Source organism: Syzygium oleosum, unplaced genomic scaffold (genome assembly GCF_021117445.2).
Source record: "Syzygium oleosum isolate NSW1041296 unplaced genomic scaffold, Sole_v2.1 Sole_v2.56, whole genome shotgun sequence".
Taxonomy (NCBI): Eukaryota; Viridiplantae; Streptophyta; class Magnoliopsida; order Myrtales; family Myrtaceae; genus Syzygium; species Syzygium oleosum.
In genome coordinates, this window is record NW_026607540.1 from 1,179,276 (window position 1) to 1,251,364 (window position 72,089).

Here is a 72,089-nt window from a genome sequence, read left to right on the forward strand (position 1 = left end):
TCGAGTAGCGTTTCTCGGACATGTGATTTCCGGGGAAGGAATCTCAGTAGATCCATCAAAGATTGAGGCAGTAATGAAATGGCCGAGACCAACGACGGTAATAGAGGTTCGAAGTTTTCTGGGTTTGGCTGGATATTATCGTCGTTTCGTGGAAGGGTTTTCGGCAATAGTGACATCGTTGACACATTTGTTGAAAAAGGAAACGAGATTTGAGTGGACCGATAAATGTGAAAGAAGTTTTCAGGAATTAAAGCATAGGTTGACAACGGCACCGGTATTGATTATTCCATCAGGACCCGGAGGATACGAAATTTATAGTGATGCGTCGTTGAAAGGATTGGGGTGTGTACTCATGCAGAATGGACAGGTAGTGGCTTACGCGTCGAGACAGTTAAGACCGCATGAGTTGAATTATCCGACGCATGATTTGGAGTTAGCCGCTACAGTATTCGCCCTGAAGATTTGGCGACATTATCTATGCGGAGAGAAATTTCAGATTTACACTGACCATCAGAGCCTCAAATATCTGTTTTCTCAAAAGGAGTTAAATATGAGGCAGCGTCGGTGGATGGAGTTGTTAAAGGACTACGATTGTGATATTCTATATCATCCCAGAAAGGCCAACCGAGTAGTTGATGCATTGAGTCGGAAGTCAAGCATCGTGCATTTGATGGTCAAGGAATGAGCATTGTTAGAAAAAGTACGAGACTCAGAGTTTAGACTCGAAGTAAGTCAAGTCTCGAGTTTGTTGAACACGCTTAGGATTGAACCGGAGATCCAGGCTAAGATTAAGACCTTGCAGTCTGTGGATCGAGAAATCCAAAGAATTCTGGAGATGGATGAGACCAAGAGAAAGCTGGACTTCCATATATCCGAAGACGGGATACTGAAGTTCTGTGGGCGATTATGTGTGCCTGACGATGCGGAGCTTAAGGAAGAAATTTTATCGGAGGCTCATCGTAGTAGTTATAGCATCCACCCAGGTAGTACCAAGATGTATTAGAATTTTGGTGGAATAGTATGAAAGTAGACATAGCCAGACATGTGGCCAAGTGTCTGACGTGCCAGTAAGTGAAGGCACAGCATTGTAAGCCCGGGGGATTATTGCGACCTTTGGAAATCCCAGAATGGAAATGGGAGCATATAACTATGGATTTTGTGTCGGGATTACCAAGGAGCCAAAGAGGCCATGATACTATTTGGGTGATTGTCGATAGATTGACAAAGTCGGTACACATTTTGGCCGTGCGAAAGGACTTCGCATTAGATCGATATGCCGAGTTGTACGTGTAGCAGATAATTCGTTTGCATGGGGTACCAGTGTCAATCACCTCAGATCGTGATCCTAGGTTTACCGCCAATTTTTGGAAGAGTCTATAGACGACATTAGGATTAAAGCTGCAGTTCAGTACATCTTACCATCCCCAAATGGATGGCCAGTCTGAAAGGACGATTTAGACTTTAGAGGATATGCTTCGGGCATGTATATTGGACTTTCAGGGTAAGTGAGAAGAGCAATTGCCCTTAGCAGAATTTGCCTATAACAATAGTTTTCAGCAGAGCATAGGAATGGCGGCCTTTGAAGCGCTATATGGCAGGGTTTGTAGAACGCCCGTGTGTTGGGATGAAGTAGTAGAAAGCAGTATTACCGGGCCAGAGTTAGTTCAACAGTCAATTGAGGTGATTCGTGAAAGGCTGAAAACAGCTCAAAGCCGTCAAAAAAGTTATGCAGACAGAAGGCGAAGATCTTTGGAATTTCAAGTAGGGGATCACGTGTTCCTTAAGGTGTCGTCCATGAGAGGACTGTCTCGATTCGGTAAGAAGGGGAAATTGAGTCCGAGGTACGTGGGACCTTTTGAGATTTTAGAAAGAATTTGAGACTTAGCGTATCGCCTTGCACTTCCACCCAATCTGTCACAAGTGCATAATGTGTTCCACGTATCGATGTTGAGAAAATATGAACCGGACCCAACTCATGTGTTGAATTACGAGGAGATAGAAGTCGATGACAAAGTGTCGTATGTCGAGAGACCAATAAGGATCGAAGATTGGAAAGAGCGAGTTTTGAGGAACAAGACGATCCCAATGGTCAAGGTTATTTGGGAACACCACGAGACAGAAGGAGCGACATGGGAAAGCGAAGAGCAAATGCAACGTCAATACCCCCATTTGTTTGAGTAGTAATGGGATTTGTAAATTTCGAGGACGAAATTTTTGTAAGGGGGGAAGAGTTGTGACATCCTGAAATTTGCCCATTTGGGATTCATGAAGTGCTTGGTTTTATGAGCGTACTTGTAGTAGTTCTCGCCCGGAACTGATCATTCCTGGGATACTAACCATTAGAGAAAGGCTAATTAGGGATTTAAATTCGCGGGACCAAAGAACTCGATCGTGAACCAACCATCGACCATGAAAATCGTCGAGGTGACATTTTGAGCCACTGTAGGCCGATCCAAGGATAGCCAGGGATCAGTTCGCCGCTGTCATAGTAGTGGATCGCGGGTGATTCCGCTGGACCACGAAATGAATTGACGAATGGCCCTAAACCTATACCAAACGATCGTGCCCCTCGGATCTAACGATCGATCCTCGCGATTAAGTGACAACCGAGGTCGTCACGACCTGAGTAAACTTGTACGTGGCTTGATTCAGTATCGGCCACGGGTCAAATATGCGAATATCCCCCAAAAGCCGCCCGTTAGTTTGAGAAACGCTCGAGTTACGTTAAATGAAATTCAACTATTAATTAGAGCCCAAATTGGATATCGGAAAATTATGAAGTCACAACGGGACGTTAGGACGACGTTGTGGTGGGAACGTACAGCTTTGGATATTCCCGAATCCTTCAGAAAAATTTAAATTCGGCAAGAAAATGGAAAAGTGACCATTTTACCCTTGAAGGATTATAAAGGGCAAGTGTTAAAGGGGAAGGGCATTTTGGTCATTTTGCCCTAATTTTTGAGTTGGACAATTTTGCCCTTGAAATTTTATGAAATTTCCAAATTGTCCTTGGATATTTTGGAAAAGATTCGATCCGGGCAGTTGATTTGAAGATAAGATCGAATCTCGGCCGTTGATTGGATTTGTGAGAGAAGGGCAAGATGGTAATTAGCCAAAAGTGGTCAAATGTTGGACTATTTAGACCAACACACTCTCTCTCTCTCCTCATTCTCTTTCTCTCATCTCTCTCCCTCTCCCTCACCGTGAGCTCTCTCTCTCTCCCTTTGCCGCTCATCGCCGCCGCCGGTCACCGCCCGTCCGCCGTGCCGCCACCGCGCCACCACCCTCATGCCATACCACCGCCGTTCCCATTCTCTCCCTCTCGGTTCTCCCTCTTTCTCTCTCTCTTGGCCGTGGACAAGCCAAGCCGGTTCAAGCCACCGCCGCCGTCGCCGTTTCGCCGATCGCCGCACGGACCGCCGTCGCCGCCGCGTGACCGCCGACCGCTACCCCTTTCCGCTCTAGCCGAGTTAGTCTAGAGTTTGGTAAGTCGCGCCCTAAACTTTATTTAGGACTTCAGGTATCGACGGACAAATTGAGGTGGAATCGGGTTTAAATTAGACGCGGATTAGTATGGTTTTAGGGGTGGAATTGATTAGCAGGCCTAAGGAATGAATTTGGGAGATTTTGATGGAAAATTTGAGGCCAAAGACGGGCTGTGAGTGGCTGAAATGCGTGCTGTGATGTGTGGTCCGGTACGTAAATTGGCTATTTGGATTCGGCGATTAATTGTGTGAAAATGTCGTGAAGGGCTGGAATTGATTTGCCGTAGTTTGGATGTAGAAAAATGGCAATTTGTATGTTGATTATGTGTTTGTAATGTGGCTGAGTTGTGGTGATGAAATTGGGTGCATTAATATGCAATTGATTGATTGAAATGTACTTTGCTATGTGCACGCTTGGGCCGAATTGAATTAATTGTCAATTGGCCGTGTTGTATGCTTAGTGAGCATGAGAAACGTGTGTGAATTGATGCATGCACGGGCCATGTGTGATTGGCCAATTTATTGGCAAGTGGGTGTTGAGCATGTGAATGAGCGAGATATCGTGTGTGGTGTGGTATGTGTGATTGCGGAAATCCCTGAGGTGGTACCATTACGCGAGGATGTTTATCCGTGCTGAGGCGGTACGACTACGCGGGACGATGCCCGGTAATACCGGAGGACGGCCAACCTAAGGCGGTACCATTACGCGGGTTGTGTCGTAGGTGGTGGGTGTTGAGCCTGAGGCGGTACGACTACGCGAGCAAGATACATGGCCTGAGGCGGTATCATTTCGCGGGCCTTAAAGTGTTGTTACGAGTTAGTCGCAGTGAACCTGAGGTGGTACTATTACGCGGGTCACTGGCGAATTGGGTGAAATGAGTGTGATGAGGTCGGAACGAATGCATGAAATGTGGTGTTGTTGTAATTAATGTGCAGGTTGCACACCGAAAAGGTCTAGGTAAGCATAATTGTATGCCTGCTATGTGTTAGACGTGTGTGGTTGTGATTGTCTAGAGGTACGTGATAGCCTAGGTGGGGTTTAGGATGTGTGCTTCCTGAGATGTATTCTCATGGTTGTTTCAACCAAAAATTTTAGAACCCCGGCCTGAGCAATGAATCCTCCGCCGCCGCCGCCTGAGCGTTTTGGATTACCGGGGCACACCGACCACAATGCTGTAGAGTTTCCGATCGATGAAAGAATGACTTGGATAAAGCATACCACAGTAGTTTGGGTAGATATAGGGTTACCCCTTTTGCAGGCCCATACATATACTGCTTGGTTCTTTAGGGACGGGGTAGATGAGTTCGGTCCCGTCCGTGGATTCGATGTCCCCTTTGATGGAGTTGGGGACTGGGACCCGTCTGCCATACCTCCTCCCGACGGTGAGTTGACTAGTTTGGAGACTAGTCTGGCGCAGTCAGGACCACAGTCGGCGCCTACAACAGCTGAGCCTCCGGGGGCCGAGCATGAACCGGAACTTGACGAATCTTAGGCAGGATATGACCCGATGGACGTGGATCTCGAGGCGATCCTAGAAGAAGAACCGGAAGAGGTAGAACCTGAGGCAAATCCTGAAGAGCCCGAGGCTGAGCCTGAAGAAGAACCGGAGTATATATCCCCGTACGAGCAGTGGATTGACCCTGAGTTCGTGCCGGAGTACGGGTCCGATGAGGAGTCAGTGGAGGAGGAGCAGATAGAAGTCCCAGCAGAATCGGGTGACATCAATAACCCGATTGAGATCGGAGCCGAGCCGGAGTCCTCGGAGGAGCAGACAGTCAAGGGGGATTCAGATTCAGAGGACGAAGAATCCGACTCAGTATGGACGCCCAATAGAGGGTGTAGGGGCTAGAGTTGGGTATAGGCCTTTTGAGGTGTACCATTTTTGAAAGTTAGGATATCCAGGCTATCGACCCTTTTGATGTCGGTGATTAATAGTTTTAAGTTCGGTGTGCTGGTGCATATATATGGTGGTTATGTAAATTGTGAATATTGTATAAGTTTGGAAGAAAAAAAAATGAATATACTTATTCTCCTTTGTTTACCCCAGTTTTTATTTGTCCGGGTATTAGTGGCTTTCGCTGATCGTATTTAAATCTCTGATATAGTAAATTGGGTTGGCGATACCCTGGGACATCGCATTAATTGACCAGAGAAGTGTGTCGCGTGCTCGATGGGGTTTGAGGCGTGACAACACCCATATAAAATCCACTTATCGCCTTAAATGCGATAACTTATCATATAAATAGTGATAGCTTATTACTCAAATACCGATAGCCTATCGTCCATTTGACGATAGCTTATCAACTTTTTGCCGATAGCTTATCGTCATTTTACGATAGCTTATCATCATTTCCTTGATAGCTTATCATTATAATCTCGATAACTTATCATTATAACCTCAATAACTTATCATTATAACCTCGATAGCCTATCACCTATTTAGCGATAGCTTATCATCAAGACTTCGATAGCTTATCGCCTATTTTCCAATAACTTATCGCTAGTTGATAGCCTATCTACTGATTAATCACCATTAATTACTAATCACCTAATTAACTTAATATAAACTAATCCTAATCAAGTTTAACGTACTAATCGAGGGATTAGAGCGTTAACTCACCCGTTAGCGATCACGACGACACGAGCACAACGGCGGTGGTGAGGGCTACGCATGGCTCGGGTCCGGCAATGACACGGGGTGGCGACGATGGTTGGACAGCAGCTAACCAGCTTCGGTGAGGGCTGGCTCGACTTGCGGTGAAGGTGGACCGGTGACGGGAGCAGCCTAGATGGACGGCGCATGGCGACGGGCAGTCACGGTGCGCTGCGGGTGGCCCCACGTGTAACATCCTCAATTTGAGTCCCCGGGAAATGGCCATGGGATAAGTTTGGTGGTTTTCCAATCGAAGCCAATTTTAATCTTATTATGAAAAACCCATATTCGGATCCTCTATACCCATTCGTTTTGTTATTTTTGTGAAGACTTTTGTGATCCGAATTTCCAAACACTTCATTCTTAAAAGTTTCTCCAAACATCTTGAAGTTTTACATACTTTAACTTCAAAAAAAATATGGACTTGATATGAGTAGTATGATAGCCTAATTTCCGGACTGTGTAAAACTGCCCAGAATGGATATTTCGGTGATGTTCACACTTTCTTTATTTTCTACAAGTTTTTCTGGGCCGAGTTTGGAAAATTTCCTTCACAAAAGTTCTTGAGGACTTCCTTCTCTATAACATATAAAGATTTGATAATTTTTGGAGATGATTTGGATTCTGGAAAGAGCTTACTTTGAGAAGCAAAGATTTTGTTCCAGCGAACTGTTTTTAGTCTGTTTTTGAGCTACTAAAAGTTGTGTTTACAGAAAGATTCAGATTTAGTGTTCTTCATGGAAAATGTTTGTTAAGGCCTTGTTCATGACATATCCAAATTTGAGAATTTTTGGAATCCATTTACTATGTTTTCAAGTCCGATTTCGTGAACAGTGCAAAACTGTCCGGTTTTATCAGATTTCAAAGATTCATTATTTTCTATATGAGAACGTTGGAATCTCGACTTGATGTCTTCTGATGATTTAATGTGCTCATTTTGCGCTTTCAAATGAACTATGCTAACCTTTGATTGGAGGTCGGCCAAGGGAGAAATCGAGAGAGAGAAAGAGAGAAAGAGAGCCATTAATAGTCAAGATTTGCAAGATCATTCCATTATGACTTTTGGCTCATCTTCATTAATACCAAAGATTTTTAAGATCATTTCATTAATGGCTTAGATTCTCAAGATCATTTCATCATGACATTTTGGCATTTCTTCATTAATAGTCAAGATTTTCAAGATCAAAGGAATGATGACTCTTGACCTTAGGGGCCATTTCATTAAATCTTTTGGCATTTCTTCATTAATGACCAAGATTTCTAAGATCTAGATAATCATGACATTAAACTTTAGGGGCATTTCATCATGACTTTTGGCTCATATTCATTAATGATCAAGATTTTCAACATCAAGATAATGATGGCCTAATCTAGAAAGATTTTTTTATAATGGAAAAATCTAGAAAGATTTGGTAATGATGACAAAATTTAGGAAGATTTGGTAATGATGGGCAAATCTAGACATTAATGAAAGAAGATTTTGTAATAATAGCATAATCTAGAAAGATTTGGTAATGATGACAAAATCTAGGAATATTTGGTAATGATGACAAGAAGATATGGCTTGGGGAAGAAGCAAGTGGAGCCTATAAATAGAGGCACCACTCCTTCATTTCTCACCATTCCACCATCACCTCTCTCTCTCACGCTCTCACTCTCTAGGCCACCCTCTCTCCTCTTGGCCGCGCCCTTGCCCGTGCCTGTGCCCGTGCCACCGCCGACCATCGTAGACGTTTTCTTGTGATTATAGGTGAGTGGATTCCCTAACACTTGGATAGGGCAGTGTGTTACGTGGTTGGAACGCGGCATGTAAGTGGCTTCCCTAATCTCGGGATAGGAAGTTATGATGCGTTGTTGGCTTGAGCTCTCACCCGAGCCTTTGCTAGGACTTGCTTGTTGTTGTTTGTCTCGATGTTGCATGCATCGCTTGTTGCCATGTTTGATGTTTTCATCCCTACGAGGATAGGACGTGGTGTTGCGCGTTTGGCTCGAGTAGTGACCGTGTTTGTGATGCTCGATGTTTGCATGAGCGCTTGTTGTTTTGCTTCATGATCATAAGTCAAGGCACGTACGAGTCACGAAACGGGGTGCCGTATGGTCTCGTACTCATGTTGTGGCGTCCTGGGACGAGTTCGGCTTGGTGCGGGTTTACATTAAGGTGTGTAGATCCGGGCCAAGTTCGGCTCAGAGCCGGCGCTCGGCATGGCGGACCGAGCCACGTGCCCTCAATCGCGACTCGCATGTTAGGCGAATGTCCTAGAGATCATGATTCCACAAGCACGGCACGCCTTTGGGCTTGATTGCATGGACTAATGAAATCAAGATTATAAATCGGCTTATGTGACCCATGATGTGTGATCACTAAATAAAAGAAGAAGACCGTCGTGTTAGTGGCGATACCTCGGTAAACTAGTGCCAGGATGCCCTAGTTGAGCTAGGATGCCTGGGTTGAGCCTGGATGCCTCGGTAAACTAGTGCCGGGATGCCCTAGTTGAGCTAGGATGCCTCGGGTGAGCTAGCCCCGGGATGCCTCGGTTGAGCCAGGATGCCTAGCATGAAGCTGGATGCCTCGGTTGAGCCGGGATGCCCTGGTTGAGCTAGGATGATGATAAATGAATTATCTATGTATGCCGGTATGTGTGTATTGATAAGTCGAGTTTATGTGACCGGATAAGGTAAGCTTCCATGTGAACATAACAAGGGCAAGGTCAAAGTCTTTGCTATTGATTTGCCATCGACATAAGGCGAGGAAACTTTTTGTATGCGTTAGTACAACGGCGAGGCATCATCCTATACGAGTATTAGTGAATTTACTTATTGAGTCTCCCCGACTCATCTCCCGTTGTTTTCCTTTTCAGGTCCGTAAGATGAAGGATGACATAGAGGAGCTAGGATTAATCTCGGCCTTCGCTTGTAATATGATTTATACGAGGAACGACCCATGGAAAAAAAGGCTTGTAAAATATATTTAAGTAAAATGGAAATAGCATGTTATGCCTGTTGTGTTTTCCTTGATTTCTAGCTATTATAAGGTTTGTTCATGATGCTGCTTGTCGTAATCCCGATGTTTGATCTGATGGTGATTGTCCCAAATTTATGCTTCCGCTTGTGTTTAAAGAAAGATAATAATGAACGGGACATCACAAAGTGAGCCTCGGGTTATAGTCTTGGCCGGGACGTGACCGAGGTGAGGTAAGGGCGTTACACCATGTCGGCAAAATAGCAGCTCGGGGGGCGGTGATGCTGGTGGCCGAAGGAGGAAAGAGGAGGGAGAGAATAGAGAGAGAGGGGGTGGAAGAGAGAGAGGAGAGAGAGTGAGTGAGAGACAAATGAGAGTTATCTCTCTCATGCAAGTCTTCTTCCTCAAGCCGTGACCAATTCCTAACCATTTTCATCATTTCCCCTAATTAAGACCAAAGACTTTCTCTCCCTTTGTCACTTCTCAATTAATGCTATAAGGGCAAAATGGTCTTTTCACAAAGTATAGTATAAAATACTATACGCGTATACGGACTAGAATTTTGTACGGGCTCATATAAATCAAGTTTGGGCTTAAAAGGATAAAGAATGGGCTTGAAAAGTTCATGGGCTCAAATTGGGCTTGAAAATGGTAATGTGGGCTTAGTGGGCCTCATTGGGCCCACTTAGACTTGCTTGGGCCCAATGGCCGAAGCACACATTGGCATGAGGCCCAATGGGCCTTCGCTCGGCCCACTTCCCTGTGGGCCCCAATTTTCGGCCCAAAATTTCCTTTTCTGAGAATTTCAAGCAAACCAATAAATCAGAGAATTAACGAGGTGACGTCCAATAGGTTAGTCTTGAAATTCTTGAAAGTTCGATACCCAATTTCGGATTCCAATTCATGGTAAAAATCAATCAATTGTAACTTTAGTATATCTCAAACTAACGGGCGGCTTTTAGGAGTTACGGGTATTCGACTCATGGTTGATTTGATATCAAACCACGTTTAAGTTTTCTCAAGTCATGGGTGACCTTGATTGTCATGTAATTGCGAGGGGTCAATCGTTAGTTCCAAAGTACACGATCGTTAGGAAATGGTTTAGGGTCGTTCGCTATCCATACAATGGTCAGGCGGAATTACCCGCAATCCGATTGTATACTATTGATGAATCATTCCACAACCGTTCCTTGATCGATCTATCATGGCTCAAAATTGTCGCTCGTCAATCCTTATAGTCGAATTATCAATCTATGATCGAGTTCTCAGGTCTTGCGTACTTAATTCCTTAACAGCATTTTCCTATTGGTTAGTCCTCTAATGAGTGATCAATTCAGAGCGAGATTTAACTAACAGTGCATCGATGAAATTGTCTTTCATATATCTCGAAAATGGTCGAATTTCTGGCTATCACAGTTCTTCCCCCACGGGAAACTGAGGCTCACAATGATGGGTTTCAACAAGAGAGCAATCAAATGCGTTACAGTGCAGACGTGCGAATCATGCCCACCGTCACCCTTGAAGAAGAGAAATGGTGCAAAAAGTCAGAAATGGGAATTAAATGGAACCTAGGTCACACGGAGCAATGCCGGTCGGAATTCCCAGGCGAGAGGGGGGGTCGTTTGATTGAAATTCAAGTTTTCGTGGCAGAACTTCCTGATGGCCAATTGTGCAAACAGATGAATTTCATGAAAAATATTTGGTTAAGATTTTGGTGCTATAGAGATTTATTCGAAGTGTGGGATGCAGGAGGCGATAGAGGAACCGAAAGGGGAAATAGGAATTTAAGGAGATTGAGCTCGGTTCCACTCTTCCATGAGCGAATCAGCTAACTGTTTCATTCTGTGGGAAAGATCCTTCGAGACTGGGGGAAAATATTTACAGCCTCGATGAAGCCAATTAAAATCATGCTTTCTTCCTTTGTTTTCTGCATTTTCTCTACTTGTTGAGTTTTGCTGTACTTAGAGAACAAAAAAGATGAGCAACAAATATTTAGGAAAAAGTTGCTTAGGAAGATATTGTTATGGTTGGGCGATTGCAATAAAAGCTTGTCATGCTAGCTTCAAACATGTTGAGGTTTGAGCTAAATCTTGGCATCTTGCTGGCATTTTTTTCTTGGCCCTCCTCTGAAATATGATCTAATAGTTAAATATAGATGCCATTGGGGGATTCTTAATTCCCTATGCAATAACTTCTCTCTCCAAAGGCATAAAATCTGGAGGAGCTTGAAACAAATTGAATGATCTTTATTTGCACTTATTACTTCATACAAGAACTTAGCAATTTAGCCATTGTCTAGGACCTCTCGGTTATAAATGCGATCACTTACATTAGAAAGCACCAGAGTAACTGATTTCATGCCTTTCCATAGAATGCTATTCTTAGATTTGATACAAAATTGAACAAAATAATTCATATAGCCGAACCCGCTTAGTGGGATGAGGTTTAGTTTGTTGCTCTTATTGTTATTGTTGCTCATTTCTGTACCACCTTTCCTATTTAATTGATGCACTGTACAATCTATTAATTAAACAGATAGCACTATATTATAAGCTATAGTAATTTTATCAACTTCCTAAGCAGATCATATTCGGTCAGACAATTAGCTGCCACGGCATATGGGGCCCTCTGTGCTGTAGCTTTTTGTAGTCCAATAACATCAAATGGACGACAACTATGTCATGCTTTTACTATGGTGGATAGGTTCATTAGCTGGTCACTACCATTGCTCCTAACATAATTGCTGGAGATGGTACAACAGAACTGGCACTCGACAGCCTCCAGTTTCTTAACGTTGGGAATTTTAATGGAATTGAAAAATATGCACTACCAATCTCAAAACATGCTGACAGATACTCCAAGATGAGAGAAGCTCCTTGAGTTTATTGCATAGCCTCTTGTCATTATAACTCTGATCTCACTAAAGCTTTCTATATGCTTCCAAACCCATTTTGTGGACATTGTGGATCTGCTTCTTGGTTGGGCATTGATACCGGACTTCAGAGAATCAGAGAGACATGTTATCGTGGATTGTTTCGTGCAATTCCAAAAGCTTTGGGTTGGTAATTTGCAGTTCTCGCTTGGATTGATGTCGAAGTTCCAGGGTGACATGGATGCGCTACTGCATGATGGGGTCTGGGTACTCCACAACAATTCAAAGACTGCTCTCCTTGCTCTTTTGTTTTTCGACCATCCTTCAGTCCACTGCTTCTGGGTTGAAGCAAATCTTCTTGGACAAATAAGCGTCCACTTAAAATGCTACTGCAGCTTAAAAGTGCAATATTTAACGTTTAAGAATCCTCCAAAATCTGCTGCTTCACTTGCAGATGTACGATGGCCATCTGATGGATGGCAATCCTGTGTATAGCTGGTATGAGGATAAGAACTTGTGCGTGTGTACCTTTAAATTTGGAGGAAGAAATGAATTTTAGCTTTCGTGGACGATGAATTTTCGATTTTGCAAAGATCTCGCCTAATTCCAATGTAATGTCTTTAGGCGAACAATGCATCACGACAGACGTAGATTTCCGATGGCTAGTCAATAAAAGTAAAAAGCTCTGGAAGAATTCCCATAAGATTGATTTTGGTAATTCAGCTGAAAATGATCGCCTCCTTCTTGAATTTTTGAGCTATGTGACCGAGTTGCACAGTCAATAATGGGTTGGGCTGACATTTATGTCTGGATATGCCCAAACCCAGATCCGAAATACAGAAGACCACCAGGTTAAACCCACTGCTTTAGTACTCATCAATTCAGGCAGCATCAACACTAGACCTCACTCCACTCGTTTGCCATTCCCTCGCTTCATCAATCCCGCACTTCTCTCGCTCTCTCTGTGTGAACTATCGCAGGAGCTGAAGTCGGCGGCTCTACGGCGCTACTAAGGACTAAGAAGCTGTTAGAAATGTAATAGGCAATAATGTTTTTCTAATTGTGTCATGTTTGGGATGAAGGATAACGTGTCATGTTTATGATGAAGGATAATTTAGTGCTTTATTCCTGATAGCAGACACTTACGCAACAAGGGATGTTGTTTTCATTTGGTCATGGAATAACCTTAATTTGTGACATTATTGCAAACTTTCTGGAAGTTGTAAGCATCACAAAATGTGTGTAGCCTCCAATATTGACATATAGCAAAAACAGATGGAAGGAAAGTGAAGTCCTTTTTTGGTGTTTCTTGAAAATAAGTTACTGTCGTTTATTTTGTTATTTTTCTTTACGTGTAGGGTCTTATTTGTAGATTGATTGATAGGCCTATACGTCCGACAATACTGAAGGGATTGTACCATGAAACTCAAATTCTATCTAGAATTGCTCATTGCATGCTTAACTTTCTTGTGGCTGACGGGTTCTTGGTTCAACACACTTAAGACCGACTGTTAAATTTTGATAGTTGATTTTCTTCTCTCGATATATTTTTATTGTTGGAATTCACTTGCATACCTCATAAACCAACTTTTCTAGGCATGACCTAAATAAACTATGTATATTTTTTAAGACCTTTCTTTGCATAAGTTGTTAGATATGAGTGAATTAAGATTATTTGATCCTGAAAGTATGTTCCTGGTTTAATCTGAAGGGCTTCTCTCATCAAATCCTTTGTTGTCTGGACTTGATACAAGGAGGAAAGCGGAGTGATGGTCGAACCCCTGATGTAATAAGGCCAATTAACTCAAGGCGTGGATTGCTTCCTAGGGCACATGGAAGTGCCCTTTTTACACTCGGCAAAACACAGGTTTGCCATATGCATTCTTCTGTTATGAAAATGAACCAGTAGCTTCTCTTTTGCTAGTTGAATGGAAATGGTTTCCTCTAATTTTTGCTGAAACTTTCGTTTTCTCTTTTGAAGTGCTCTTCCATCTGCAACTTGCTAAAGTTAGATCTAGGTAGTGTATATCTTGGAGGCACTCATTCGTGTGCCGGTTCCCTGCAACCTTATTAGTATACTTTTGCATGCACTTTCATCTCTGAGATTTTGCGACTTCTCTTTGGCTTATCTGTTGAAGTAGTGTCACGTACACATGTTAGCATAGACTGAGATATATTCCTTCTTGAGACTTGAATTACGTGCACTACAAGTCACCTGAATGCTTGTGTGGCGCCCCAGTCACGCCCCTTCCTATGGGTCACTATAACCTTATGCACGTAAAAGAATTCACACGCGGAAGACGCTTCTCAATAAGAACAATATTTATAACATGAATTATAAATAAGGAAAAAATCGACTACTAAAAGAAAAATGACAGCACAGAAACTAAACTTCAAGCTTCTTCTTATTTATAAACATGGGGTGATACGACGGTGAGTTTACATTTTGATGGTTAACTGCAGGGCTACTCCCTACCTGGTCTATCTACATGCACCCCTCACTTGCGTCAACCAAAAAGATCACCCAACCAAACGACTTCATCCAAAATATCAGTCGTACTCCAAAAATGGTACTCTTCTGCCTATCGCTCCCCGTATCACTCCACTCCACTGTCCCCATCGTCAGCTCCATCCCTGTCGAAGTAGGGTAATGGTCCTATCAATCGTCTACCCACTCGAGCAAAAACCGCTACAAACCCCATGAGAATGGGGCTAAGGACCCGATGTCGATAGTCAAAATCGAGATGCATCTTACGAACACCACATGTGGAACATCTGGGTCTTGGAACTCCGTCAGATATGCCGAGAAATCTATAGGGACACCATAGCTAATAGAGGACGAGGTAGGGAGGATCGGCATCTAAACTAGTCTCAAAAAGTATTAACCACTACAAGAGTGAGCAATAGCTCAGTGTTGACACCTGATTTTTGGTCTATTTTTTAAATTTTCTTAAAAATTTCAAAATTAGAATTAGGAACTTTGGCCAAGCCTAGGAATCTATTTCTAAACCAAAAATAATTTTTTTAGAATTTTCTGTATTTTTTCTTAATCTTTTTGGCCAAAATAAGAGAGAAAATCAAGAAAAATAGCAAATGGAGTTAAAAAATTTCATAAAAATAGCCATTAGTTTTATTTTAAATCCAATTTCATCATTTTTAGTCATTTTTAGGCCATAGTTTCTTCACAACAAATGATTCTGGGACCTTGAATTGCATATTGGTTGGTCCAATTTTATAATTTAAGAAAATAATTGAAAAAACCCCCAAAATCAATTAAAAATTAGGGATTTTAACCCCAAATTGGGAATCTTGGTCAATTTGAAATTGTCGAACCAAGAGAGCATCATGGGTAATTCAATTTTGGCATCAATTTTACCCAATCAGGTCATCTGGATACTGAATTGAACAAAAGCCCTATTAACCTAAGTTCTAAATTTGGGAATTTTGGGTTTAATTGTGATAAAAATTAGTGCAAATATCATATTTGGATGTAAAATGTGCCAAGGAATCCAATTTTGGCGTTAAATTTGAAAAATGGGGTCAAAATAAGGGTTAATTTGTAAATTTTGACCAACTCGGGTCTGTTGAGTCGGTCGGATCAACTCGACCCGACCCGGGTTGACCACCTTCCTCACCTGACTCACCTTAGGTCTGGGAAAGGGGAAAATATCTTCCCCGACCCGCCTCTTAACCGCCTTACCTGAACTAATCCGGCAGGTGTTGAACGAGTTGGACAGCTAGATCCAGCTATCCAACCTAATCCGTTCTAACCGACTGGAGAGTCGGTTAGGGGTCAGGAGCTGCCCCGGCGAGGGCCACAAAAAGGCGGGAAAGCCATTCCCCTAGCAGAGAACTTGCTCGACGAAATTCCAAAGAGGAAGAGAGAGAGAGAGTTAGATAGAGAAAGAGAAGGAATGAGAGAGGGAGTGAGTCGAGGCTCCCAAGACCGAGTGATCAAAAAAGCGCCGGCGAATCGGCCTAGACGATGAGTCTCCTCACTTGAGAACCTGTGTCAAACCTAGTCGCCGGCGCCTGAAAATCACATTCGGCTGGTGTGTCCAGGAGCTCCTTGGCGAAGCTGAGGCCATCAGCTTGGAGTTCAAGTGTTGAGGAAGAGCTTTACGGTGACTGATTAACTCGGAGACTCCATTTTCACCTCCATCGAAGCAGGTAAACTTCAATCCTTGTCACGATTTTAACATAATCCCAGATTAGGTATTTGAGCTTCACCGTGTTAGATCCTGCAATATTCCTTGTTATTGATGCTTTAAACATGATTCTAATCACCAACTTGCTTGTTTTTTTTTGCATTTTTAATCGTTGAAATTGCATTAAACCGAGTCGATCACCATTGATAACCCTCGCTAGAACCCCTGAGCTTCGCCGGAGTGCCTCCCGCGGCAAATGGCCGCTCAAGTTAGTAATTTCTAACCCTGCTGAACATTCTGATGATGATTCTGATCAACGTGGACGGCTAGGGCATTTGTTTGATACTTTAAATGTTAGCAAGTCATGCCTAGATCAGTTCTGAGTTAGGACTTTTGGGCTCGGTTTTCATTGGCTGATGAAGGTCCAGCGACGAACTGATTAGGTTAGGCCGTTAGGGTGTAGTAAATAGTTGGTATAGAGCTCAAGATTATTGCCGGAATACCACCGGAAGGGCGCCGGAGTCAGGCTCAAACCGACGGCCTTGAAGATGCTTAAACTAGAATTGTGCCCACCAGCCACTTGACAAAATGCCACAAAGAAGAAAGATTGAAACGGCACCGTTTCAGCGCTGTGCCTACCGGGGTGATGGCCGGCGCCGGTGCCGGCCGATTTGGCTTGGCCAGACCGGTTTGAATCGGTACGGTCCGATTCATTCCCTCGACGGGAAAAAATTAAAAAAATCTAAAAATTCAATAAAAAAAATCCAATAAAAATCAGAAAGTTAGAAAAATTCAAAAAAACATATAAAAAATCAGGAAAAAATAGAAAAATTAAAAATTCGAAAATTTAATTAAAAAATTTAGAAATTTTAAAATTTTCAGAAATTCAGAGAAATCGAAAAATTCAAAGAAAACTCTAAAAAATTGATAAATTTCTGGAAATTTCGTAAAAATAAAAAAATTCAGAAAATCAAATAAAAAATGTGAAAAAATTCAGAAAAATACCAAAAAAAATGGAAAATCCCAAAATACATAAAAAAATTTCAAAATCTCATAAGTTTAAAAAAAAAATCAGAAAATAAAGAAAGACAATTTTCGGGAAAGGAAATCCTCAGAGAAATTTTTTTGTCAAAAAAATTCAAAAACTTCAAAAATTCACAGAATGACCCAAATACCCTATGGCCACCTTTAACAAGTGAAATTGGAATTTTTTGAAGTGTCTAGATGACATTTTTTAAGACCCTTTAGTTTAGGGGTAAAAAGGGTTTTAACCTCTAAAAAAACCTAAAAAGGGTTTAATTCCTAAAAGGGGTCTCAACCCCTAAAAACCCCAAAACAACACAATTCATGGAATAAATAAGCCATTAGGGCTTTATTAGGCATTAATTGTTTGATTTGCCTTCCTGTTAGAAACAATTTAGGGATTGATAGACTTTATTGCAATTGATTGTGCAATTAATGATTGATTGATTGTTTCTTTGATTAGAACAATTAGAATTAGTGGGTAAACCTTGGAAACTCGTGTGACACGTTAGAACATATCGTATCGTTTTAGGTACCGAAAGGGCATTAGTAATCTCAACTTAGGATTATTAATGTAACCAAGTCCCCTTACTCAGAATCTCTGGTTCGCAGAATCGTGGTATTTCTTTTGTACCTCGATTAGGTTCCTAGTCAACCTACCAATAATTACTAGTGGCGACTCCAAATTAAAATTTAGACTAAATAGAAAGATAAAAAACTATAACCCGCTGTCACGTAGGTATGGTTTGGGAGAGGTCCTCATTTATCTAGTAATGGGATGTCTATGAGACGTTTGGGCAAAATATCCGTTTCGGACCTTAGGAGCTCATTCGGGAACAGTTTTCTCATTCATGACAAATGAAAGTACCTTCTTAGCGTGCGAGAGCGCGGTGCAACAGGCTGGGCAACTCCACTAGGGAATATTAGATTTTCTAGTGGACTTAGGCCTGGATTAGAATGCTATGCATGTGTTTTGTGCTCGCACGACGATTCAAGGTACGTCCTACTAATAAATGTGTTAAATGGTTTTGTAAGTGGGAGATATAAGGGGTGTTGTTTTTGTTGACCTTTGTTTTGCACGTTGGTGTTGGGATTGAATGTGAAATGATTACTTTAGAAGTGCTGTTTGGTTATAAATTGCTACACATGCATTTTAATAGCCTTAGCACAACACCGTTCGCATACACCACCGTGGCCCAACCCCGACTACATTTAGGACTACCCATAGGAGGTATGCATTTAGGCGAAACTTTCAGGAACACGTGATCACCCACTTTGAACTCTAAGGGTCTTCGACGTCTGTCGGCATAACTTTTCTATCAACTTTGGGCGGGCTTCACAGTTTCCGTCGTGACTTGTACTAATTCTGGTCCTCTCAACTTCCTCTCTCCTACTTCGTCCCAACAAACTAGGGTCTTACAGTGTCACGCCCCGTACCCTACGAAGCATGAACATCCGCGTATAGGTCGAAATGTGGTGCGATGCTCCCAGGTTACGACACCGACCCGAAAGCCCAAATCAGAGAAAACACGTCACATGCGGAAACGACGTATATATAATATATATATACACCCAGACAATATAAAAGCAACCATGAATAGCGAGAGTCACAATTTTACATACGATTAAAACTATATATACATTCATTACATCACTTATATACAACATCCATTATTATTACAAGCACACCGAACCAGTAATTATTAACTTCCAAAATACAAAAAGGATCAGCATTGTCCAACAGTGGGGCCCTCTCAATTTATTGTCTCGCTCCCAGAACTAGTCCCTACGCCCTCTCGGAGACGTCCACACTGACTCACTATCCTCGGCATCACCACATGAATCCTCCTCAATTGTCTATTCACCCGACGGCTCCGAGTCTGCCTCAATATGATCATGGCTCAAGCGGGGGCTCTGAAATGTCGGTTTTACCACAACCGTGAGAAATCTCAGCAAGTACAAACCACTAATCCTAAACTAGGCTAATGTGCACCTCCAGAAGGGTAAATAAAACACACAAATAATGAACCAGCACATCAACATAATTTCACCCGGGCTTACAGCCCAATACATTGTCTCATAGCCCTGCAGGTTAGGCATTTGACATTAACGCAAATCACGTGCAGTTATACCGACCCGAAGGCCACGACCCGAAGGTCACAGTTTGTCCCGACCCGAAGGCCACAGTTTCTCTCGACCCGAAGGCCCGACCCGAAGGCCACAGTTTCTCCCGACCCGAAGGCCACAGTTTCTCCCGACCCGAAGGCCCGACCCGAAGGCCACAGCTTCTCCCGACCCGAAGGCCCGACCCTTCGGGAAGGCTCGACCCGAAGGCCACAGCTTCTCCCGACCCGAAGGCTACAGTTTCTCCCGACCCGAAGGCCCGACCCGAAGGCTACAGTTTCTCCCGACCCGAAGGCCCGACCCGAAGGCCACAGTTTCTCCCGACCCGAAGGCCCGACCCGAAGGCCACAGTTTCTCCCGACCCGAAGAGATTATAACAACCCATAGGCCCGACCCGAAGGCCACAATTGATAAATCGACCCGTAGGCCCGACCCGAAGGTCACAAGAGATTATAACGACCCGTAGGCCCGACCCGAAGGCCACAATTGATAAATCGACCCGTAGGCCCGACCCGAAGGCCACGATTAAATAAATCTCAGGTATGCACATTGTTGCACTCAATTCCAATCAATCACAACATGACATACAAATCGTATACTCGGAAATTCATGCCAATACCCAAGCCAACATGCCGAACACACTTATTTACCAAGCCAATGAATTTAACACACCCTCGGCACCATCAATTTATCACTCCTCTAGTTCAATAAGTTCAACACTCATTTCCGCGCATTCTTTCCAAAGTAACTCAATGCACTAAAGGCCCGCCTTGGGCAAATCAATCTCGATAGTCGTTCACACTATTTCGGGGTCATTCAATAGGAATTTATACAAGTCCTAATCAACCCCTAAAAATGGCCAAACTCAAGCCAATAGTCAATGAACCAACTAAGTCCCAATTTAAGCCATATAGTGCAATTCGGTTCTGGTGAACAGTACCAGAACAGAATATCCATTAGGCACTAAACCACACTTAAACAATCTCATTAGGGCCCAATCATATACCCTAATCATCCAACCACCAAATACACCTAATTAAGCCTCAATTAAGCCTAATTAGTCCCCAAAATGTCCAATTCAAAGTCCTTAGCAATTGAACCCAATTAGTGAAACACTTAGGCAAATTACACAATTTCGGTACTGTATGAACAGTACCAGGGCAGGACACATTTTGCCCACTAAACCACAATTAAACACCCTCATTAGGCTCTAGTCTCAAACCCTAATCACCCAACAACCAAATACACTTAATTAAGCTTCAAATAAGCCTAATTAGCCCCTAAAATGTCCAATTCCAAGTCATTAGCACTTGAACTTAATTAGTACAAAACTTAGACAAAAATGCACAATTTCGGTACTCAATGAACAGTACCAGAACAGGGGGCTGTTTAGGCCTTAATCCACCATTAAACTATCTCATTAGGTCCTAATGACCTATACAAAACACCCCACACACAATTAAGCCTAATTAAACCCCAATTAGGCCTAATTAACCCTTAAAAATGCACAATTAAACTAATTAGGGGTTTGTACTCGCCTAAAATCGACTCGAGGCGACGGGAGCGGGCGGTCGATTACCGACACGCGGTGAGAATCGACAGCGGCGCTCCGGGGGCAAGCCGGCGGTCACGGCGGCGCCGGTGTGGCTCACGGTCACCTCGGCCAAAACAGGGGAGGCTGCTGGGCTTGAGAGCTAAGGACAGTAGAGAGAGAGAGAGACGGTGAGGGCAAGTGGTCGACGAGGGCGGCGTACGGGCGGAGGACGGCGGCGCGGCGCCGGCGGGGTGATGACCGGCGGTGGCCCTCACGGTTCCGCCTGGAACAGCAGCAGGTGTGGACGGCGATTAAGGGGGGTGAGGGAGGTCGATGGAGGCTGGGGTGACTTCCAGTGGCGGCGTGTGGTGACTGGCGGCCAGCAGCTCCGACGGCGTGGCTGTTTCCGGCGTGAACAGTGCCGGTTGTGCAGCACGGCAGAGGAACGGCGAGGAGGGGAGGACGACCGTGAAGGCTGGTCTGGGAGAGAGAACGTGAGCTGAGGGAGACTGAGGAGAGAGAAGAAGCAGGTCAAATGTGGTCAAACTTGGGTGAGTGGAATCCATTTGTCAAAAATCCAAGGATTTGGACAATTTGCCCTTTAATCCAATAGCCTAGGCTCATTCTCCTCCAATAATGCAAGGGTATAATGGTCAAATACCCCTAACCAAGGCTGACCAGGTCTGGTTTGGGCTTCTTAACCTTAGTTAGTCCCCAAAATTTATCCAAAATTCGGAATAAATTAAAATGGCCTAGGGGCATTTTCGTAATTCTCCGATCCCGGACTGAAATTCCAATCTTTGTCCATACCGGTCCTATATATTCACGGTAGACATAATATGGTGTCGGATCCTTAAAATTCATCCTTTAAGCCCTCGAAAATCAGTCCAAAAGTTTGGAGAGGCAAAACCGTAAATTCTCATTTTTCTCCCACCAAACGACGTCGGATTAATTCCGATCCTTCACGGAACTTTCTCGCCATAAAATACTGGTTCCAAAAACCCAACTCGCGTCCCGAACCAGTCATCACAGCCCCGTGAACAATAATTCACAGCTTGTGAACAGTGATTCGCAGCATATGAACAGTAATTCGCAGCCCCTATTAATCCGAATTTCCAATAAATATTATCCAATTTAATTCCTAAGGCCCACCATAAAATTTTCACTCCCCATTCACGTAATTCCGAACCTAATTCCATACTGATTTTCCCAAAATCGCCCGTCGATATCCGAAGTCCAAAATTGTGTTTAGAGCGCGACTTACTAAAATCAAACGAGCATTAACATATACTTCATTGGTCCCGGTAACGGGTCAAAATTCAGGATGTTACATACAGGCTCTCCCATACAAAGCTTCAAATGGAGCCATCTGAATACTTTTCTAAAAGCTATTCTTGTATGCAAACTCCACTAAAGGTAGCTTCTCGTCCCAGTTGCCTTTGAAGTCAATAACGCAAGCCCGTAACATATGCTCCAATATTTGTATCACCCGTTCTGACTGTCCATTCGTCTGAGTATGAAACGCAGTACTATATTGAAGCTTAGTCCCCAGAGCCACCTGGAGACTTTTCTAGAAGTTTGAGGTGAATCTTGGATCTCGATTTGACGTGATAGTCATAGGTAATCCATGCAATCACACTATTTGCTTAACATATAAATCAGCATACTTCTCAAGTGAATAGTCTATTTGTACTGCTAGAAAATGAGCAGACTTAATCAAATGATCTATAATCACCTAGATGGAATCGTGACCACTTGATGTCCTTGGTAAACCTTGCACGAAATCCATTGTTATATGCTTCCATTTACATTCGGGAATTTCTAAAGGTTTCAGCAATTCAACTGGTTTACGATGCTTTGCCTTGACTTGTTGACACGTCAAACACCTAGCAACATGTTTGGCTATATCCAACTTCATTCCATTCCACCAATAATGTTGATAAAGATTATGGTACATCTTCGTATTCCAAGGGTGAATACTATAATTACTCCGATGGGCCTCCGTCAAAATTTCCTGCTTTAATTCCTCATTGTTAGGCACGCATATGCGTCCATAGAATTTCACGACTCCTTCATCCGTTACGTGAAATTCTGACTTTTTTCCTTTCGCGATTTCTTCCCAGACCTTTGAGATTCCGAGGTTCGTTTGCCGTAGTGCTTTAATTCTTTGTATAATTATTGGTTCAATTCTCAGAGTAGCCAATACACTAGAAAGATCATCAATTTCAAGTTTGAAGTCAGATTATGAAGTCTTCTCAAGTAAACACCATTCTTTGACCATTAGACTAGCTAAAGTCAAAGTAGACTTCCCACTAAGAGCATCTGCCACTTTATTGGCTTTCCCTAGATGGTATAAGATTTCACAATCGTAATCCTTTAATAACTCCATCCACCTTCTCTATCTCATGTTTAACTCCTTCTGAGAAAACAAACACTTCAGACTCTTATGATCTGTATAAGTTTCAAACTTTCCTCCATATAGATAATGTCTCTAAATCTTCAGTGCAAAAGCAATTGCCACCAATTCTAAGTTATGTGTCGGATAATTCAACTCATACAGTTTTAGTTGTCTTGATAGATAAGCGATGACCTTCCCGTGTTGCAGCAAAATGCACCCAAGGCCCTTGTGGGATGCGTCGCTATACACAACAAATTCTTCCGATCCATATGGTATTGTTAGAATTGGGGCGGTAGTCAATTTTCTCTTAAGCTCTTGAAAACTTCGTTCACACTCGTCGCTCCATTCAAATCTCATGTCCTTCCTCGTCAATTGAGTCAATGGACCAGCCAGACGTGAAAATCCTTCTACGAATCTCCGATAGTAACCGGCAAGTCCTAAGAAACTTCGAATCTCTGTTACTGTCATGGGTCTAGGCCAATTGACTATTGCTTCAACTTTAGCTGGGTCGACTCTTATACCTTCTCTAGTTATTATGTGACCCAGAAATGCTACTTGATCTAACTAGAACTCACACTTACTAAACTTCGCATACAACTTATGCTCTCTCAGAGTCTGAAGTGTAACCCTTAGGTGTTATTCATGCTATTCTGGTCCTTTCGAGTGTATTATAATATCATCAATGAAAACTATCACGAACTGATCCAAATAGGGTTTAAACACTCTATTCATTAAATCCATGAATACAGCTGGTGCGTTAGTCAATCCGAATGGCATGACCAAGAACTCGTAATGTCCATATCGCGTCCTGAACGCCGTCTTAGGAATGTCTTCCTTCTTAATCCTGAGCTGATGATAACATGATCTTAAGTTAATCTTTGAAAATACGAAGGTCCCCTGTAATTGGTCAAATAGGTTAGCAATCCTAGGCAAAGGATACTTGTTCTTGATCGTGATCTAATTCAGTTGCCTATAGTCGATGCAAAGACGCATCGATCCATCCTTCTTCTTTACAAATAAAACAGGTGTGCCCCATGGTGATGCACTTTGCCGAATAAATCATCTATCAAGCAATTCTTGTAATTGTACTTTTAACTCCTTCAGCTCTTTGAACGCCATCCTATAAGGGGCTTTCGAAATGGGCTCTGCTCCTAGGGCCAATTCTATAACAAATTCAACTTCTCGTTCCGGTGGTATTCCTGGCAACTCTTCAGGAAATACATCCGAAAATTCTTGGACCACAGGAATTTCCTCAAGTTGTAACTCCTTCTTAATTTGATCCTTAACCATTGCTAAGTATCCTCGACAACAATTATTGAGGAGTTGGTGTGCCTCGAGTGTTGAGATAAGTGGCATAGAAGAATTCATTCCATTCCCGACAAATTCAAAACAAGGATGATATGGTGGGTTAAATTGAAGCACCTTCTCATAACAATCTACATTGGCCCATTGCTTACTAAGCTTATCCATCCCTACGATAACATAAAAGTCGTACATAACTAAAACTACCAGATCTATCCTCTGATCCACTCCATCTGTAGAGATCTTACAATCCCTACATGTCAATGTTGATAATATCATATCCTTTAGAGGTGTAGAGACACTCAAAGGCACTTCAAGCAATTCAGACTTCAATCCAACTAATCGCATAAATCTTGCAGACACAAAGGAATGTGTAGCACCCGTATCAAATAATGCGTATGCCTGTTGATCACGCAAGGAAAGCTTACTTGAAATAACGGTCTTGGAAGCTTCCGCTTCCTCCTGAGTGATCGCATACACTTTTCCTTGCATCAGGGGCCTTTGCAAAATTCTTGGTGGTGGTACTCCGCCCTCAGTTGGTTGTTGTAGTTGCTGCGCTGGCGGTGCGCTAGGTTGTGGTCCCCTTTGAGGGCAATCTTTAACAACATGACCGGGTTGTCCACACCCAAAACACCACTTTAGCATCGGATACGGTGCATTCCCGTGTTGTCTCCCACACTGGTGGTAGTTTCCATTTAGAAATGTCCTTCGCTCCATCGACTGATTATTCCACGATCTCATGTTATTGCATCTCTTATCGGGAACAAAAGAAGATTTTCCAAACTGGGGGGCCTTTTTCCTAATCTCACGTTATCGCATGTGGCTTAATGACTTGCCTTACCCTGTCCCTTGGCCTCTAGTTCTCTTTTCATGAACTCTTGTTCGATAAGTTGGGCATGCCTGTAAAGTACATTATAGTCTCTTATGTAAAAGGGTACTAACTGCCTCCTGATATCAGTCTTTAGCCCATTCAAAAATCTCGCGGCTTTATCCTCCCTATTTTCCACCATGTGAGGCGTAAACCTAGAGAGTTCAGAAAACTTAGTCTCGTACTGATCCACCATCATATTATTCTGACATAGCTGTATGAACTTTGCTATTTTCTGATCTTTAGCACATTCAGAAAAATACTTCTCATAAAATGCCTCCATAAAATTCTCCCAAGTTATTTCCGTACCTACAGGAAACATTGTTTCTTTCGATGCTCTCCACCAGTGGTCCGCATTTCCTTCCGATTGATACTCAGCCAAGAGTATCTTATCAGCATCGGTGCAAGTCAATAGGTTGAATATTTTCTCCAAACTATGTATCCACCTTTCGGCCTCGTTGGGGTCTCCCACTCCAGCAAACTTACTTGGTTTCAATTTCAGAAATTGTTTAATGAGTCCTTGTATGCGACGATCACCATTTCCTGCAGCTGCTTGTTGTTGGACTTGTTGCTTAAACAATGCCCCTACATTGGACAAAGCCTCGAGGATTCCATCCACTCGAGGATCCCTTCCAAGTGCAGAACCAAAAGATGATGCACCATTCCTCCTCATCTTGTTTTACTAGTTTTCTGCACATTGATCAACAATTACTTCAGATGATCAATCGTCACATTATCTAATAAGTAACAAACGTTACTGACATCACATAAGTAACCATAATAACTTGTATCTCCCTAACGCAAAACTAACAAACACATCCTAGTCTGCTCATCGCTAATGCACCTTATTACTTCCATATAACCAACCTTATCTCTCCAATGTAAGCTTCACCTTATCACTCCAATGTAAACCTATGCTCTGATACCATACAAAGAGGTTGTGGCATCCCAGTCACGGCCCTTCCTATGAGTCACTATAACCTTTTGCGCGTAAAAGAATTCACGCGCGAAAGATGCTTCTCAATAAGAACAATATTTATAACATGAATTATAAATAAGGAAAAAGTCGACTACTAAAAAAAATGACAGCACAAAAACTAAACTTCAAGCTTCTTCTTGTTTATAAACATGGGGTGATACAACAGTGAGTTTACATTTTGAGGGTTAACTGTGGGGCTACTCCTAACCCGGTCTATCTACATGCAACCCTCACTTTCGTCAACCAAAAAGATCACCCAACCAAATGACTTCATCCAAAATATCAGTCGTACTCCAAAAATGGTACTCTCCTGCCTATCGCTCCCGCATCACTCCACTCCACTATCCCCATCGTTAGCTCCATCCCCGTCGAAGTAGGGTAATGGTACTATCAGTCGTCCACCCACTTGGGCGAAAACCGCTACAAACCCCATGAGAATAGGGTCCACTGAGGACCCGATGTCGATAGTCAAAATCGAGATGCATCTCACGAACACCACATGTGGAACATCTGGGTCCTGGAACAATGTTAGATACGCTGAGAAATCTATAGGGACACCATAGCTAATAAAGGATGAGGCAGGGAGGATCGACATCTCAACTAGTCTGAAAAATTATTAACCACTACAAGGGTAAGCAATAGCTCAACAGTGAAATGTCTATCAACCTATACCAAACAAGAATAACATGCATATCAAGAGGCATATGTATGATAGTCTTCTATCTGGACTTACTAATCAGGCAAGATATACCCTATTGTTCCACATTAGTAATTATCTCAAGTGTTATACTTAACTCGGTATTTACAATCATCAACACGATTGAAACATGCACACACAATTTTCACACTTGCATGGGCACATTATCTCACTCCAAGTAACATACTCAATGCGCTCGCCGGTCACGCAAGGAGGAACACTCTCGTCTGGCAGAGTTCGGTGCGCATTCCGATCAGCCGCGGTGTATGCCAGAATTCTCAATGGCCCGCGTAGGCTTCGTGATATACTGACCACGGCATCCCGATCAAACTCCCTGGGCATCTAGGGTATTCTCATCCTAGGCATCGTAGTTGTCACATCCTCAATTTCAGTTCCTGGGAAAATGGCTATGGTTTAAGTTTGATGGTTTTCCAATCGGAACTAAATTGTTTTATCTTGTTTTGGAAAACCCAGTTTTGGATCCTTTGTACCCCTTCGTTTTGTTATTTTTGGGGAGACTTTTGTGATTAGAATTTCCGAATACTTCCTTCTTGAAAGTTGTTCCAAACATCTTGAAGTTTTACATACTTTAACTTCAGAATTTTTGGAGTTGATATGAGTGGTACGATGGCCTGATTTTCGGACCGTGTGAAACTGCCCAGAATGGGTATTTCGGTGATGTTCACCCATTCTTGATTTTCTACGAGCTTTTATAGGTCGATTTTGGAAAAGTTTCCTTCACAAAAGTTGTTGAGAACGTCCTTTTCTATAAATTGTATAAATTTGGGAATTTTCCGAGATGATTTGGATTCTGGACAGAGCATAATTTGAGAAACCAGAGTCCCGTTTCAGCGAACTGTTTTTAGTCTGTCTTTGAGCTACTAAAAATGGTGTTTACAGAAAGATTACGAATTTGTGTTCTTCACGAGAAATGTTTGGTAAAGTCTTGTTTATGACATATTCAAATTTAAGAATTTTCGGAGTCCATTTACTATATTTTCAAGCTCGATTTCGTGAACAGTGCAAAGCTGTTCGGTTTTATAAGATTTCAAAGATTTATCAATTTCTATTTGAGAACGTTGGAATCTCAACTTGATGTCTTTTGGTGATATTTAAGGACATTTCCGCGCCGAACCTCGGGTTGAATGAGATTATTATACGTGTTTTGTCGTAGAAAACCCTCGGAAATCAAGGAATTGATTATGATGCGGATTTACGACTTGAGTGTCGATTAGTTGTTATTGTGCAAACTGATGGTGCTGAGTCATTGTGAGCCGAACCGACATTTCTAGAAGACCGAAATAGGCTCCGTGTTTGGTTTGTTGGGAAGAAACTAGAAGATAAGGCTTTGTCATGGTCAAAGCTTCTCCTTCAAGCTTCCATCATTAAGTTTCATTAATGCCATTAAATGGCCCTTGACTTAGAAGCCCTATTTCATGATGACAAGCATTAATAACATTAGACTTTGGAGGTCCTATCATTATGGGACACAAGGCAAGGCCAAATGGCCTTGCCAAGGGAACCATCGTGAAGGCCATTCGGCCGTGAGGAAGGAAAAGAGAGAGAGAGAGAACCAATAGGGAAAGGATGAGTCTTAGCCTTCATCATTTAACCCATAAATGCTCATAAATGGTCTTATCTTTTGTGACATATGCCATGACTCAAGCAAGGCCATCATGACTATTGTGCACATTAATACTTGGCTTCTTCTCCAAGCCTATTTGTCTATAAGGAAGCAAGAAGCCTCACGTGAAGCCCCCCCCCTTCTCCTCTCTCACGACAACCTCACCATCATCTTCTTCTTCCTTTGTTTCTTGTTTTTTTCACTTTGGCCGAGAAGCTCACGCCCAAATCAACCCCGAACCGGCCCGTGTTCCTAGTCGTTCCCATCCAAGAACCACGGTTTGGCCTTGGTAGGCCTTGTCTTGGTCGGCCAAACAAGGAGGAAGCAACGAAAGAGCCCGAAATTTCCCGAGCTCACCCGTCTCGACCCCTGTTCCCTAGTTTTATTTTGTCGTTGAGTAAGTGAATTCCCTAATACCGGGAAAGGAGGTTGCGATACGTTGTAACATGGGTTTGTTGACCCGTTTCTTGGTTTCATGGTTGTTCGTTGTTTCTCATCTAATGATGTTCGCGTGTGATACTCACGTTTGATGTTTGTTTTGTTGGTTTCGTAGCATGACTTTGTTATTTGAAATGCCATTGATGCCAGTACGGTAAGAATCGACTTGTGTGAATGACGATTGTCTCGTCCTCGCTTGATATTAGTGTTTTCACTTGCTGAGTCTCCCTGACTCATCCCCCGTTGTTTCCCCTTTTTTAGGTCCGTAGGATGGCATCTCCCCCAGCCCGCGTTGGCAATCCCGTGGAGCAGCGAGCCGAAGTGCTCACCGTGATAGATGTCAGAGAAGACCGTGCCTATCGCCGAATCACGATGCTTGTGACGATTCGATGAGGGCCTAACGGACTTGGTGCCTCATCCGTGCGTAGGTTCAACGGTGCTTTGGCGGTACGGGCGGGCCAGCTCCGGGATAAAGCCACGGGTGGGATGTGAGATGGCCAGGCGGACGGGACCGGGGTGGAGGTGAAGAAGCGAGGAGCGAAAAGCCGTAGTGGGTATAGGATAACCCAAGCCGAGTTTTGTTACTCAGTCAGCTATGAAATATGTGTTGTCATGGCCCGAAGGGCTTGTTAAAACATGTTTGTATGCATTGTAAACATAAGGTTTGCTCATGATGTTGTTTGTCTTATTTCCGCTGTGTATATTGATTGTGATTGTCCCGTGATATGCTTCCGCCTGTGTGTAACGAAATATCATAATGAACGGGACATCGCATGAATGACCCCGAGGTAGGGGCGTTACAGTAGTCCACTGACCACGGCATCCCACATTCCCTGCAGCTTCTCGGGGCATCGTCGATCCATAAACCGACGGCATTCACCCAGCAAGTCACACACATAACCATTTCATGCAGCCTACGGTTTATCGACAATACTTGTTCTTTCTCAATATCATATCAAGACTATTAATACCTCATTGTTAGCTCAGAATGTATAGATTTTGTCTCCAGAAGACATTGAATCAAAATTCCAACGTTCTCATATAGGAAATGATGAATCTTTAAAATCTGGCAAAACTGGGCAGTTTTGCACTGTTCGAGAAATCCGACTTAAAAATATAGCAAATAAATTCCGAAAATTCTAAAATTTTAATATGTTGTAAACAAGACCTTAATAGAAATTTCCCATGAGAACACGAAATCTAGATCTTTCTATAAATACAAGTTTTTGTAGCTCAAAGACAGACTAAAATCAGTTCGCTGGAACATAATCCTTGCTTCTCAAAGTAAGCTCTTTTCAGAACATAATTCATCTCCCAAAATTCCCAAAATTAAACATGTTATAGAGAAAGAAGTTCTCAACAACTTTGGTGAAAGAAGTTTGTTCAAATTTAGCGCATAAAATTTTATAGAAAATTGAGAAAGTGTAAACCTCACCGAAATACCCATTCTGAGCAGTTTTACATGGTCCGAAAATGAGGTGATCGTCCAACCCAAATTAAGTCCTAAAATTCCAAAATTAAAGTATGTGAAACTTCAAGATGTTTGAATCAACTTAGAAGAAGGAAGTTTCTAAAAATTCGGCTCACAAAAACCTCCACAAAAATGACAAATAAAAGAGGTACAGGGAACCCAAATCTGGGTTTCAAAAACAAGTTCAAGAAATTGAGCCCGAATGAAAAATTACCAAATTTGTACCCAAGTTCGCAGCCAACCACTCGACTAACTCGCGGAATCATCCGAACTCACGGCCAGCACTCGGCCTTAACACCACTCCCAACCGATCACACTACGACACTCAAACGGCAACGTCGCCAAAATTCATCCATTAAATGCAATAAACAGCCAACTCACGTGACGACTAACCATTCGACACCCTAACGCCATTCATCCGAACTCAAGACTCACAAGTCGATATGCAAACAGTTCTTGGTCTAGAATAGGGAGGCAGAATTCCACTTGCCTTAACGGCGGCTCATTGGAATGATTGTCGAGGAAGATGGTGATGTCGCCGAGCTTTTCGGCTCTCTGGTGTTGACACCTGATTTTTAGCTCACTTTTTCAATTTTTCAAAAAAATCACAAAATTAGGATTAGGACTCTTGGCCAAGCTTAGAAACCTAGTTATAAATCAAAAATAAATTTTTTAGGATTTTCTTGTATTTTTCTTAATTTCTTTTAGTCAAAATAAAGGAGAAAATCAAGAAAAATAGCAAATGGAATCCAAAAATTCCATAAAAATAGTCATTAGTCTTATTTTAAATCCAATTTCATCAATATAGCATCAATTTTAGAAAATCTCAATTGGGAATGTGTTTTTTCCCAAAATTGGGTAAAATCAAGCCCAAATTGAGTAAAAAATTCAATTAAATCATTTCTAGGCATTTTTAGGCCATAGTGTCTTCACAACAAATGATTCTGGGACCTTGAATTGCATGTTGGTTAGTCCAACTGCATGATTTTCCAAAGAGATTAAAAATCCCCAAAATTCATTTGGAAATTAGGAATTTTAAGCCTAAATTGGGGATTTTAATCAATTTAAAATTGTCGAACCATGAGAGTATCATTTCTAAGGATAATCAGTCTTGGGTAATCCAATTTTGGCATCAATTTTTCCTAATCAGGTCATTTAGGTATTAAACTGAACAAAGCCCTATTGACCCGAATCTAAAAAATTGGGAAATTTGTGGTTTAATTGTGACAAAAATTAGGGAAAATCTCATATTTTGATGAAAAATATGTCAAAGAATTAAATTTTGGGGTTAAAATTGAAAATTTTGGTCAAATCGGGTCAAATTTGTGAAATTAGACCAACTAGGATATGCCGGGTCGGCCGGGCCGACCTGACTCGACCTAGGATGGTCACCTTCTTTACCCGACTCGCCCAAAGCACACTAAATCCAGAAAAAACCACGCGGCCCTGCCTCTTCACCGCCTTATCCCAGCCAAAGGAGCACGTGAAAAATGATTCTACCGGCGGGAGAATCTCCAGCTGGCATTGGTTATCCATTGTAACCAATTTGGAGTCGGTGATAACAGATTTTGGGCAGGGAAATTGGGTAACAAAAAGAAGAAAAAATCTTCCCCGGCGCATAGGAAGTATTCGACCGAAATCCTGAGAGAGGGAGAGAGAAAGTAGAGAGAGAAAGAGAGATTTCTTGAGAAAGAGGGAGTTGAGGCTCCCAAGACCGAGCAATCGGCGCTTTTACCGCCGGAAAAGCACCGGCAAATCGGTCTGAATGGTGAGCCTCCTCACCTGAGACGGTCGGCGCAAGGCTGGCTGTCGGCGCCTGAAGATCAAGCTCGGCCGGTGTGACCAAACGTTCCCCGACGAAGTTGAAGGCACCAGTTTTGAGTCCAAGTGTTGAGGAAGAGCTCCACAGTTGCCATTTGATTCAGAAACTTCATTTGATCCTCTGTTGAAGCAGGTAAACTTCAATCATTGTCATGGTTTGAGTGAAATTCCATAAAACACGTTTGAGTTAAATCTTGTTGTTCATGTGATTTTCTCTATAATTTTGGATTTGTTGTTGCATATGATGAGTTTCTACTCACATTTTCATTGTTTGATTGCATTTTGGATTACTAAATGTGCATAAACCGAGTCGTTCACTATTAAATCCCCTCGCCGGAGCTCCTAGACTTCACCGGAGTACCTCCCATGGCTAATGGCCACTCAAGTTAGTAATCCTCAACTTTGTGTGATGCTTTGTTACTTGTTTTGATCAACATAGACGACTAGGGCGATTTGTATAATGATCTGTGAGCTTGAGTGACCTGTTTAGTATACTCTGCAAACTAGGGTTTTTGGATCGGTTTTTCTCCAACCGATGAGGGTCCGGCAGTGAATCTATGAGCTGATGTTGATAGAGGATGATCTAGGCTAGGCACATAACCTAAAATCAAATCTTGAAAGTCGTTGGAAGGTCACCGAAGAAGGGCTTGAACTGGCAGTCTTGATGGAATGACATACTCCATTTGTCCATTCTTTTACCTTTAGATGGAATGTATAGGTCCATGGCAAATTTTTAATGTAATTCAAGTGGTGATGTGCTTGAAATGTGACATGTACAATTCAAATGAATCAAATGTTCATCTTGATGTATTTGAAGCTATAAACCTTAGGTTAAGATTTTATGGTCTAAATGGAGCATGACAAAAGGGCATTTACATCAAACATTGGTGTCATCCCCATTTTCATGCATATGCTCTTTTAAGACATAAATGGATCAAAGTGACATTTGTATCATTTTCTAAGTATGCAAGTGCACTTTACCTCCATTTCATCAAAAAAGAACAAATGATTGAAAGGGAGGCATTAAAATTGATTCGTAATCCATGGTGAATAGCAATGAACTTTTTTTGCATGATTAGACTTAATGGGAAAGCTGGACATCCAAGTAGTTCCCATTCCTCATAAAGAACTCCTCACTTGGTGGAAAGGAATGTCTAAAGACAACCAAGTATATGTTCAAGAAAGGCTTGGGTATCTTCTTGAGTTGATGCATGTAGAACATCAAGTTAGTTTAATCCAAGCTTTGGCTCATTTTTGGGAGGTTTCTACTGCCACTTTTGAATTTGGAGAGCATGAATTGACACCAACTTTAGAGGAATATTGAGCCGCCATTGGGATCAATTCTAAGCCTAGGATTTTAGAGCCACCTGTTGGACTTAATCCCACAAGCATTCTAGTTGAATTCCTCAATCTCAAAACTTTCAAAATCGAAAAGCTAATCAAATCAAACACGGGTAGATTTTCATTATCCTTTTTAATAGCCAACTTTTCAAAAATTCCTAGGGAAATTGGAAACACTTCAGTTCGAGTATTTATTTTAACTTTCTTCGGCTTCATTCTATTTCCCGTGTCTAGAACGGGACTAGATCCTTTAGTTGCTGTGATTGCAAGACAAGCATGCTTCAAGTGGGACTTTTCAAATATGCTTCTTGCCCAAACCGTTATTTCCTTGAATAGGTACTAAAATCGTGGGAGGGGTGTCTTTCAAGCTTCTACTGGTCTTCTTTCACTATGGTTCATCTCACATATTCGACCATGGTGTCGTTTTCTGAACATTTGTGAGATTTGTTTAGCGACAAATCCAATAGAGCGATACCTTCGTATTCAAAACAAATTACCCAAGCAATCTTTCTTAGATTGGGCCAACTTCATTCACGCCCTAATCCCCGATCAAATCCAATGGCAGATCAATTGGCCAAAGATTGTCAAGGCGAGGATTATAAACCAAGAGGGGAATGTAGTACCATTACTTGGATTGAGAGGAGGAGCTGCATATTGCCCCCTAAGAGTTGTTCGACAATTTGGGATGCTTCAGCAAGTCCCACCGATATGGAACCCCAAGGAGTTTGCCTTTGACATCCCAAGTGGGATTATACTCGAAAATAAGAAGAATAGCATCCAAGCCAAGATTCACAAGATCATCCTAGCTTTGGATAACTCACCTGCACAAGCAGTTGAAGGGCCAAAAAGCTTAGAAGGAGATATGAAGGTTTGCATGGCATCCAAATAATACATCAAATGGATAGAAAGCAAGAGTCCAATTGATATGGAGCCATATGTTTCATTGAGCATTGTATCGGATCCCGAAGAAGAATATGTTCCGGAATATATTGTTCCAAACATGCATGGAGTGGAGCCTTATGTCCCTGAAGAAGTGTCACGCCCCGAACTCCATCGAGCTCGTGACATACCTCTATGGGCGAATATCACGACGTCCCAAGAAGTCGCCGACCCCACACATCAGATACAAAGCATCAGCGGAAGCAACAACCACCCAGACAATATTTAACTAGGGGTAAAAGGGAGAATGTACATCCATTACCAATTCGAACTTATACAATATCCACCAATTAAAATCCACACAACATACACGCACACCGAACTTCTAGACTATAGACCACCGATATCAAAAAGAATCAGCAGCCTGGGTTTACCCTACTCCAAAAATGGGACACTTCAAACCTTTACTCAACCCTTAAACTAACCCCTACGCCCCCTGGATGGCGTCCACTCCGAGTCCGACTCTCCAGAACCCGAATATGAATCCCCCTGAACCACCTGCTCCTCTAAGAACTCCGAATCAACCTCGATCTCAATCGGGTTCTCTATAACATTATGGTCGGTGTGCATCGGTATTCCAAAACGCTGAGGCGGCGGCGGCGGAAGATTCATGGTTAAGGCCGGGGTTCTGAAATGGTTTGGTTGAAACAACCATGAGACACGTCTCAGCAAGTAAACACCCTAAACCCCACCTAGGCTAACACGTACCTCCAGACAAATTCAAACACAATCACATTCAATGATCACATAATAGGCACACAATTTGCACTTACCTGGGCTTTTGATGCGCACAATCTGCACGTTAGCCACAATAATACCAATTCCAATCACATGCATGTTCTAAATTAATCGCATGCCCGAAACACAAGTCGAACATATGGCATTTCAGATTCCACATTTCACACACTCGTTCGTGCCTCATCACACTATTTTCATTCGACTTACCATCGACCCGCGTTACAGTACACGCCTCAGGTCCACTGTCAATTCATGGTCTACATGCGACCATCTCATATTCACAACACTTCTTAGCCCGCGTTACAGTACACGCCTCAGGCTATGTCTCTTGCCCGCGTTACAGTATACGCCTCAGGCTCAATATCAACCACCTACGGCATAAACAACCGTCTCATTTTCACAACACTTCTTAGCCCGCGTTACAGTACACGCCTCAGGCTATGTCTCTTGCCCGCGTTACAGTACACGCCTCAAGCTCAACATCCACCGCCTACGGCACCACCCGCGTTGAAGTACACACCTCAGGTTGGCAGTCTTCCAGTAATACCGGGCATTGTTCCGCGTTAAAGTACACGCCTTAGGACGGCACAATTCCCCACGTTACAGTACACGCCTCAGGGACTTTCGTGACCACACGCACGACACATCACATAACTTTCTCACCCATCCACATGCTCGAATCTCATACGAACATGCTCGATTGACATACCAACATGCCAAATTATCAACCGGTCTAATTCAGCCCGTACTCGCATCGAATCCCACACATTTCACATGCTCATTTAACACATAAACATGGCCAATTTCCAGCCAATTCAATTCAGCCCATACATGCATATAACGGGGCCACATTTCAAACAATTATTCTACAATGCAACGAGCACACAAGGTTGCCAATGGACCCGCAATCACAGCCACAATTATGGGCATAAATTCAATATTTCCATGTCTATTTCCAGCCATGACAATCACCACAAACCAGCCAATCCAATTCAATTCGCACGTGCACAATTAACTCGAGTTTTTGGATTTTAAGCCGAATTTCACCATTCACGGGCGTCGTACTCCTACCGACAACCCCCAAACCAACACGTACTATATCTTAATCACCAATATACACTAATTCGGCCACAGCATGAAGAGTAATTCGGCCACCATAGAAAATCACTATAACAGCACATTTAGGCCCGTTTTTCACGCAATAAGCCACAATAATCACCCGGAATCATTCCGATTACCTAACCAATCAATTCTAACCTCAATTCCACCTCAAAAACTATCACAATTCCATCCTAACCACTTAGCCAAATCAGTCCAACCATTAGTCCACGATTAACCCCTAAAACTCGCTAAACGGCCCCTAACTAACCCGAAAATACCCGTTATCCTAGGTGAGGGTTAGGATATCACTTACTTGTGATTCCGACGCAAAATCGAAGCCTCAACGGTGGCTGGACAGAGAGTAAACAGCAGCGGCAGTGGCGACAAGCGGTAAGGGTTACCGGCGACTCGCCGGCTGTCACAAGCGGCGGCGATTGGCTGCTGGTTTTCTTGACTTCTCTTGGCTGAAAAGGGTGGCTGGTGAGGGTGTTTCGGTGAGGGGGAAAAGCAGGGGAGAGAGAGAGACGGCGGTGGTAAGGGCGAGGCCGCGGCGTCGGGAACGACCGAGCGGCGGCTATCCGGCTCGGCGGTTGAACGGCGGTGAAAGGTGTGGCTGGCTGGCCACTTCACGGTGGGAGGGGGAGGGCTTGGCCGAGAGAGGGGTGAGGGAGAGAGAGAGATTGCCGTGAGAGAGGAGAGAAAGAATGAGAGGGAGAGAGAGAAAATGAGAATAAATATCAATGACACCAATAATTGGTGTCTAGCCCTTGCCGAATGACCATCCTACCCCTCTCTCTATCTCCAAACCAACGGCCACGATTTGATCTTATCCTAAGATCGACGGCCAAGATTAATCCTTACCAAAAATATCCAGGGGCAAAATTGGAATTTCACAAAATTTCCAAGGGCAAAATTGTCCAAAAATTTCTATTTCTAAAGTTAGTGTGAAATGACCAAAATGCCCCTATCACATTATACTTGGCCTTAACAAAGTCCCAGGGGTAAAACGGTCATTTTCCATTTCTCGCCAGAATTCAAATTTTCTAAATAATCCGGACAAATCTGAGGCTGACTAAGCCAATAACAACATCTTCCAATAATCCTGTCATGACCTTCATAATTTATGAGGCCCAAACTTGGTATCTAAGCAATGACTAAATTCAATTAACATAACTTGAGCGTATCTCGAACTAACGGCTGGCTTTCGGGAAATTCGCACATTCGACCCGTGGCCGATACTGAATCAAGCCACATGTAAGTTCACTCAGGTCGTGACGACCTTGGTTGTCACTTAATCGCGAGGATCAATCGCTAGTTCCGACGGGCACGATCGTTTGGTATAGGTTTGGGTCATTCGTCAATTCATCTCATGGTCAAGCGGAATCACCCGCGATCCACTCGTATGACAGCGGCGAACTGATCCCTAACTATCCTTGGATCGGCCTACATTGGCTCAAAATGTCACCTCGACAATTTTCATGGTCGAAAGTCGGTTCACGATCGAGTTTCTTTGGTCGCGCGAATTTAAATCCCTAATTAGCCATTCCCTATCGGTTAGCATCCTAGGAATGATCAGTTCCGGGCGAGATCTAACTACAAGCACGTTAATAAAATCATCCATTTCATAAATCCCAAGTGGGTCAGATTCAGAATGTCACAACTCTTCCCCCCTTATAAAAATTTTGTCCTCGAAATTTACAATTCAACCTACTACTCAAACAAGTGGGGGTATTGACGTTGCATTAGCTCCTCGCTTTCCCAAGTCACGCCTTCTGTCCCATGATATTCCTAAACAACCTTGACCATCGGGATCGTCTTATTCCTTAGAACTCGTTCCTTCCAATCTTCGATCCTTATTGGCCTTTCGACATACGACACCCTGTCGTCAACTTCTATATCTTCGTAATTCAACACATGAGTTGGGTCCGGTTCATATTTTCTCAACATCGACACGTGAAATACATTATGCACTTGCGATTGATTTGGCGGTAATGCAAGGCGATAAGCTAAGTCTCCAATCTTTTCCAAACCTCAAAGGGTCTCACGTATCTCGGACTCAACTTCCCTTTCTTGCCAAATCGGGATAATCCTCTCATGGACGATACCTTAAGGAATACGTGATCCCCTACTTGAAATTCTAAAGGTCTTCGCCTTCTATTTGCATAACTCTTTTGACGGCTTTGAGCTGCTGTCAGCCTTTCACGAATTATCTTAACCGCCTCAAGTGACTGTTGAACTAATTCTGGCCCGGTTATACTCCTTTCTCCAACTTCATCCCAACACACGGGCATTCTACATGCTCTGCCATATAGCGCTTCAAATGGCGCCATCCCAATACTCTGCTAAAAACTATTATTATACACGAATTTTGCTAAGGGCAATTGCTCTTCCCACTTGCCCTGAAAATCCAACACACATGCCCGAAGCATATCCTCTACAGTCTGAATTGTCCTCTCAGACTAGCCATCCGTTTGTGGATGGTAAGCTGTACTAAACTACAGCTTTGATCCTAATGCCGTCTACAAACTTTTCCAAAAATTGGCGGTAAACCTAGGATCACGATATGATGTAATTGTCACTGGCACCCCATGCAAACGAACTATCTCTTGTACGTATAACTCAGCATACCGATCCAATGCGAAGTCCTTTCGCATGACTAAGAAGTGCGCTGACTTAGTCAATCTATCGACAATTAGCCAAATGGAATCATGGCCTCTTTGGCTCTTTGGTACTCCCATCACAAAATCCATAGTAATATGTTCCTATTTCCATTCTGGGATTTCTAAAGGTCGCAACAATCCTCCGGGCTTACAATGTTGCGCTTTCACTTGCTAGGACGTCAGACACTTAGCCACGTGCTTAGCTATATTTACCTTCATACTATTCCACCAATAGTACTGTCTCAAATTCTGATACATTTTTGTACTCCCCAGATAGATACTATAATTACTACGATGCGCTTCAGACAAAATTTCTTCCTTAAGTTCCGCATCGTCAGGTATGCACAATCGTCCACGGAACTTCAATATCCTGTCTTCGGATATTCGAAAGTCCGGTTTCCTCTTGGTAGCATCCGTTTCCAGAATCTTTTGAATTTCTTGATCCGTAGTCTGTAAAGCCTTAATCTTAGTCTGGATTTCTGGTTCGATTCTTAAAGTGGCAAACAAGCTCGAGACTTGACTTATTTCGAACTTAAACTCCGAGTCTCGCACTCCTTCCAATAAAGTCCATTCCTTGACCATCAAATGTGCGATGCTTGACTTCCGACTCAATGCATCGGCTACCCGGTTGGCCTTTCTGGGGTGATATAAAATATCACAATCGCAATCTTTCAGCAATTCCATCCAACGACGCTGCCTCATATTTAGCTCCTTTTTAGAAAACAGATATTTTAAACTTTGATGGTCCGTATATATCTGGAATTTCTCTCCGCATAAATAATGTCGCCAAATCTTAAGGGCGAATACTATTGCGGCTAATTCCAAATCATGCGTCGGATAATTCAGTTCATGCGGCCTTAATTGCCTTGATGCATAGGCTACTACTTGCCCATGTTGCATCAGCACACATCCTAATCCTTTCAACGACGCATCACTATAGATTTCGAAACCTCCAGATCCTGATGGAATAGTCAATACCGGTGCCGTCGTTAATCTATGCTTTAATTCCTGGAAATTCCTTTCACACTTGTCAGTCCATTCAAACTTCGTTTCTTTCTTTAACAGACGCGTCAACGGCATTGCTATAGCCGAAAATCCTTCCACAAAACGTCTATAGTATCCTGCCAAACCCAAGAAGCTTCAAACCTCGGTTACCGTCATCGGCCTCGGCCACTTTATCACGGCTTCAATCTTTGCTGGATCTACCGAAATTCTATCCCCCGAGATTACATGTCCAAGAAATGCTACTCGACTGAGCCAGAACTCGCACTTACTAAACTTGGCGTATAGCGCGTGTTCCCTTAATGTCTGTAAAACTTTACTCAAATGGAACTCGTGCTCTTCCGACGTCTATGAAAACTATCACAAATTGATCCAAGAATTCCTTAAACACTCGATTTATTAAGTCCATAAAGGCAGTAGGGGCGTTAGTCAATCCGAATGGCATTACCGTAAATTCATAGTGTCCATATCTCATCCAAAATGCCGTTTTCGGTATATCCTCCTTCCTAATCCTCAATTGATGATATCCCTTTCTCAAATCAATTTTAGAAAACACCGAAGCCCCTTGTAATTGATCAAACAAATCATCTATCCTTGGCAGGGGATATTTATTTTTTGATCGTCACTTGATTTAGCTGCCGGTAATCAATACACAACCTTAATGACCCATCCTTCTTCCTCACAAATAAAACTGACGCTCCCCATGGAGACGCACTTGGACGAATAAAACCTTTGTCCAATAACTCTTGCATTTGCACCTTCAACTCCTTTAACTCTGACAACGACATTCTATAAGGTGCCTTCAAGATTGGCTCGGTCCCAGGGGCCAACTCGATTATAAACTCTACTTCTCTTTCTAGTGGCAATCCTGGCAATTCCTAAGGAAAAACATCGGGATAATTGCGCCCCACGGCAATGTCCTCTAGCCTCGACTCCTTAGCCATCGAATCAATCACAGCCGCTAGAAATCCTTGACACCCTTCGTTCAACAACTTAGTCACTTCCAGTGACGAAATCCAGGGAATCGAGGTCCCTCCTCGATTTCCCACAAATTCGAATCTAGGATGTCCAACTCGATTAAATTGGAACACCCTGCTACTATAATCCATTACAGCCTTCTGCTTAGTCAACCAATCCATACCCACAATCACATCAACATCAAACATAGGTAGAACATCCAAATCTTATTCTTTCTCCTACATCACCAATCACAATTTTGCAATTCGAACATCCTAGCGAAACTAGCACTTTATCATTCAACGGAGTACTAACGCATAAGACAACTTCAAGTGAGTTTGGCTTCCCGATATTGTTCTTAACGGGTGGGACAAAGCACCGATTTCCTGCCATCGGTTTCTTTCCGAAGTGGCGGTTGTCCCTAGCCGGAGCATATCTCGATCCAGAAGCAGCGGCTCTATCCGCTAAGTCACGCGCAATTGCTCGGGCACGCTCATAAATCTTATTATAATCTCTTAAGTTCAAAGATACCATCTGACTACGAAGGTCCGGTTTCAACCCATCTCGGAATCTTCGGGCCTTATCCCATGAATCTTCCACCATTCTCGGGGAGAACTTGGATAATCTAGAAAATTCTACCTCGTACTAATCCACAGACATCTGTCCCTGCCGGAGTCTCATGAATTCAACCAACTTTCTCTCTCGAGCACTTTTTCGAAAAATTACTTGCCACTAAAGACTTCCATAAATACAGCCCAAGAAGTCTGAACGACACCTGCGGGGAATACTCGACCCCCGGTGGCTTTCCACCATTCACTTGTATTTCCTTGCAATTGATACACTGCTAAAGTCACTTTCTCCTCATCCTTACACCCCAAAACCTCAAAAGCCTTTTCTAATTCTTCCACCCAATGCGATGCAACCTCGGGATCGCCTTTACCATCGAACTTCGGAGGTTTCAACTTCAAGAACTGCTCAACTAACTAGTACATCTGCCTATTCGCATTCACTTGCCCCTGACCTTGACCCTGATTCCCATTATTGGCAATAGCAGCTGCTGCAGTGGCCTCTGCAGCCTGAGCAATAGTGGCAGCTCGTTCCTGAGTCTGCCGTCCTATCAGATTACCAATTTCTTCCAAGGTCCTCATGACCGCATCCATTCTCAAATCTCCTGCAGGTCGGGCTCGTGAATTGGATGGACCCCCGGTTCCTCTACCTCTCGAACTCATCCTCACGGTTTCTATCACTCACCTACCTGCTATAATTCCACTCAGGAATTAGAGACCTAAGTCAACTATACCAGTCTAGTCCTAGGCAGTGAATTGACACAATAATTCATTCAGCAGGTAAGTAATCACAACAGCACAAGGTCACAACCAATCAGGTATGTGCACTTACCTCAGGTCCAGACGCACTTGCATTCCAATCGTTATAGCACTCAATTCACTCAGCAATCGCAACAAACAGTCTAGAGGCATGCGTAGCTTATTCCACCCTATGACTCACTAAGGTCTCCCTAGATGACTACCCCAGGTTCTCCACTCCTTATCACTCCAGGCTTCGACCAACTCGGATCGAGCTGTCCTTGCTCAGATACCAAATCAAAACGGGATGTCACGCCCCGAACTCCATCGAGCTCGTGACATACCTCTATGGGCGAATATCGCGACGTCCCAGGAAGTCGCCGACGCCACACATCAGATACAAAGCATCAGCGGAAGCAACAACCATCCAGACAATATTTTACTAGGGGTAAAAGGGAGAATGTACATCCATTACCGATTCGAACTTATACAATATCCACCAATTACAATCCACACAACATACATGCACACCGAACTTCTAGACTATACACCACCGATATCAAAAAGGATTAGTAGCCTGGGTATACCCTACTCCAAAAATGGGACACTTCAAACCTTTACTCAACCCCTAAACTAACCCCTACGCCCCTTGGATGGCGTTCACTCCGAGTCCGACTCTCCAGTACCCGAGTCTGAATCCCCCTGAGCTACCTGCTCCTCTGAGGACTTCGAATCAGCCTCCATCTTAATCGGGTTCTCTATAACGTTATGGTCAGTGTGCATCGGTATTCCCAAACACTGAGGCGGCGACGGTGGAAGATTCATGATTCAGGCTGGGGTTCTGAAATGGTTTGGTTGAAACAATAATGAGACATGTCTCATCAAGTAAACACCCTAAACCCCACCTAGGCTAACACATACCTCTAGACAAGTCCAAACACAATCACATTCAACGATCACATAACAGGCACACAATTTGCACTTACCTGGGCTTTGGATGTGCGCAATCTGCACGTTAGCCACAATAATACCAATTCCAATCACATGCACGTTCTAAATTAATCGCATGCCCGAAACACAAGTCGAACATATGGCATTTCAGATTCCACATTTCACACACTCGTTCGTGCCTCATCACACTATTTTCATTCGACTTGCCAGCGACCCGCGTTACAGTACACGCCTTAGGTCCACTGTCAATTCATGGTCTACACGCGACCATCTCATATTCACAACACTTCTTAGCCCACGTTACAGCACACGCCTCAGGCTACGTCTCTTGCCCACGTTACAGTATACGCCTCAAGCTCAACATCCATCACCTACGGCATAAACAACCGTCTCATTTTCACAACACTTCTTAGCCCGCGTTACAGTACACGCCTCAGGCTCAACATCCACCACCTACGGCACAACCCGCGTTGAAATACACGCCTCAGGTTGGCAGTCTTCTGGTAATACCGGGCATCGTTCCGCGTTAAAGTACACGCCTCAGAATGGCACAATTCCCCGCGTTACAGTACACGCCTCAGGGACTTTCGTGACCACTCGCACAACACATCATATAACTTTCTCACCCATCCACACGCTTGAATCTCATACGAACATGCTCGATTGACACACCAACATGCCAAATTATCAACCGGTCTAATTCAGCCCGTGCTCGCATTGAATCCCACACATTTCACATGCTCATTTAACACATAAACATGGCCAATTTCCAGCCAATTCAATTCAGCCCATGCACGCATATAACGGGGCCACATTTCAAACAATTATTCCACAATTCAACGAGCACACAAGGTCGCCAATGGACCCGCAATCACAGCCACAATTATGGGCATAAATTCAATATTTCCATGTCTATTTCCAGCCATGACAATCACCACAAACTAGTCAATCTAATTCAATTCGTACGTGCACAATTAACTCGAGTTTTTGGATTTTAAGCCGAATTTCACCATTCACGGGCGTTGTACTCCTACCGACAACCCCCAAACCAACACGTACTATATCTTAATCACCAGTATGCACTAATTCGGGCATAGCATGAACAGCAATTCGGCCACCATAGAATATCACTATAACAGCACATTTAGGCCCGTTTTTCACGCAATAAGCCACAATAATCACCCAGAATCATTCCGATTACCTAACCAATCAATTCTATCCTCAATTCCACCTAAAAAACTATTACAATTCCATCCAAACCACTCAGCCAAATTAGTCCAACCATTTGTCCATGATTAACCCCTAAAACTCGCTAAAACGGCCCCTAACTAACCCGAAAATACCCGTTATCCTAGGCGAGGGTTAGGATATCACTTACTTGTGATTCCTACGTGTAATCGAAGCCTCAATGGTGGCTGGACAGAGAGCAAACAGCAGCAGCAGCGGCGACAAGCGGTAAGGGTTACCGGCGACTCGCCGGCGGTCACGAGCGGCGGCGATTGGCTGCTGGTTTTCTTGGCTGAAAAGGGTGGCTGGTGAGGGTGTTTCGGTGAGGGGGAAAAACAAGGGAGAGAGAGAGATGGTGGTGGTGAGGGCGAGGCCGCGGCGTCAGGAACGACCGAGCGGCGGCTATCCGGCTCGGCGGTTGAACGACGGCGAAAGGTGTGGCCGGCTGGCTACTTCACGGTGGGAGGGGGAGGGCTTGGCCGAGAGAGTGGTGAGGGAGAGAGAGAGATTGCAGTGAGAGAGGAGAGAGAGAAAATGAGAATAAATATCAATGACACCAATAATTGGTGTCTAGCCCTTGCCAAATGACCATCTTACCCCTCTCTCTATCTCCAAACCAACGGCCACGATTTGATCTTATCCTAAGATCGACGGCCAAGACTAATCCTTACCAAAAATATCCAGGGGCAAAATTAGAATTTCACAAAATTTCCAAGGGCAAAATTGTCCAAAAATTTCTATTTCTAAAGTTAGTGTGAAATGACCAAAATGCCCCTCTCACATTATACTTGGCCTTAACAAAGTCCCAGGGGTAAAACGGTCATTTTCCATTTCTCGCCAGAATTCGAATTTTCTAAAGAATCCAGACAAATCTGAGGCTGATTAAGCCAATAACAACATCGTCCAATAATCCTGTCATGACCTTCATAATTTTCGAGGCCCAAACTTTGTCTTTAAGTAATGACTAAATTCAATTAACATAACTTGAGCGTATCTCGAACTAACGCTGGCTTTCGGGAAATTTGCACATTCGACCCTTGGCCGATACTGAATCAAGCCACATGTAAGTTCGCTCAGATCGTGACGACCTCGGTTGTCACTTAATTGCGAGAATCGATCGCTAGTTCCGACGGGCACGATCATTTGGTATAGGTTTGGGTCATTCGTCAATTCATCTCGTGGTCAAGCGGAATCACCCGCGATCCACTCGTATGATAGCGGCGAACTAATCCCTAACTGTCCTTGGATCGGCCTACATTGGCTCAAAATGTCACCTCGACAATTTTCATGGTCGAAAGTCGGTTCACGATCGAGTTTCCTTGGTCGCGCGATTTTAAATCCCTAATTAGCCATCCCCTATCGGTTAGCATCCTAGGAGTGATTAGTTCCGGGCGAGATCTAACTACAAGTACGTTCATAAAATCATCCATTTCATAAATCCCAAGTGGGTTAGATTTCAAAATGTCACAAGAAGTCGTGATTGATGTTGAAGAATGGGAATCTCGTGCCAAGGAATGAGAAGAATACCAAAAGGCAGAAGCTACCTTAGCTAGCAAGAAGCCTAGGATTGGATGATTTGGATTCTCATTTAAGTTTAAAATCGTGATGTTAAACAATTTCAAGTTCTATATGCAATGATGAAATGATCAACTTTTAAATGTGTTTGATTGAGCTTGAAACCTGATTTTAAAACGTAAAAGAATCACCATGGATTACAATTCTTTGAATTGTATGATTGCTTAAAAAAAAACATTGGTAAGAAATTAATACAATGCTAAGGCTTGTATAAAAGTTCTTATCCTTGTTAATCACGAGAAACCATACAATTGAAAGAATGTCGGGTTTCATGATTATTTCACTATACCAACAATTGGTCATTTTTATAAAATAGATTTTTTAGCAACGAAAGATAAAAGACCCCGAACTGATTTACAAGTTAAAATGGCTGAGGAAGAAACTCGTACTCGACTAGCTAAAGTTGAGAACCAAATGACCCAAATGGCAGCCATGATGGCGGAAATGAAAGCCTTCATCATGGCTTCTCGAGGATCTTATCCCACTGTCCCAAATGTGGGAGCTTCTAATACTGTTGAAACACCTATTGAAGAACTAGTTAGAAGTAAAGAACCAATTCAAGAAAATTCTCCAAAAGCTACACTTGAAGTAGTGAATTTGGAAAAAGATGATCAAGCCAAAAAGACAACCAAGGCAAAGGATGAAGAAGAGGTCAAAAGATTGGCCAAAATTGAAGAATGTCTAGCGAGTCAAGGATATGAACTGCAGAGGTTTGATAAGTTTTCACCCTATACCAAAGTTATCGTCCCCGAAAATTACAAAGAGCCGGAGTTCGTGAACAAATATGATGGGACCGGTTGCCCTAAGAGTCATTTAAAATACTATCTTTGTAAAATGGCGAGATATTCCGACAATACACCTCTTCTCATAAGTACGTTCCAAGATAGCTTGAGAGAGCGGCCCTAGCATGGTATACCACACTGGACATAGAAGACTTCATGGAATGTGATCATTTGGCAGGAGAATTTCTTCGCCAATACAAGTTTAATGTTAAAGTACTCCCAACTCGAGAGGATTTAGTCAGAACGGAGAAACGGAAGAGTGAAGGTTTTAGAGCATATGCTCAAAGATGGAAAGCTGTTGCCTCGCAAGTGAAACACGCCATAAGAGAAGATGAGCTTATTGAGCTCTTTCTAAAATCATTGCCGATTGAATACTACGACAAGCTACATGTGTCAGGCTGTCAAACATTTGCCATGTTAGTGAAAGTGGGTGAAAGGATTGAGTGGGGATTGAAAGAGTAGAAGGCCCAAGAAGTAACAACACGGAGGCCTTAATCTGGGAGAAAAGATAAAGAATCTGCTCATGAGGTGGCTATGGTGTCCAACTTTAACACTCATCATACTCCATTTCCACAACAATCCAGCACTGCCTGGAAGAACCCAAGATAGTTTGAGCCAAGGAAAAGGCCCGTGAGGCAATTAACACCTTTGCCACGAGCCCTGTCAAAGCTTTTACCAATGCTTCTAGAAAGGCATTTGGTGGCAAAAGAGGTGCCAAAGGACAATGCTGCAAGGTTTCTTTAGTATGATGAGTCAAAAACCTGTGCATATCACATGGGAGAAAGGGAACATGATGTGGATAATTGTCCCACTCTAAAATACAAGGTTCAGCAGCTCATTGACAAGAAAATACTAAATTTGCAAGAGCCCGAGCCGAACGTACATTAGAATCCTCTTCCTGAGCATAACATGGTAAACATGATCCGAAGTGAAGAAGATATAATAGGGATTGATGATGAAGATGAATATGAAGGCAAGCTGAAAGCTTCTCGGCTAAGGGATGCCTATTTTTGACATGAAGCCTTTCTAAAAGGCGAAGTCATAGACAACTTGAGGAAAGACTCTGGTAAGTATAACTTCTAAATGAAGTATACCCCACCACCGTGGGCATTTAAAAATGAAGTCATCGTGCCTGATGGTTGAGGTGGTATGGATGATGAAGTCAGCCCAAAAGAGAAAATTTCGCCTAAAGAAGAGATGTTAAAAAATGAAGAGGATCAATATGAAAAAGAGAAAGAAAGAGTCCATCAAGGTGAAAGGCGTTTTACCCAACAATCACTCAAGCAGGGTGAAACTATGGACCTACTTGGTCAAGACAATGGCAAATATAATTACTGTGTCAAATGCACTCCTCCTCCGTGGGCATTTAAAGATGAAGTTATCATACCCGACGGGTGGGGCGGCATGGACGAAGTTCCAATCAGCAAATTGAGTCTCGAGGAGAAAGAAGATCGAAAAGAGAAAATGAAGAAAAAGACTCACCGAGGCGATAGGCGATTCGTTTGCAAAGCACGGAAATAAGGTGAAGTTGTGGACTTCTTGGGTCAGGATAGTGGCCGATACAATTACCGTGTCAAATATACCCAACCACCATGGGCATTCAAGAACGAAGTAGTCATGCCTGATGGTTGGGGTGGAATGGATGCCGATGAAGCCGATAGAAGCATGGTGTCTATGATCAAACCATTCTTGATCAAACTTGATGAAGCAGACAAATATAAAGAAGAAGAAGGTCATGTTAAACCAATTACTATCCAACTTCCAATTGATCTGCTTGAAATTGACGAAAAATAGACACAGCCTGTGGTCATTACTTTGCCTCCAAAAGAAAAGTTTGACACTAAGCGCATACCCTGGGATTACGCACCGAAAGAAGTTGATGCTATAACCCGATTGAGAAGATGCTATGTCCCGAAGAAGGGTGATCATGAAAAGAAAGGAGTTGCTGAAGAATATGTGAAGTAGTTGCTGTCAATCATGAAGACAAGTGAATATAAAGTAATTGAACAATTGAGAAAGATGCCGGCACAAATTTCCTTGACGGATCTTTTTAAAATCTCAGAGAGTCATAAAATAGTGCTTATGAAGTTTATCAATGAAGTACGTTTCCCGGAGACAATCAACGAAGTGCAGCTTGAAGATTTCATTGTTGCTATCCTGTTAAAGGATCAAATTGCTTTTTCTGATGAAGATTTTCCAATTGATGGACGTTCACACAATAAAGCCCTATACATTGCTACCAAATGCCAGGGCAAAGAAGTATCACGTGTGCTAATTGATAATGGCTCTACACTTAATTTGTGCCCTTTAAGCACGTCACATCGCCTAGGAATCAGTGAAGAACTCATTAAGCCTTCAAAAATAACTGTGCGTTCATTTGATGGAATGAAAAAAAACGTCATTGGTGATATTGAACTTGAAGTAAACATAGGCCCTGTGCCTTTCATGATGGATTTTCAAGTGGTAGATATTCCAAGGACTTTTAATCTGCTGCTGGGAAGGCATTGGATTCATATGGCTGGTGCTATCCCTTCAAGTCTTCATCAGAAGGTTAGATTCGTTATTAACAGCAAAATGATCACCGTACATGGGGAGATGGATTTCACCAATTACAAGGCGAGTGCAATACCGTATATTGAACCTAAAATAAAAGAAGAACCGAGCTACTATTCCTTCGAAATGATTTCGATGGTACAAATCCCTACTGGTAGTATTATGAAGTCTCCAGAACTCTCGACATCATCCATTATGTCTGGAAAGGTGTTATGGCAATATGGATTTTCTTTTGGTGATGGACTTGGGTCAAAAGCTTAAGGGATTAAAGAGCCCATTATACCACCTGTCACGAAGATGAGACATGGAGTAAGTTATATCACAGAAAACTCTAGTAATCTCCGTGGAGGCCAAGACCAAGGTCAAAAGAACCATGGAGGCTATGGAAGCCGAGGTGATCACACCATCAACCCATCAGTATAGAAGGGTAAAGCCAAAGAGCTTCCCTATCATCAAATCCACATCAAAGAAACTTTTCCTGGTCCTTCCAAATTACTCCAAGAGGAGGGTATTCATGTAGAAGAAGAATCTGTTTTACCTGGGTTATTTGAGGAGAATGTTATCGATGTTATCATAATCGAGGTGGAAAATACCTACACACTCAAGTAGGAAGATTCTCCTGAACTTTTACTTGTTCTGTTTTCTTTCCTATTGCATTGTTGTTTTCATAGTTGCCAGTTGCATGTTGATTCCGTATGCAATTTCAATTCAGTTACAATTTCCATTTCTGTTAAAGTAGTTGTAATCACATCTTTCAATTCAATAAAAGTGTTCAAATGTTTTGTTAAGGACATATGGAAACGAAACCAAACCCATGATGAATATTGCTTTCACTTGTGAGGCTTGAGGCTTTGGGTTTCTATATTGTTCCTAGTTGTGAAAATGGATTTCAAGAGCAAAGATGTCCAAGGATATGAAGACTGACTCTAATTTTCTCTTTCTCAAAATGGAATTAAAAATGAATTTTCTAATGAGTTTTTCATAAAACCTCATGCATTATTATATGTCATATATGGATACTAACCAAATTTGTTGCATGTTAGGCATAAGCATTCACATAATCATGATAAGTTCTTGTGTGGCTCAAATCTATAAGAGGAAATTAACTGTTGATATTAATGAAGTTGATGAAGATGAAGAATGGGTCAGAAAAGAATGGATCCATCATGAAGAATCAAAACCGCTTACATTGGAGAAAACGGTTACTGTCAATCTGGGTAATGATGAAAATCCTAAAGAAGTTTAGATCGGAGAAAGTCTTTCTTCGGCAGAATCAAAGAGAATCATTGATTTATTCAGAGAATATCAAGATATATTTGCATGGTCCTATGCTGACATGCCAGGTCTTGATCCAAACATAGTTGAACATGCTTTACCAATTGATCCGAGTATCCCTCCGAAGAAGCAGAAGCTTCGACGAACAAAACCAGAATTGGCAAAGAAGATAGAAGAAGAAGTGATGAAATTGCTTAGAGTTAGATTCATCGAAGTAGTACCATATCCATAATGGGTTGCCAACATAGTTCCTGTGTTGAAGAAAGATGGACGGGTACGAGTTTGCGTTGATTATCGTGACCTAAACAAAGCAAGCCCTAAAGATGATTTTCCACTTCCACACATCGATGTTTTAGTGGATAACACCGCTAGATTTGAAACATTTTCATTCATGGATGATTTATTTGGATATAATCAAATCCTCATGAAAAAGAGAATAAGGCGAAAACATCTTTCATTACACCATGGGGAATGTTCTGTTACAAAGTAATGCCTTTCAATTTAAAGAATGTCGGCGCCACATATCAGAGGGCAATGGTAACTTTGTTTTATGATATGATGTATAAAGAAATTGAAGTATATGTGGATGACATGATTGCAAACTCTAGACAAGGAGAAGATCACGTTGATGTGCTTCGGAAATTGTTCAAAAGACTTAGGAAATACAAACTATGACTAAACCCCAATAAGTGTGTATTTGGAGCAAAATCTGGTAAGTTGCTAGGATTTGTGGTCAATAGCAGGCGCATCGAAATAGATTCCTCAAAGATCAAGGCAATATATGATTTGAAGACTCTTTCCACGGTGAAAGAAGTGAGAAGTCTACTGGGGCGGTTGAACTACATTACCCGTTTTATCTATCAACTCTCCGAAACTGCTAAAGCTTTCTTCAAATTATTGAAGAGAAATGCCAAAGCGAAATGGGATACAAAATATCAACAAGCCTTTGATAAGATCAAAGAGTATTTTGCATGTCCTCCAGTACTAGTACCGCTAATCTCTAGGATTCCAATGGTTTTATACTTGACAATTTACCATGAGTCGCTAGAAGAAGTGCTTGTCCAAAAGAGACCAAGTGATGGCAAAGAGCAAGTCATTTACTACCTGAGCAAAAAGTTCACGATATCTGAGATGAATTACCCGGCAGTTGAAAAGACATGTGTTGCATTGATCTGGGTGTTACATAGACTGAGGCAGTACACTCTTCGTCATCAAATTTTGTTAGTAACTGAAAATGACCCGATCAAGTACTTGCTTGAGAAATCCTCCTTGGTCGGGAAATTGGTAAAGTGGCAAGTCTTATTATCAGAATTTGATATCAGAAGTTCACCACAAAAATCAGTCAATGGATGAGCTATAGCGAACATGTTGGCAGAAAATTCTCAAAGCTCTACTAATTCTAAGGAGGAACGATTCGATGATCGTATATTAGCATTGGTTGATGATAAATGGACCATTTATTTTGATGGTGTAACCAATTTATCTGGATCAGGAACTAAGGTAGTGCTGATTTCCCCAGAGGGCCAACATTATCTCGTATCTACAAAGTTGATGTTTCCATGCACTAATAACATTGCTGAGTATGAAGCATGTATACTTGATATGCAATTAGCCCCCTTAATGAAGGTAAAGAGACTGCATGTATATGGAGATTCCATGCTCATCATATTACAAACAACTGGTGAGTGGCAAACTCGTGATACCAAGTTAATACCCTATCACAGATACTTAGAAGGAATGATGGAGGAATTTGAGGAAATAACCAAGAGCTCAGAATCATTTCGCAAATGCTCTTGCAACTCTATCATCTCTACTGCAAGCTGAAGATGGACCGGATGTAAAGCCATTAAGAATTGACATTCTTGAACAACCAGCTCATTGCATGGAAATTCGAGCAGAGTTTGATAACGAACCATGGTTTCACGATATCAAGAAGTATCTCCAAACTGAAGAATTTCCTAAAGAAAGTAAACCAGGTGACAAAAAGTTCATAAGGAGGATAGCCAACAAATTCTTCCTCAGCGGTCATACTCTTTACAAGAAATCATTTGATTCAACCTTATTAAGATGTGTCGATGCTAAAGAAGCTGAACAGATCATGAAAGAAATTCATGAAGGTGAATGTGGACCACATATGAATGACCATCTCCTAGCCCGAAAGATTATGAGGTTATGATACGATTGGATAACAATAGAAACGGATTGCATTCAACATGTGAGATGTTGGCACCAATGTCAAGTTTATAGATACAGAATCAATGCATCGCCAAATGAGCTGCATTAGATGTCGGAACCATGGCCATTTTCAATGTGGGGCATTGACATGATTGGTCCAATCAACTCCAAGGCGTCAAATGGGCATCACTTTATTCTGGTCGCAATTGACTATTTCACCAAGTGGATTGAAGCAAATTCTTACACAAATGTCACCGCTAAGAATGTTGCAAAGTTTATAAGGCGGGACATCATCACTAGATATAGAGTTCCAGAAGCAATCATTACAGACAATGGGTCAAACTTGAACAACAAGATTGTGGATGATTTGCTCGAGCATTTTCACATTTGTCATTTGAACTCATCCCCATATCGTCCATAGATGAATGGAGCAATGGAAGCAGCAAACAAGACTATTAAAAAGAAATTGTCCAAAACTATTGAATATTATCATGATCGGCATGACGGTTGCCATATGCTCAATGGCATATTGAACTTCAATTCGAACATCAACTGGGGCAACTCCATTTTTCTTGGTTTATGGAATGGAAGCAGTGCTACCTGTTAAAGTAGAAATTCCTTCATTAAGGATACTATCCCAATTGAAGCTTTTAGAAACGGAATGGATTCAACAGAGATATGAACAACTCAACATAATTGATAAAAAGAGATTGAGGGCTATATGTCATGGACAAGCCTATCATAAGAGAGTTGCCAAGTCTTTCAATCGAAATGTGAAGCCAAGGCATTTTGAAGTAGAAGATCTAGTGATGAAGAAAGTCATCACTAATAATTCAGATCATCGCAGGAAATTCACTCTAAATTATGAAGGTCATATGTTGTCAAGAAAGGTCTTCCTGAAGGAGCATTGATTCTTGTAAATATGGTTGGAACTGAATTGGCCTATTCTGTAAATGCAGATGTTGTCAAGATACTCTATCCATGAAATGAAGTTGGACATTTCGGAAAGAGGATTTGGGTCACTTTAGAACATATGCATATCATGCATACCATGCATTTCATAAACATGTTTGCTTGTTTTGCAGAATGAAGTAAAAAGAGTTTAACATGATCAGAAATTTCTAAAATACCCAACAGAGTTGATAAATGATAAAGGAAAGTATCATTCTTAATCTACTTTTCGTGTTGTCATTTTCTAATATGTTCTTCCTTTTATCGTCCCCAGGGAGACTAGGAAAGGAGACAATAAGGAATAAATCCCTAGTGGAATTACAATGGAGGCATACAAAAAGGATCCTAATGAATTGATCAGGTAAGTATCCTTAACTCATGAGTCTGGCTGTTAAAAAAGTTTACTTTTATGAAAAGATTGAACTTCTTTCCCCAAGCGGACTAATGTGAAAGCTAAACAAGACAAAACAGGTCGTTTCGAAAGATTATCTCAAAAGCTGTTTTAAACAAAAGTTTTGAAACACGTTTTCTTTGAGCATGCACACATCAAAATTCCCCAAAAGGAGTGATTTGACAAAGAGCTTTGAAAGATTTCAAGGAAAACGTTTGGATAAGATCAAATAAGAAGACTTTCAAATGATGAAAGGTAAGCCATGTCCCAACACGTCCCCTATACACTAGAGTTGAATGAAAGAATTAGTGTCAAAAGTGAGAAAAACCTCATCCAAAGGAGATAGGGGATGTTTGCAATGATTACATGGATTGAAATGATGAAAGGAAATCGTTTCACTATCCCAAACACGCGATTATCCCATGTAAACCAAATTTTAGCCTAAACAGTGGAGGAGTTTTTCACAACCACCTTATTAAGAACCACCCTACATTGGGGGCAAATTAGGAGGTTAGGGTTGTCATTCATGGAGGAAAGGATCAAGAAAGATATTCTTGCATATACTTGCATCAATCTTTCTGTGACAACTTCAGATGAAGTCATATGGAAGCTCACAACATCCTAAAAGGAAGAAGAGCATTTCATTTCTTATCCCTAAACACATTACCCTTTGCAAAAAAACCAATTGAACCTGAATGTTCATTTCAGAACCCAAAAGTGGTGATCATCTCTTCACACTGGAGCATGAGCATATGATCCACTTTAAATAAATGAGAAACAAAAAGCATGACACAGAGTCCGTAGAGCTCAAAATGTCAAAAGCCAAAAGGAAATGCAAAATGAATCAGGGGCATGAAAAAGCAGTGTGCTTGGTAAAAGCAAGGCCAAATGCCCAATGAAAGAGAAAAAGGGAGTTCAAAAGAAAAATCAAAATGACAAATAGTCATGATAAAACAAAAAAAAAATTATGAGAGATCACGACAAGCGAATGCGAGAAAAAGATCATGATGAGCATCTAGGGGACTCCTGTGTTCGTGAAAAGAAAGATCTTTAGCAGACACAAAAGAAAAGGGGTGATGATGCCAAGAAGATCACCAACTTCACAAAAAAAAAAAGAAACCATGAATTCAAAAACAAATGAGCCCTTTGAGCCTACCCAATACCAATATTACAACATCTTTCCAATGACTCTTCAGATTGGGATGTTGAGAGCGAAAATATGACTTTATGACAAGAAGTCATCACTCAAAGGAGTGTATGCAATAATGTCTTGTCTTATCCTCGAGATTCTTAACTTGTAGACCCAAAGAAAGTTGAAAAATATGATAAAATTCTTTTCTTGGCCTCCAAATGCCTATCCTTTGAATAGCCATTGACCAAGCCAACGTTACAGTCCTTTGAAAGACCTTATCGGATTAATCAGATTGTATATATTGTAAATATCTCTGAATACCTGAGGGTCGGTTAGGAGAGATGAATTGAGGAATTCAAAATAATTCCCATTTCAGTTAGCAAAAAAAAAAAAGATCAAGTTCATAGATTGAGACAAATCCTTTCTAATGAAGGTCTTCCAAATGATTGTTCCAAATATTTCTTGGAAAATTGCAAGCAATTTGCTCAAATACTTTCATAGAAAGGAAATTTGATTGCCTGAATGCATTGGTACAAAGAAGACATGTTTCTAAAACAAGTTTTCAAAATGTTTGTGGTAAAGTAGAAATCACGTTTCAAACAATTTCTGGTCAACTTTAAACCGAGTTTTCCAAAAGTTTGATGTCAACTAAAAACTACCAAATCCTCAGGTGAGGAGCCTCAAGAAATCATTGATTAAGTCTTTTCAAAGTGTATGAAGATTTGTGGCCTCGGAGAATTGACCCTCCGCAAGTGATCGCGGTCCGTAACCACAGAAGACCGTTACACAAGCCTTGTGGTGAGGAGCCACTAGGCAAATTTCCAAGTCTTACTGGCGAGGAGCCACTAGGCAAATCATCAAGTCCTACTGGCGAGGAGTCATTAGGTAAATCTCCAAGTCCTACTAGCGAGGAGCCATTAGGCAAATTTTCAAGTCTTACTGGTAAGAAGCCACTAGGCAAATTTGTAAGTCCTACTGGTGAGGAACCATTAGGCAAATTTCTAAGTTCTACTGATGAGGAGCCACTAGACAAATTTTCAAGTTCTACTAGTGAGAGCCACTAGGCAAATTTCTAAGTCCTACTGGTTATAAGCCACTAGGTAAATTTTCAAGTCCTACTGTCGAGGAGCCACTAGGCAAATTTCTAAGTCCTACTGGCGAAGAGTCACTAGGCAAATTTATAAGTCCTACTGGTGAGGAGCCACTAAGTAAATTTCTAAGTCTTACTGGCGATGAGTCACTAGGCAAATTTCCAAGTCCTACTGGCAAGGAGCCATTAGGCAAATTCGCAAGTCCTACTGGCGAAGAGCTACTAGGCAAATTTGTAAGTCCTATTGGTGAGGAACCACTAGAAAAATTTCTAAGTCCTACTAGCAAGAAGCCACTAGGCAAATTTCCAAGTCCTACTGACGAGGAACCATTAGGTAACTTTTTAAGTCGTACTGGCGATGAGCCACTGGGCAAATCATCAAGCCCTACTAGCGAGGAGCCACTAGGCAAATCATCAAGTCCTACTAGCGATGAGCCACTAGATAACTTTTTAAGTCCTACTGGCGATGATCCACTAGGCCAATCACTAAGTCCTTCTGGCGATGAGGCACAAGGCAAATTACCAAAATCCTTGAGTGAGAAACCCTAGGTGCTCATGGTTTTTGGACAAATCCTTAAACCATGAGATCACAATTCCATTCATCATCATTACCATCATCAGCTCATACTTTGGAGATAATCAACAATAAAACGCTTGCAAACAGATAAGTTTTTCTCTCTCAATCATTAAGAACTTCTCAGATATGTTCAAAGAAAAACATTTGGATTAGATCATGAACTTCAAGGCAAGATCTTTGATCAATTGTTGTGAAATTGTCATTTGTTTTTTCTTAGTTGAGTCAATTAGAGTTCAAGTGTCACATCCCCAAATTCGGGACCAAGAAGGCCAAGGGTAAATGGTAATGAATTGGGCTAGTGATACGACCCGAGGGTTGGTAATGGGATGGACGGTCTGGCCGGAATGTGTGTACTGAGGGTTGGTCAAGATTCAATCGGGAGATTGTTCATGATTTGGCCTAGGGATCGACAGTGGAATGACTCCCTGATCGTGCGCATCGATTAGAGTGACATGACTATGGAATGACCCTTTGACCATAAGGGCCGTTAGTGGAACGGTCCGGGACGACCATAGATCGATGCCGTGTCGACATGTGTCAGTTGCCGGAGATACCGTACGGCCATGCTTAGGTTACGGATGACCATGGATTAATCCCGTGATACTGGATTTCATGAGGCTACATGACAACCAAGGGTCGACCATGAGTCATTGATACTCGAATGTGAACCGATCGCGAATGGGCCACGGATCGTCGCGTTGAGTGGGGTAGGCCATGGATGAGCCATGTGCCGGGTCACAAGCCTAGTGACTTGGCCGCGGACCGGCCATTGTGCTAGCCGCGCCGGCCAGGCCGTGTGCCCGGACATGACCGACCATTGTACCCGTTAGATAGGCCACGAACCGGCTACATGCCCGGTCATGTGCCAGTCATTGTGCCTGACCCTTGTGCTAAGTAATGTGCCCGTCAGATCCGGCTCTGACCTAGTTCAATGCCCTAGAACTTGGCCATGAGCCATGCATTGTGCCCATTCATAAGCCAAGGCATGTGTTAAGCCCATGGACCGGCCCCCTTGCTCGTGCGGCCCGACATCGTGCCCGGCGTATTGCTCGTGTGGCTCGGCACGACGCTCGTGTGGCTCGGCACGATGCTCGTGTGGCTTGGCGCAGTGCCCATGGGCTCAGCCATGTGCCCGGCCGTGTGCCCGTGTGGCCCGGTAGCGTGCCAAGCCATGCGCCCGTTCAGATTCGGCCATGCACCCAGCAGCCCGGTTAGCCCAAAATTTTCTAGTTTGATTCAAACTCTTGTTGGGTTGATTGAGGCATATTTAGAGGTTTTCCCGCACCGAACCTCTGATTGAATGGGATTATTAGGTGTGTCTGTCGTGGAAAAACCCTCGGAAAACAAGTTTGATGTTATGATGCGGGGTTATGAATTAAGCGTCGGTAAGGCCATTTCGTGCGAACCAAGTTTGTTGTGCAAGAAACCAACAACTTAGAAGAGGCTAGAAGATAAGGCTTGGACATGGTCAAAGCTTCTCCTTCAAGCTTCCATTATTAGGGACATGGGCTATTATTGGTGCATGCTTAAGTGTCCCCCCTTCCTTTAATGAAAATAAGCTGAGTTGTCCCTAGTCTTAATGAGCCTTGGTCACCAATTATATGTGAGAAATAAAAGAGAGTCGGCCAAGGCAAGAGGAAAACCGAGAGTGAGCCGAGAGAGAGAGGGAAAGGAAGAGAGAAACCATTAATGGCTTGGATTCATTTTGATCTCTCTATCATGCTCCTTTGGCTATAGTCCATTAATGAACTTTAAGGCTAGCCATCATGAATCTTGACTTTGAAGCCCTATTATGATGACAAACATTTAATAGCCTTAGACTTTTGCGAACTTGTCATGATGGCATACATTAAATGAACTTGGACTTTAGGAACCCCCCCTTCATAATAACATTTTGTCTCTTCATTTGCTTTGGCTTCCATAAATAGATGAAGACTTCATTTGTTGAGAAGCCCTCTCACGCCTCACATACCTCACGCCTCTCTCTCCATTCTCACGCCATCACCATCTTCTTCTCATTTCACGCCCAAGAAAGAGAGACCCCACCGAATCTTCCCTTCCTTTGTTCAGCCAAACAAGAAAGCTCACGCCCAAGAACCGATCAAGATCCCACCTTCCACGTGCTCAAGCAACACGCCAAGAACCGTCCGAGATCCGCTGAGGCTTTCGTGTCCATCACACGCCACCCGTTTTCTCTAGTTCTTGTTTTATTCCGTTAAGTAAGTAAACTTCCTAATATCGGGAAAGGAAGTTGTGATGCGTTGTGACACGGTTTGCTTGGACCATTTCTCGGTCGTTTGGTTGGTCGTAGTTGGTTCATTCCCTTGATTTGACCATGTTTCATGTTTGATGTTTGTCTTGAGATAGAACCGAGATTTGGCTGGTAAAGTGAACATGTTATAGCCATGCGTGATGTTCTCTTGTATGAACTTTGCTATTGATCTACCATTGATGGGGGTGCGGTTAGAGCCGACTTCTGTTAACGGCGATCCCCTCATCCTCGCTTGATATTAGTAGGTTTACTTATTGAGTCTCCCTGACTCATCCCCCGTTGTTTCCTTTTCAGGTCCGTAGAATGGCGTCTCCCCTGACCCGGTTCGGCAATCCCGTGGAAATGAGAGCCGAAGTGCTCACCGTGATTGATGCCCGAGAAGGTCGAGCCTATCGCCGGATCATGACGTATGTGATGGTCGATGAGGGCCTAATAGACTTGGTGCCTCACTCGTACGTAGCATGGTATCGCTACGCCGACGAAGAATGGATTGGACCCCTACGTGGGTTCAATGGACCTTTTTATGGCGCGGGCAGGCCGGCTTCGGGACAGGTCGCGGGAGGGGTGTGAGACGGCCAGGCGGACGGGACCAGGGTGGGGGTAAATGAGCGATGAGTAAGAAGCCGTAGTGGGTATAGGATGACCCAAGCCGAAGTTTTGATTGTCTATAGTCGGCCTACATTCGGATGAGCCTTTGGAATAGGCTTGTAGAATATGTGTGATGTTTGCCATGGCCCGAAAGAAGGGCTTGTTAAAATATGTTTGCATGTACTGTAAACATACGGTTTGCTCATGATGCTACTTGTCGTAATTCCGCTATTTATTCTGAATGTGATTGTTCCGAATTTATGCTTCCGCTTGTTCGTAATGAAAAGATAACAACGAACGGGACGTCACGTTAATGACCCCGAGGTGGGGGCGTTACATACTAATTTGATATCAGAGCAGGTTCCCTTCCAGTAAGTTGCAAGTTCGGTGTTAAGCCAAGAAGAGGCTATGGAATCCTGAAGGGACCTGATCCGATGAGGGCGGGGAGTGGCGCCGGGGCAATCGAGGCCTGATCATTGAGCGGCTTCTAAATAGAAGTGGCGCCGGGGCCAAGGCCTGATCATTAAGCGACTCCCGGTAGGCTTCTAGGATGATGGGTAAGAGAGGAACAAACTGAACTATGCATTGAATGGGGGAGAACGATTATGAAATCTAAGCGGAAATAAAGACTTGGAGTGATAAGGTGCGCTGAAGTTGGGGTAGTTAGCTAGGAAACACCCCTGCGCATGTGAATGATTGATTGGCTGTGGTTGAATAGGTTGAGTGCTAATATTTGTTTGTAACCACTGACCTATTCTTGTGTTGTAGAAAGATCCCTTAGAATACCAATATGAATGCTCTGGACCTGGCTGCGACCTCGACCTCAAAGGGTAAGTCAAATCAAGACCCCCGAATAGATGGAATTCTGCAGGCTTTAGCGATCGTGGGAAAACTGTTGGGACAGCAGGCTCAACAACGGCGGCCTAATGCTGAAAACGCGGCATCAATTGGAAATGGGAATGGAAATGGTGACCGTACGATGCACGGGTTAGTCGAGCAGTTCTTGAAGCTGCGACCCCCGAAATTTGCTGGAATAGGAGATCCCGAAGAAGCGAAATCCTGGATCGATGAACTCCAGAAGACATTTGAGCTTTCGAGATGTTATGAGGAAGAGAAAGTGAATTTGGCGACATACCAACTGCAGGGTAACACCAATCATTGGTGGAAAGCAACCAAAGAAATCATGTTTCCTGAAAATGCAGCAGTTAACTGGAATGCTTTCGTCAAAGCATTCAATGGAAAGTATTTTTCCGAATGTACTCGTGATCGAAAGATGAAGGAATTCTTGCAACTTCAGCAGAACAACATAACGGTGGACTAGTACGAAGCAAGGTTCGCTCACTTGTCAAGGTATGCCCCTAGACTTATTGAAGATCCAGTGGAAAGGGCAAAAAGATTCTGAGATGGTTTGAACCCAGACATTCGGAGTCAATTGGTGCCGCTGAACCTCAAGGATTACAACGAGCTGTACAAACGAGCCCAGCTGGTAGAGAAAGAGTCCCTGGAATGAGCTGCCACTACGACTAATCAAGGAAAGCTTTATCATCCAGCTTCTCAATCCAACCAGCGTCATGACAAGAGACCGATGTCGGGAGAAAAACGTTTCTCCACTCCCAACAAGAAGATAAAAAATCAAAAGCCGATCCCCACTACAAGCGATGCTTACCATACTTGCGGAAGGCATCATGGAAATGCTCCGTGCCCAGTACGAACGGGAGCATGTTTCGGCTGTAGTCAACAAGGCCACCGCATAAAGGACTACACGCAACGACAACAAGTGAAGCAATCACAGCAACCACAAGTGACGCAACAAAACGGAGTTCCACCGCATGATAATCGTCCTCCAGCTCAAGGAAGGATTTATGCAATTATTTAAGAGGAAGCGGAAAACTCCAAGAATGTTATTACGTAGACTTGATAAATCGGGTGACTGGAACTGTACTTGTACTATTTGATCATAGTATTTATGTACGACATTTCAATGTACCCGAAAGATCCAAGAAAGCATTAGAAATATTTAAGGATGGTAAAAGATAAATCAGAGTGGCGCAGCGGAAGCAGGGAGAAGCCAAAGTTAGAAGACATTTCCATAAAGAAATTTTTCGGTGTTTTCCTAAAAGCTACCAGGGCTACCTTCAGAAAGGAAGGTAGAATCCACCTGTAATAACGGTTATCGGCAAAGCATCAAGATGGCATCATTTGAGGCATTATACAGTCGAGCTTGCAGAACTTCAGTATGTTGGAACGAGGTCAGGGAAAAGAAGGTCACGGGTCCAGAGCTAGTCCAACTCACCATAGATGCTGTCCAGATAAATAGAGAAAGACTTAGGACGGCACAAGTCGGTAAAAGAGTCAGGCTGACAAGCGCCAGAAACCGCTTACGTTTCAGGTAGGCGACCATGTCTTTCTGAAGGTGTCACCTATGAGGGGTGTGTCACGCTTCAGAAGGAAAGGTAAGTTAAATCCCAGGTACGTAGGAACTTTTTAAATTCTAGAAAGAATAGGAAATTTGGCCTATTGGTTGGCGCTGCTACCGAAACTTGATCAGATACATGTTGTGTTCCATGTATTGATGTTGAGAAAGTATGAGCCCGATCTGGCACATGTGCCGAATTTCGACGAGGTCGAATTAGACAGCAGAGTGTCCCATGTTATGGAGCCGGTGCGAATCGTGGATCATAAGGAGCAGGTGTTGAGAAATAAGGCCATTCCCTTAGTAAAGGTCCTATAGCGTCATCATAGTGTAGAAGAAGCCATCTGAGAGAGTGAGGAACTCATGAAACATCAGTACCCGCATTTATTTGAGGAACCAGGTACGCGTTTAAATTTCGAGGACCAAATTTTATTAGAGGGGGAGAATTGTCACATCCCCAAATTCGGGACCAAGAAGGCCAAGGGTAAATGGTAATGAATTGCGTGAGTGATAAGACCCGAGGGTTGGTAATGGGATGGACGGTATGGTCGGAATGTGTGTACTGAGGGTTGGTCATGGTTCAATCGAGAGATTGTTCATGATTCGGCCCAGGGATCGACTGTGGAATGACTTCCCGATCGTGTGCATCGATTAGAGTGACATCTGTCACATCCTCAATTTTAGTCCTTGGGAAATGGCTATGGTTTAAGTTTGATGGTTTTCCAATCAGAACTAAATTGTTTTCTCTTGTTTTGAAAAACCCAGTTTCGGATCCTTTGTATCCCTTCAATTTGTTATTTTTGGGGAGACTTTTGTAATCCGAATTTCCGAATACTTCCTTCTTGAAAGTTATTCCAAACATCTTGAAGTTTTACATACTTTAATTTCAGAATTTTTGGAGTTGATATGAGTGATACGATAGCCTGATTTTCGGACCGTGTGAAACTGCCCAGAATGGGTATTTCGGTGATGTTCACACCGTATTTATTTTATACACGATTTTCTGGGCCGATTTTGGAAAAGTTTCCTTCACAAAATTTGTTGAGAACTTCCTTTTCTATAATTCATATAAATTTGGGAATTTTTCGAGATGATTTGGATTATGGACAAAGCTTACTTTGGGAAACAAGAATTCGGTTCCAGTGAACTGTTTTTAGTCTGTCTTTGAACTACTAAAAATGGTGTTTACAGAAAGATTCAGAATTCGTGTTCTGCATGAAACATATTTTTTAAGGTCTTTTTTATGACATATTCAAATTTGAGAATTTTTGAAGTCCATTTACTATGTTTTTAAGTCCAATTTCGTGAACAGTGCAAAACTGTCCGGTTTTGTCAGATTTCAAAGATTCAGCATTTTCTATACGAGAACGTTGGAATTTGGACTTGATGTCTTCTGGTGATTTAAAATACAAGTTCTGAGCTTTGAAATGAGATATTTTATACTTTGATTGGAGAAAACCCTAGAAAGTTTGACTAAGTCAAACCTTATCATCTTCATCATTACTCTCATTTATTGCTTGGCCTTCTTTTCCACAAGCCTTTATGAAGCCATTATGAAGCCTTGGTCATCAAGTATTGACCAAGGGAGAGAGAGAGGAGTCATGGCCAGCTTGAGGGGAGAGAGAGAGACCCACGGCCAATGGGTGAGAAGAGAGAGAGGAAGACATAATTAGCCATCTTCATCATGATTTTTGGCTTAGGCTATCAATGCTTGGATAACACGCGCGCTTACCTCATCTCCCAAGTGACACGCGCACTTACCTCACCTCCCCGATGACACGTGCGCTTACTTTATCAACTCAAGCCTTGCTCCTCTATAAATAGAAGCCATTAGGGACAAATTGGCACACCTTTTCGCAAGACACAACCGGCTGAGAGAGAGAGAGAGAACCGTGAGGAAGAGAGAGAAAATCGAGAGAGAAAGAAAGCCGAGGGAGAGAAGAGAAAAGCCGACACCGTGAGTTGTCCGAGACCCGAGGCCGTTACTTTTCCCGCCCATTCTCTACCCTTTAGTTCCTGTTTTATTATGTAAGTGAGATTTTACTACCGGGAAATGACGTTGAAATACGTTGTATCACGAGCTTTCCCTATTCTCGATTCTTGGTGTTCCGATGTTGTGTTCTCTATAACAAGTTTGCCTTGTTTCATGTTTTTACATGTTATATAACACGAATTAGAAACTGAGGCGTGACACATGAGGTAAACCATGATTTAGCCATGCCTGGAATCCTTGTTTTATGCTTGCTATGCCCGTCATTGTTTGATCGGCCACGGAGGCCGGTACGGTAAGAATGTTTCGTGTAATGACGATTGATATGTCCTCGCCTGTTAGTAAAATTTTACTTGCTGAGTCTTCCCCGACTCATCCCCCATTGTTTCCCATTTTTTTCAGGTCCGTAGGATGGCATCTCTCCTAGCCCGCGTTGGCAATCCCGTGGAGCAGAGAGCCGAAGTGCTCACCGTGATAGATGTCAGAAAAGACCGCACCTACCGTCGAATCACGATTCTCGTGATGATTCGATGAGGGCCTAACGGACTTGGTGCCTCATCCATGCGTAGGTTCAACGGTGCTTTGGTGGTGCGGCGGGCCGGCTCCGGGATAAAGCCACGGGTGGGATGTGAGATGGCCAGGCAGACGGGACCGGGGTGAAGGTGAAGAAGCGAGGAGCGAGAAGCCGTAGTGGGTATAGGTTAACCCAAGTCAAGATTTGCTATTCATAGTCGGCGATGAAATATGTGTTGTTTGCCATGGTCCGAAGGGCTTGTAAAACATGTTCGCATGAATTATAAACGTAAGGTTTGCTCATGATGCTTCTTGTCTTATTTCCGATGTGTGTATTAAATGTGATTGTCCCGAGAAATGCTTCCGCTTGTGTGTAACGAAAGATAATAATGAACGGGACGTCACGTTAATGACCCCGAAGTTGGGGCATTACAGTTTAATTTGGTATCAGAGCAGGTTCCCCTCCAGTAAGTGCAAGTTCGGTGTTGAGCCAAGAAGAGGCTGTGGAATCCTGAAAGGACCCAATCCGATGAGGGCGGGGAGTGGTCGCCGAGGTAGAACCTGATCAAAGAGCGGCTCTTGGCTATGAAGTGGACGCCGGGGCATGAGGCCTGACCAAGGTGCAGCTTCTAGCAAGAGTGGTCGCCGGGGTTGAAGACCTGAGCAAGGTGCGGCTCCTGGCAGGCTTCTAGGATGATGGGTAAGAGAGGAAGAAACCAAACTATGCACTGAATGGGGGAGAATGATTTTGAAATCCAAGCGGAAAATAAAGACCTGGAGTGATAAGGTGCGCTGAAGTTGGGGTAGTTAGCTAGGAAACACCCCTGCGCATGTGAATGATTGATTGTGGTTGAATAGGTTGTGTGCTAATATTTGTTTGTGACCACTGACCTATTCTTGTGTTGTAGAAAGACCCCTTAGAATACCAATATGAGTGCTCGGAACCCGACTGCGACCTCGACCTCGAAGGGGAAGTCAAATCAAGACCCCCGAATAGACGAAATTCTGCAGGCTCTGGCGACCGTAGGAGAACTGTTGGGACAGCAGGCCCAACAACGAATGCCTAATGCTAAGAATGTGGTAGCAAATGGAAATGGAAATGGAAATGGTGGCCGTACGATGCACGGATTGGTCGAGCAATTCCTGAAGCTCTAACCCCCGAAGTTTATCGGAACTGGAGATCCCGAAGAAGCGGAATCCTGGATCGATGAACTCCAGAAGGCATTTGAGCTTTTGAGATGCTCTGAGGAAGAGAAAGTTACCTTAGCAGCCTATCAACTGCAAGGTAATGCCAGCTATTGGTGGAAAGCGACCAAGGAAATCGTGTTCCCAGAAAATGCTGCTGTCAACTGGAATACTTTCGTTGAAGCATTCAACGGAAAGTATTTTTCCGAATGTGCTCGTGACCGAAAGATGAAGGAATTCTTGCAACTTCAGCAGAACAACATGACGGTGGACCAGTATGAAGCAAGATTCGCTCAACTGTCGAGGTACGCCCTTAAACTTATTGAAGATCCAGTGGAAAGGGCAAAAAGATTCCGAAACGGTTTTAACCCAGACATCTGGAGACAGTTGGTGCCGCTGAACCTCAAGGATTACAACGAGCTGTATGAACGAGCGCAGCTGGTGGAGAAAGAGTCCCTGGAACGAGCTGCCACGGTGACTAACCAAGGAAAACCCTATCATCCGGCGTCTCAATCCAACCAGCATCATGACAAGAGACCGATGTTGGGAGAAAACCATTTCTCCACTCCCAACAAGAAGATCAAAAATCAGAAGCCAATTTCCACTGCAGGCGATGCTTGCCATACTTGCGGAAGGTTTCATGGAAGTGCTCCGTGTCCAAAACAAACGGGAGCATGTTTCGGCTGTGGTCAACAAGGCCATCGCATAAAGGACTGCCTGCAATGACAGCAAGTGAAGCAGTCACAACAACCACAGGCGATGCAACAAAAAGAAGTTCTACCGCATGATAATCGTCCTCCAGCCCAAGGAAGGATTTATGCAATTACTCAAGAGGAAGCGGAAAACTCCGAGAATGTTATTACGGAGACTTGATAAATCGGGTGATCGGAACTGTACTTGTACTGTTTTATCATAGTATTTATGTACGACGTTTCAAAGTATCGAAAAATCCAAGCAAGCAAGCATGAGAAATATTGAAGGATGGTAAAAGATAAATCAGAGTGGCGCAGCGGAAGCGTGGGAAGCCAAAGCTAGAAGATTTTCCATCAAGAAAAATTTTCGACGTTTTTTTTCGAAAAAGCTAAACAAGGCTACCTTCAGAAAGGAAGGTAGAATCCAACTGTAATAACGGTTATCAGCAAAGCATCAAGATGGCGCCATTCGAGGCATTATACGGTCGAGCTTGCAGAACTCCGGTCTATTGGAACGAGGTCGGGAAAAGAAGGTCAGGGGTCCAGAGCTAGTCCCACTCACCTTAGATGCTGTCCAGATAAGTAGAGAAAAACTTAGGACGGCACAAGTCGGTAAAAGAATTAGGCTGACAAGAGCCAGAAATCGCTTAAGTTTCAGGTAGGCGACTATATCTTTCTGAGGGTGTCACTAAATCCCAGGTACGTTTTAAATTTCGAGGACGAAATTCTTTTAGAAGGGAAGAATTGTCACATCCTCAATTTCAGTCCCTGGGAAATGGCTATGGTTTAAGTTTGATGGTTTTCCAATCAGAACTAAATTGTTTTCTCTTGTTTTGAAAAACCCAGTTTCGGATCCTTTGTATCCCTTCGTTTTGTTATTTTTGGGGAGACTTTTGTGATCTGAATTTCCAAATACTTCCTTCTTGAAAGTTGTTTCAAACATCTTGAAGTTTTACATACTTTAATTTCAGAATTTTTGGAGTTGATATGAGTGATACGATGGCCTGATTTTCGGACCGTGTGAAACTGCCCAGAATGGGTATTTCGGTGATGTTCACACCGTATTTATTTTCTACACGATTTTCTGGGCCGATTTTGGAAACGTTTCCTTCACAAAAGTTGTTGAGAACTTCCTTTTCTATAACGTATAGAAATTTGGGAATTTTTCAAGATGATTTGAATTATGGACAAAGCTTACTTTGGGAAACAAGAATTCTGTTCCAGTGAACTGTTTTTAGTCTGTCTTTGAACTACTAAAAATGGTGTTTACAGAAAGATTCAGAATTCGTGTTCTTCATGAAACATGTTTTTTAAGGTCTTTTTTATGACATATTCAAATTTGAGAATTTTTTAAGTCCATTTACTATGTTTTTAAGTCCAATTTCTTGAACAGTGCAAAACTGTCCGGTTTTGTCAGATTTCAAAGATTCAGCATTTTCTATACGAGAACGTTGGAATTTGGACTTGATGTCTTCTGGTGATTTAAAATACAAGTTCTGAGCTTTCAAATGAGATATTTTATACTTTGATTGGAGAAAACCCTAGAAAGTTTGACTAAGTCAAACCTTATCATCTTCATCATTACTCTCATTTATTGCTTGGCCTTCTTTTCCACAAGCCTTTATGAAGCCATTATGAAGCCTTGGTCATCAAGTATTGACCAAGGGAGAGAGAGAGGAGTTACGGCCAGCTTGGGGGGAGAGAGAGAGACCCACGGCCAATGGGTGAGGAGAGAGAGAGGAAGACATAATTAGCCATCTTCTTCATGATTTTTGGCTTAGGCTATCAATGCTTGGATAACACGCGCGCTTACCTCATCTCCCAAGTGACATGGACGCTTACCTCACCTCCCCGATGACACGTGCGCTTACTTCATCAACTCAAGCCTTGCTCCTCTATAAATAGAAGCCATTAGGGAGAAATTGGCACACCTTTTCGCAAGACACAACCGGCCGAGAGAGAGAGAGAGAGAGAGAGAGAGAGAGAGAACCGTGAGGGAGAGAGAGAAAACCGAGAGAGAAAGAAAGCCGAGGGAGAGAAGAGAAAAGCCGACACCGTGAGTTGTCCGAGACCCGAGGCCGTTACTTTTCCCGCCCATTCTCTACCCTTTAGTTCCTGTTTTATTATGTAAGTGAGATTTTACTACCGGGAAATGACGTTGAAATACGTTGTATCACGAGCTTTCCCCATTCTCGGTTCTTGGTGTTCCGATGTTGTGTTCTCTATAACAAGTTTGCCTTGTTTCGTGTTTTTGCATGTTATCTAACACGAATTAGAAACCGAGGCGCGACACATGAGGTAAACCGTGATTTAACCATGCCTGGAATCCTTGTTTTATGCTTGCTATGCCTGTCGTTGTTTGATCGGCCACGGAGGCTGGTACGGTAAGAATGTTTCGTGTAATGACGATTGATATGTCCTCGCCTGTTAGTAAAATTTTACTTGCTGAGTCTCCCCGACTCATCCCCCATTGTTTCCCATTTTTTTCAGGTTCGTAGGATGGCATCTCCCCCAGCCCGCGTTGGCAATCCCGTGGAGCAGAGAGCCGAAGTGCTCATCGTGATAGATGTCAGAAAAGACCGCGCCTACCGTCGAATCATGATGCTCGTGACGATTCGATGAGGGCCTAACGTACTTGGTGCCTCATCCATGCGTAGGTTCAACGGTGCTTTGGCGGTGCGGCGGGCCGGCTCCGGGATAAAGCCATGGGTGGGATGTGAGATGGCCAGGCGGACGGGACCGGGGTGAAGGTGAAGAAGCGAGGAGCGAGAAGCCGTAGTGGGTATAGATTAACCCAAGTCAAGATTTGCTATTCATAGTCGGCGATGAAATATGTGTTGTTTGCCATGGCCCGAAGGGCTTGTAAAACATGTTCGCATGAATTATAAACGTAAGGTTTGCTCATGATGCTTCTTGTCTTATTTCCGATGTGTGTATTAAATGTGATTGTCCCGAGAAATGCTTCCGCTTGTGTGTAACGAAAGATAATAACGAACGGGACGTCACGTTAATGACCCCGAAGTTGGGGCTTTACAGGTTTGATCGGGATGCTGTGGTCAGTGGACCTACGAAGCCCGCGCGGGCCGTTGAGTAATTCGGCGTATACTGCAACAGACCGGAGGGCACATCGGGTCCTGCTAGTCGGGATGTTTCCTCCATGCGCGGCCGGCGAGCGCACCGGACATGTGTCTTGGAGTGGAGATTAAAGTTTGATTAATGTCACACAACGCATGCGATGTGTGCTCATGATATTGTTTGTTCGTTGATTGACGATCTTTACGCCTGGTGATTAGTAGCATAGAGAGGAAATGGGAGTCTATGCATGCTAAGGCTGGTTTTCTCGATTGGTTTAGTTGTCTATTTGAATGATCCTATTCAAAATGCATATCATGTAGGTGTTTCCTAGGAATCGAGAGTTAGTAAGATCAGTCGGTTTATAAATTGGTCTTATCTCTTGTTAAGCGTTGGCTTACTCCCATTGATATTCATTTTTACAGATCTTTGGACATGCCACTGACCTCTTATTCTGATAGTGACAGTAGTGACGAAAGTGGTGATGGCAAGAAGAGGGCTGGAGTTGTGGATGTTGCTGCATTAGGGGAGTAGGACCCCATTTTGATCTCCCAGATGTAATTTTGCTATCGTGTTTGAAGAGGACGTCATCCAAATCATCCTTATTTATAAATAAAAAGTGGAAAATGAAGACGTGGTATTTTTGTTGTGGATGTGTCCACTGAGTGAGAAATGTTTAATTTGATTGTGTATTGTCTTCTGCTTGTGCTATAAGTGAAAAAACTAAGAACGCATTAGTAAGTGGCGTGCTTGGGACGCCGCATAAGCACACGCGGAAGCGTACTTAAACATTGCCCAATCAACAACAACAAACGGAATAGCATGGAAAAAAAAACTTAAATAAAGTACGCTTGATTTATATATGCATCATTAACAATCGAAAGTTAGTTAAATACAAACCCGCTACTTTGGGCCTTTTCCGATTCAATCAAAAGGGTCGAGGTTAAACCTATCTCCTCTATCTACAAGGGCCTCCTAAAAAAGAACATGACTTCCTCATGCTCGAGTATGCTATGGCTCGGGGTCGGGATCATAGTCCGGGTCTTACTTCGGATTACTAACGAGACCATCGGGGACATTTGACGTGGCGATGTCCCACGGGATTGCGCCCGGCGCACCCGGCGGTCCGTCAAAGCCCCGGAAAGGTCCCCAAAGCTCTCCCCCGAACCAGACATACCACACCTTAAAGCGATGAGGAATCAAGTTCGGAAGTCCCTCGTCGACCCAGATGGTCGTTGTGTACTCCTCATACACCGTATCTATCCCCAGCACCACGTACTCGACAATCTCTATGTCTTGGTCGACCGAGACACCAAAACGCACTATCTGCGTATCAATCCTAAGGTACTGAAAAAGTTTAAGTCGCAACACATGAGTAAAACTCAATAAGAAGAACCTCTAAACCTCGAGTAGGATGATATATTGCCTCGGAAACACGAAGGGTAATCTCATCATCTTAGTATGCCAACAACACCATCAAATAATCACATGTGAATTCTGACCTCCCAACGGTACTTAAAATTCACACAAATAATCACAAGTGAAGCCTCGCTTGTAATCGGCATGCGAGAATCACACATAGTAATTAAGAACACGTGTTCCGATTATTACGACCGCTCATGGTCACGACCGACACTTGCGTCAGTGGTCTTCCGACGTAACTGGGCATTGTCCCGCCCTATTGGGCATGGCAACGTCTCGACCTCACTCAAAGACGGCATTCACTTATGAGCATCGTTCTGAAATCCATTCGCGAACGGCATCCGAAATCCATTGGGCATTGTCCCTTGCAATCATATGAGTACGGAACCATTTACGTGATCAAGCAAGCATAACAATCACTCAAGCCAATTATTATATTTCACTTAGGCGAATGCAAGAGTGTTTCATGCTCACACACTTAGAACATCTAAATTCCGCACACATAAAAATGTACCAAAATAATCACACGTGAACAACCACAACTCATCTTAATGCGAAATTGCATAAACGTCACTTACAACCTTACCTTGTAGTGATGGACACACGCAAGATGCCATACAACGTTGTTTTCTTATAGACTCTTAACAATGTGCCAATATGTGACTTATATTAAAACAAGCAATCACATGAACACATACCCTCCAATCGATCCCACAACATAAACGTGCATCAAAGAACCATATAAATCCACCCGGTAAGCAACAAGGATAGGAATAGCGGAAGCATTTCATAAACAAACCTTATAAAATTGCTAAACGGCTTCC

At 42.8% G+C, this 72,089-nt stretch overlaps 2 protein-coding genes across 2 annotated transcripts; one reads left to right on the forward strand and one right to left on the reverse strand.

The window, feature by feature from the left end:
• Positions 1–25,323: 25,323 nt before the first annotated feature.
• LOC130136970 (uncharacterized) lies at positions 25,324–26,040 on the reverse strand. Its single transcript, XM_056307622.1, has one exon. The coding sequence runs from the start codon at positions 26,038–26,040 to the stop codon at positions 25,324–25,326; it is 717 nt and encodes a 238-aa protein (XP_056163597.1).
• A 34,728-nt stretch (positions 26,041–60,768) lies between these two features.
• Positions 60,769–61,299, forward strand: LOC115691150 (uncharacterized). The gene has a single exon (XM_030617727.1). It carries the CDS (start codon positions 60,769–60,771, stop codon positions 61,297–61,299), a length of 531 nt encoding a protein of 176 aa, XP_030473587.1.
• The last annotated feature ends 10,790 nt before the right edge of the window (positions 61,300–72,089 follow it).

Excerpts from the sequence above, each read along its gene's own strand:
- LOC130136970 (XM_056307622.1), bottom strand. The coding sequence starts at position 26,040 with ATGAGGAGGAATGGTGCATCATCTTTTGGTTCTGCACTTGGAAGGGAT.
- LOC115691150 (XM_030617727.1), top strand. The coding sequence starts at position 60,769 with ATGAATGCTCTGGACCTGGCTGCGACCTCGACCTCAAAGGGTAAGTCA.